Below are 72089 nucleotides of genomic sequence, written 5' to 3' on the forward strand. Positions count from 1 at the left end.
AAGTATAGTTTTTATAAGTACTTTGAAATACCACTTTAAGTACTGCAGAATTAGCATAGTTATATTTAATACATTTAAGTGGAACTTAATGACGTCTGTTTAGAAGTATTTGTCAAACATACTTATGCACATAAAGTAAAAGTATACTTGTCATGACTTTTCTATACTTTAATTATATTTCTAAAACACTTAACTAACTAAACTACTTTTTGACCTGGGACTGTGCTGCTTTGTGGTGATAACACAGCAGGAAGTAGAAGAGCGTTCGTCCACATGTGCACCTGGAGCAGGTGGTGCTTCCTTTTCTGCCATATTCTGCCAGTAGACACATAAATCTGACACACTGGTCCTTTAACACAACACATATCCAGCAGAAGCATTTTGTGTCCATGCACATCGGTCTCATGTTGCTCTTATTTTTATCAGTGGCCTCCTGTGGGTGAAGTAGCACTATGGCCAGATGTGCTGCAGCTGATTCATTAATTCTCCAGTAAATAAAAAGAAATCACGGTTGCTTTAGCAGCATGTTGAACACTTGCTGTATAAATGTCTTCCGCTGCACAGTGAGTTATTTTTGCCAGAGGTGGCGAGGCGGCGCTCGTCTCCACGTGCAGCGCTTGTCTTTCGTGAGCGGCTTCCCGACTACACGGCAAACATTTAGTGTGAAGTGCTCGAGCTGAACTCGCAGTGACTCGGGCTCGGGGGGGGTCGGAGATGAGCGATTTGCAGGGCCACCGTGAGAATGTAATGAATGGAAAAAAAATGCTTGAGATTCTATGTGCATAAAGCTGAGGCTCAAACTTCCCCTTTGAAATGAAATAGGCCAAATAATCTGAATTCACAGCCAGGTTAGATACAACATTTTAAGTTAATGGCAAAAATTCATCCTGTGGTACTGTGATATTTTACACATATTGGAAATTTTGATAATTGAGAGTATGAAGCTGAAGGTATTAACTCTTTTAAATTCTTGCTTTGCACTTAGACGTTTTTAATATACAGCAGGTATGTGACTTCCCAAAGTGCTGGTGACTTTTAAAGAGGCTGCAGCGGCCACAGCACCACGCCATCGGGGGCTAATATACAGGCCTCTTTTGTCTCTCTGGAAAATGTCAAGGCGTAATTGATATATTTCTCACTGCGCCCTTTATCTTTGTGCCATGTTTCAGCTCCTATGATCTGGGTTCACGCTGACCTTTCCCAGTGCACTCTTTTCTCTCGCCTTTTTTTTGGGCCTCTCTGAAAATAGCTCAATAGGATTTCAATGGGGTGTCTTTCATTTGAGACAATCTTCTCTTCCCTTTCCTACCCGCAGCCCCTTTGACAGTGGCTATTTATTTTGAGATCCAACTTTTCAGCATGTTGTTTGATCTGAGATTTACCCGGGATGCTTTGTCCGCTGAGGTCTGAAAAGTGGTCCTGCTCCTCAGCGGTGAGGGAGGAGATGTGCCGATGCTGCCGTCCTTGGCCGCTCAGCTGCGCTAAATGTTGTATTAGCACTCCAAACGAGGCTGAAATCAGATTAAAATACGTGTTTTGTATTCAGTCACAAATGGAGGCGCTCCCACTAAAACTGACATTATTTAGTAACGTGTAGTAAAGGTGCTAAACATGAGAACATTTTGGCTCTGGCACAATCCAGAAAGGCCAGGAATGATGCTCGGTTGTTCCTGGTGTTTGTTATTTCTCACGTTTTGTGTTGTGGTTATGATTTGGTCTGACACTGTTTCAGCTGTTTTCACCTTGATATGTCATTTTATTCTCTTAGTCTCTTTCTCTGCCTTCACAAGCACCTGACCAAGGACTTGAAACCGAAACTATATTTATTTCCACGTGCCGAGCGCTTCCATTGTTCTCCGGGTTAATGGAGCTACACAGAAAATTCACTGGCCTTCATGAGCCCAATAGTATCGCACTTCAGAGGATTTTTCAAAATCTGCAAAGACTTAGTACAGTAAACAACACAGTTACCCTTCCAGCACAACACAACTCTTACAACTGTTGGTGCGACAACGTGCACGAACTGAACTGTATGTTTACTAATGTAAATGTTTCTGCCGTAGATGCACACTTATAAACTTTGACATGTCAGGCAGAGAAGAGCCTGGTATGTTTTAGTGGTTGCAGAATGCCAAACATCAGGATGTGTTAACGGTGTCTGTAATATTTATCCACTGAATCTGCAGCCTGGAAGCAACAGCTCAGCGTTTGGCAGATCTGAGGATGAATTTACTTTAATCAGTTTGTCTCTTTGAAATTGTGACATTTCTTTTATAAAATCCACCAAACTTTGTTTTTTGAATGCAGCCTCATTTCATACTAGCTGCCTTGTTTTAACAATCCTCCACTTAGAATTGCTTCTTTCTACAGTAACCTTACAGTCGTCCTACTGTACTAGACATAGAAGACATAGACATAGATTGCAGAATTCAATCATTAATCGTCTTTTTGGGATCACAAATATGCTTGAACATGATATATATCATATTTGAGAGATACGTGAGAACAGATCAACCTGATTCGTGCAGCTACAGGCTCCATAGCACCATCTCGCACTGTCAAAGAAAAAAACAAACACAAGCTTAGATTTATATACAGATGGATTCCTCACCTGGATTCTGTAGCTTTGGGGATAAATGTAAAAAATGAACATGGACGATCACAATGAGCTAAAGAGTAGATGACTTGCGGGGGGCTGCCTCCTGCTCATTAAGCTGCTCCACCCCCTCGTAGCAGAGAGTGCAGAGGGCTTGTTTAGTGGAATATGTTAGTCTAGTCTGCCTGATTCATTGATCCTTTATCTGACTGAGGTTTACAGAATCGATGTCCTCTGAAATATCAGTCGTCTGACTGTGCTGCGTATCGATAGATCCATGCTGCTGCTGTCCGTGGTGCTGAAGTAGTTGACAGATTTCTAATTGTGCCTTTTTCTCGAAACTATCTATTATAAATTCTCAATTCTATGCTATATTGTAGTCTATATACTCTGTAGACTAGTGTGGCCTTCATGGTCAGTGCGACAACTAGCAGCATGTAGTCGCAGCAAAGTGAGAGGATCACAGAGACACACTGCTGCCTCTAGTATTCCTATAACTGTAGCTCAGTATGTTTATATCTAGGGCCACCCTCCTCTGTTAGAATTAACAAATCACCAACTGGAGGTAACATATCGTAACATCTCTACAGGCAAACACAATCTGAACTGAGCTTTTCAATACGTGGACACGAACTATGTGCATTTGGAAAATATGCTCGTTCCCTTTCTTGATGAACGTTAGATGAAAAAATGTGCACCGCTCTTATGACTGTGCAGTAAATGTGGAGCCACAGCCAGTTAGCTTATGTAGCTTAGCATAAACACATCACAGAAATCCATTGGGCTGCTTGGCAACCTCACAGTGACGACAAGACTTCAAGAAGTGACTGTGCCCGGGTGGTGCTTTTAGGCTGATTTATTAATTTTTTGTACCTTCATGCTATGCTAAGCTAACCAGTTACTGCCTGTTGCTTTATATTAAGCATACAGACACGAGGGAGGTATTGATCTTCTCATCTAACTCAGCAAGAAAACAAATAAGTGTATTTCCAAAAATTTCTTTTCCAGCTTTTCCAAAGCTTTTGTTAAACAGCTGAAAATGTGCCACAGATTTCTTAAACTCATCCTTCCGTCCACGCCTCCTCCTCGACCAGTCACTTCTATCCTTTTCCCTCGCAGTAACTTCGCAGTAAGTTACTGGAAAGCCTCCAGTTCCTACCTGACCAGGTGCTTGTGCCACTAAGAGTGATGCAGGATGCTCATCGCTCCTTGTCCTCTCCACTTCCTCCCAGTTCTTATCTCTTGGTCGTCCACACAGACTTTAGCTTTCCTGGATTCCCTCTACTACAGCATTTCTTCTGCACCCGCGACCTTTAGCTCAGGTCATCAGAAATTCCTTATTCAGGCGGCCGATGGGGAGCTTCAGCTCGAGCTCTGTTTGTGGGAAAAAAATCTTCAGAGGTTGAGGCTGATATACCAGTAAGTCTATAATGTCATTCAATAAGCATATTCTCAACAGACCAAGGTGAAGACATGTTGTCAAATCTGCCGCTGAGATAAACTGATGTGCTGTTTAAGCATAAACACATGCTGAATAAGAACATGGTCTCCATTCCTTGATATGTTGCTAATATTCATGTATTTTATTCATATTTTATGTTGAGTTTAGTGTTTTCAAATTAAGAACATTAGAATCGGATGCTAAGAATACTATTTACTGAAGCCATGTTAGAGAAAGTTAACAGACTGACGCTCATCTGAGTCCTGAGTGTTTAAACTCTTACCTTTACAAAGTTAAAAATTTAGCTGAGAAACACATTTAGATGATTTTCTTCTTTCTTCCATCTTGATGCAATGACAGCTTCATTTAGCAACACAGCTATTTTAAAAGAAACCTGAGAAGGTAGCATCAGTCTCTGCTGGAAGTGATCACAGACGGGACATTAAGCGACCTGCGAGCAACATATTTGTATTTCCTGACGAAGGACGAGGAAGTGAGGAACTGTTTGATGACTGTTTGGAGGGATGATAACTGCACAGGTGGAACAGCAGAGCCAGCAGTCATTAGTGGACTTCGGTTCTGGGTCAGTCAGGTCTTCCAACCTTTAGCCTGTGCTCATTTTTATGCCTCTGAACAGGATGAAGAGAGAAAACTATGAATGCAGTTCACATAAAACACAATCAGCTACCAACCTTGAAGAGAGGCTCAAGGCTCTGGACATCTTGAACATCTATACTTCCGTGCTAAAAAATAAATGAACACTTATTGACTTCCTGTATTTATCATAACACAGATACTTGTGGCCCACTATTGGCTTCATACATGACAGCTGTGTCTGTTTAACAGCATGATGAAATCTATTTCTAAGACTTGTTGTTCAAATATTCCTCCCAAATCTTCATTCTTGTTCGTGTCAGCTGCACATTATGTGTGCGACCCAAACATGTGACCGTGCGTTTTTAGTTAACATGCAGAAGTTTCACAGTCTGTCTGTATTATGTAGCTACGTGGTGCTGTGATTTGTTTTCAGATTGATTTCCCAGCAGCAAAAATGGATATCAGCTCAGTGAAATTACACTGAGTGAGGAACACTGACAGATTCTTGTTCTGAGGCTTGTGCAACTGTTGTCATTTCCACAAGGACTCATTGTGCAGTTGAATTTGTAATCCCTTTTGAAATGCAAAAATATGCTTTATATATGATATGGTTGAATGCATCCAATTATGGCCTTTAATTTTTAAACGATTTGCTCTTTAAACGTATTCCAGGCAAGTGTTCCTCACTAAAATCCTCGTTCTCTTTAATCTTGCGTATAGAGTGAAGGGAAAACCACACGGAACCAAAATGGGCTTTCATAACTTAAGTGAAAATCACCCAACCTCACACAAGTGTTCGGCTGATGGCCTTGCAGTAGTGTGTCATTAGCATTCATTATAGTCCTATAAGCCAGAGTAATTACAGGCCCAAGTGCAGGGAGGAATAGCAGTTTACACTGCTAGTAATTTGATTTGCATCTACGCTAATAACTTCTTTTGTGTGTGTTTATGTGCCGTGTCAGAACACAAGTGCCATTTGGCTGCAGGCTGTATGAGGCAAAAAAAAAAAAAGCCTTTTAAATTCTAAGATTGAGTTGCCTTTGCTTTCAGCACTCGAAGCTCTCAATCTGCTAAAGCATTCAGATTAGCGTGATCACAGAACAAGTGATACTGCCTTTTTCTGAAAGTCGTTTTGATGGGTTTTGAAGGAAATGTGGGGCAGTGAAGGAACAGGAAAAGCGGCCAGAGCGGCTTTTTCTGTGCAGCCCTTAACACGCCTCTTTGTTCTAATGGAAGAGGAAGGTTTCATGTTTGCACCTGGTTTACGACCTCTTTAGAACAACATCACGGATCAGATTATCTGATATAAAAGCATAACCCTGCACGTGCATTTTCTTCACAGAGATCAGGCAACTGCTTCCCTTATGAAGCCGTTAGAGGCCATTAAAGCTAACGCCAGTGTTGCCACAAGTTGCAGCGCTTGTATCCTGTTCTTCGGTGCACCGGCGGGCCCCCGAGAGAACTAATACCTGTGCTGTCTGGGCAGTGTCATGAAAAGAGCCCGACTCGCTCTTCTGATGACTGACTTAGAATAGAGGAGCATTCCCTAAAGCTGATGAGGTCGCAGGGTTAAGACTATGCTTTTGTCGCGGCACAATGACATCCTATTTACCTGGCGGGGTCCTGCTTTCTTCTCCATGCAACTGTGACCTCAGTGTGAAAACCAGACCTTTGTCTCCCTGACAAATAAAGGCTCAACGTTCAGATTCGCTTGGTTGCACCTCAGTGGCCCCTAGCCGCGAGGCCTGCGGGCTCCTTATGTGGTCACAATGTTTGCCTCTGCTGAAGATCTACCTGGATTTTTCACCAGGTTTACAGGTTCTAGCCGCATGCCCTGAAACCCAAGTGTACATTTATTATCTTAAAGATCCTTTTGATGGTACTGGAAAGCAGAATACTGCAGTCTACTGCAGTACATATACTGTAATCAGTTCTTGAATCTGGGGGATTTTCTTTTTTTTTCACTGATGTTAAAGCTGCTATAATCAATAGTTTTATATTATCAATGGATGAGTTGAGTGTGTGTAATGTAAAAGACTCTGCAGCTCTGTGGAGCATCTGTCAATCCACAGTTCTGGTTTCATGTTTTCTCACTGTTCTCATTCATTTCATTCCTGCACATGCAGAAGGTAGATGTTCTAATACTGCTACCAATAATAATGCTAAGAATTTAGCAAAGAATCACTGATAAACTCACTTGATGTTACCATTAGCGACTAGCGGTCGAACATAGTGAAGCATTTCTGTCAGGAGGTGGTGGAGACCAAACAGAGAGGTAAAATAAGAGCCAATATTGGAAAATAAGCAACTGTTTGCTAAGATGTCAATTTTAATAGGTGATAACACGCCAACGTTCTGCTCACAGTGCGTTGAAATAACAAATTCATTTTCCGCTAACGATGAGGATGAAGATCTGGATCATTTTCAGAGTCAGCGGTAATCCAGTCCAGCCGTTTGGGTGTATTATAGAAGTGTATTGTAGAAGCTAAAGTTGCTTCTGGGACTTTAAGACAGCTCCTCTTCATCGTGCTCACTTTCTTTTTTTTGGCAGCTCCTCAAACTAGCGACTTGGGGCTGCGAGCTAACTCCACCTCACTTAAACCCACACCGGCTGTTAGCTCGCGGGTTGCAGCAGCTAGCAGTCGGGTTTGTGCAACAGCTGTCAAAATACTTTGTTTACACTAAAGAATTTCTCCTGTCTTCAGATCGAACAATGCGGCTTCGCACAGATATGTCACATCACAAAAGCCAAAGTTGCCGTTTCACTCGCTGCACCTTCCTTCATTGTGCTGACTTTCTTTGGCAGCTCCTCAAATAGTTTTCAAGACAGGCTTTATCATTATTTCCTCTCCCAGATGAGTCCTTTCATAAAGCTTTCAATTAATCTCCTGATTAAAAGACTGAGAAATATCTTTGAGTAATATTGACTTGTTTACCAGCTGCTGGTGATGGAATCTCGTGGCGCCGTCCCAGCTGCTTTCTTATTGAGAGGAAGCCGGGGCTGTTAGATGCCAGCGCCGTTGCCAGTAAGCCAGTGAAGAGTCTTAACTTGTTAAGTGGGGCGATGCCGTGACCATCAATTCAGCCACCCACCTTGCCTTTATGCTCTGCTAATGTATTGGCACTGTCAATGCTGGGATGGAAGTTAACGCAGAGGGGGAAGACAGACGTTTCCTGTCGAGGTAAAGCTGCTTCTCAAACCGAGGAGTTCAAGGCTTTGACAGCAAGACTATAACAGCGATGACCTCCTTCTGCTTCCTGTTGTTTTCTGCTTTTTTAGCCTGAATTCTGACCGCACAGCTGAGTAGTTTGATAAACAAGTTTAAGCCGAGAACTGGTTTCTCACCCTGGATGGTCATCTGAGGACGTCGGTTATGAAAGCCACCTGATAGCTAGCCCCCGGAGCCCTTCCTCTTCCGTTTACCCGCTCCCCTAATCCGCCGCTAATGGTTAGCAATGGAGGCCCAGAGGAAGATTCAACCGTTGGTGTGTGGAAATCCCTGCTGGAGTGGGAGTGTCGCGCTTGAGGAAGTGCTCAGCGAAGCGCGCCAGAGACAGCGACGGGACCCTCATGCCATGTGCACCAAAACGCTCAAGGTGACCCAGCAACACAAATTTACCAACCACATACACACACACACACACACACACACAAAGGCAACGCTGCGGCACAAAGAGACACACTTTGATTGTGATCGCTGGCGAAAGCTGTGCAGCAAAGAAGGGATCTTCTGTGAAAACGTTCCAAATCTGTGGCATTGTTGAAGGCGAATTTAATTTGTTGTGCCCTCTCAGTTGTTGTAGTAGTTAGGAGTTCTCGTGTATCCCGAAATGAGGATATCTGAGACCAGAATCAACTTTAAGTCAGACTTGACAATGAGGCAAAACCCGGAAACAAAAGGGCCGAAAGAAGTGTTCAGTATCAAACCCACTACAAACTGCCGGGGGCGTTTAGGGCGATTGTGGAAGTGGTGGCAGAGATGTGATATAGCATGATAGTACATAAACTGCTAATTAAATGTTTCAGGGTTGCAGCCGTGTAATTTCCTTCATCAGCTGATAAGAGACTTAAAGGTTTGTTCTCGCCGTCTTGCTTGCAGTGCTTTGGCCTCAGCTTTGTTAGCCTTTGATGGATCGTTTCATGTCATTATTTCACAGGGTAACTTTTCATGCAGAATTATTGCCGCGTTCGGACGCCGCGTGTGGAAGGACCCCGGCGGAGGTTTATTCACCTCATTGTTTCAGCCCCGGGGCCTGGGGTCACTCTCAGATGCCATTTGTTAGCGTCTGCCTAAGTGTTGGAGGTCTGAACTTTGACCCTGCTTATGTCTGAGTGGGATGCTGGTGTCGCTGCCGAACAATGGCAGGGTGACAGGACAGACTGATACGGTGTGTTGCCACAGGCCGTTTGGCTAACGTTTGTCAGCAGAGTGAAACATGAACCTGAAGCTGTCTTTCAACTAATCTGTTGCTTCCCATTTTCATTTGGTTCCAACTGTTTCGGATGAAATCACGGCTCGTGGTCAATCGTGCATTATTTCCCGGCACGGACGTTCTGTCAGCTGACGGCTGCAAGAAGAAATATTGGATGTGCTGTCTGCGTGTGTGCGTGTGTGCATGCGTGTATGAAATGCCAGAGTTGATTTGCATGGCATAAACTTATGTGAGCTTTATTTAGACGTGTGCGCCCACAAAAACGCCAATTTAGGATTTTATTCTTCAGCAGCAAAGTATGTTTCACACTGTCCTCGTCGGACCAAAATGAACGTCAGAATGGGGGAAACGAGAGGTGCTAATCTCAATGAAGAGAAGGGTAAAAAGAAGATTGATATTAATATCAAATCAGGGCATGTGTGGGAGAGGCAGCGTAGCGCGAAATGCTCAATCTAAACCGCGGGGACGTCCGTCGAGGAAGCACTAAATGTGGACTGACCTCCTTAACCCATCCACCAGGATCCTTTTTGCTGTAATAAATAATAGAGGATCAGTTGGGTCAAGCAGAGCACCACTGGGTGCCCTCTCCTCCCAGGCGAGGGGTCCGTTTGCTGATCACCCCCGAAGACACAATGCACAATGTGTCCCAGAAGCCTCAATCAATTATTGATGTTTGATGAGAGAGGAGCCAAGACAATCTCTTAACTTCTAACTTCTTGGCGATATGAAAGTGAGATTGAATGGTCCTGGAGTACGCGGCACACCCTCCAGGTTAATTGTGGTTAAGCATCATTTTGTGTGCACGCAGCATGATTGCTGCCCAGCACAGCTGAGATGAGACTGACCCCGAAATGGGCGCTTTGAAATTGGTTCTGAGCACAGATTTTGTCTGGAGACCTATTAAATTGTGAATTTATTTGAGCTCAATCTAGCCAGCGTGCATGCTCGCGCTAAAAAAACTCCAGCTCGCTTGCAAGTTTCAGTCCCCCCCCCCCGCTTCCTGCGCCTTTTTCCTCGCTCTCTCCAGCCCCCGTGTTCAACGCTTCCTCCCAGAAACCAGCCGCTGCCTGATACAAACGCTGAACAAACATGTACAGATCAAAAACAACTCCCATGCAGTCTCACGTTGCAGCCTAAATGCATGTAGTGTCCTAAACAGAGATTATCTGGGCTGCTCATCTTGATTGTCTTCCCCTTTTCGCTCCCAGGTGGCAACGCGAGGTCCACATGTTTGCACAGGCACAGCAGCAGTCCCTTGGGGGCAATGCTACTGCAGCTAAACTCTCTGATGCCTCTGATTGCACATCACTCTGTGTGTGTGTGTGTGTGTGTGTGTGTGTGTGCGTTTATCCATCTATGCATACAACACGTGGACACATACACACTCTGACGGTGCAGATGATAGACTATCACACCCTATTATGCCACAAAAAGATTGAGATTGCACCTGGTTTGTACGATGCTAATCTCCTTCGTGGAAACGCGGTTTTACCTGAAACTCGCGAGATAATCAAACACGAGACTTCTTAATCTGGCTGTTAGATATAATAGATATAATATTATGATAAAGTAATGAACAATAAAATTGCATTAGTGGCTTTGTGCTGTGAAAGCTGACTGATTTGCCATCACTTGGATCCATGACAGTTGTTTATTGATGCCTTGGGGCCAGACGACAAAATGATGAATAGAGCGGAAGTAATCAGAAGCACTCTTGAGATGCACCACAGATACGCTCTCTCCACAGGGTCTGCTACAGCGCCATATAACAATTGACTGCCGGATGATTTTATTAATAGTATTATTCCCATTAAAATGTATCTGTCAAGGAAAAAAAACACTTCATATTGACCTGGATTTGCCTGCTGTCTTCTTCTAATGAAATTTGAAATTAACATCTACATGTGCGCTACACTGAAAACAATGTGGGGGAAAAAAAAAACAGTTTATTTCCACTTAGCAAATCGCTATTTGTGCTATTTCCTATTTTCCCATCTTTTATCTTGAGGTCTCATGCAGTTGTGGTTTACGTGGGGATATTGGTGCCCAAGGTTAAACACATTACGTCTGTGTTCAGCAGCCAGTTTGCTCAGCTTTGCACAATTAAAGAGAATTAAAGTCTGTTTTTTCCCCAAACATAATTACAGGGTATGAAATGAGTCATAGTGGAGTGTTAGAGACTCAACAATGGTGGAGTAAAAACTTGTTCATCCGATTGTGACTGCCAGAACATTGCCCCGTGGAGACAGGAGGGAAACAAACACACACACACACACACAGGGGAAAAAAAAAAAAAAAAAAAAATCCAAATTCATATCCTTATTCTTTCATTCTTTTACTTGAATGCAGATGTATTCACTCCTGTGTCAGTCACTCTTTTAAAAATGCTCGTCTTGACTTTTTTTTTCCAAAGCAAAGCTGTATTTACTGTTTAGGGGGCTGCTGAATGCAAAAGATTTCGTCTTATTGTGACAAAGTGGCAGACTAACCCCCCCCCCACCCCCTCCTCTTTTTCTGTTTTTTTTTTACTTGGGTAAATAGAAACACAAGGACTCAAAGTCTGTTTGTGTGTGTGTGTGTGTGTGTGTGTTGGCTGGGGTGGGGGGGGCAGGGAGAGGTTGCTCACCCTGTGGGAGGATTTGCCCATGAAAATATTTTGCAATCAGGAATGAATCAAATAGATAATAAGTGTTTAAGAGTCCGTGAACCCTATGGAGCGTGTTCCCTTCCCTTTTATCTGATGCAACTATGGGTTGTCTTGTCTTTATCAGCTTACAGTATGGGATGCCACACAGCAGCAGCAGGAAGAGCTCATGGTGCAGGGGAAAAGGCTTGGCAGCAGTGCCCTCTTGTGGCCGGTGGCGGCACTTGTGGAAACTTTGCAGAAGTCCTCAAAGAGAGAAGCTTCCAGGCAGTGAGGCCTGAAGTCGTGTCCAGCCAGAAGACTTAAAAAATATCACCATCTCTACTTTTGTGTTGACACAGAAACACACAGAATTAAAAGAAATGAAAGATTTTGCTCTCGATCATCTGTTTTGGAGCATATTTCTAAAGATTCCCTGTGAGGCTAACACGGGAAGAAGCAGCAGAAGCACCGAGAGACGACTGTTCTGGTCAAGTTTAAAGAGTTGAAGTCACTCTCTCGGAGCCAAAGCCTTGTTTTGATCCTTTTGTCCGCCGCTGGCCCAAATGAGCCTCTGTGCCTGCCACGGGGACGAGAAGACAGGAGATAGGATTATGCGATGACTTGTGTTCGCCGATGATGAACAAGCCCTCGTTAGCGAGCACTTTAATGTGCGGACAGATAGCGCGCTCATTAGCTCTAGTAATGACCACTTCACAGTGTATTGCTGCTCTAATTGCATGTTTTGTTCTCTCCGAGGCTCCGGTGCTGCAGAGTGGAAGACGTCTCTCTCCTTCCCTTCCAAGAACTGGCCGCTATCGCTCTCTAACTTACTGTCTTTTCTCTTCCTCCGCCTCAGACATCTATCACAGTTTGGGGACGCAGCGTATTTGTGGTCACCGCTCTGTCTGAATGAGGCATGGCAGATTAGAAGCTCCGAAAATCATGTAGACTAAATGGAACAGATGAGACTGGATGAAAACCCCGGTATTGTCCCTGTAGCTAGGGCAACAGAGGTTCCAACTCAATTGTACTTCTGGCGATTAATTCAGTTATGCGGCAGTAATAATTTTTGAAGATATTGGACGATACCGTGGAGCACTAGAAATATGAAAAACTTAAGATCTCACCTTTTGATGCAGAAAAAATATGACTAGCTTCCAGCATCAAAAGCCCTAATCACATCATATTTTCTGAACATAAAAGGCTCTCTCCTTTCCCCACTTTATTTCCTCCGCTGTAGTGATATGTCATGTCAATGGTTATATTATGCACAAGTGCTGTCTTTCTTATTGTGAATTCCGGATCGGGTGGGACATTTGATATGGAGGCTCTGAGGATTCTGATGCCCTTCTATTTTCCTTGATTTCGTTACCAGTGGGACATTTTTGCCTCCATATTCTTTCATGTCCCTCCCTTCTCTGAAAGTAAGTTGTTTATTCTCCATGATGACTATCTCCGGCTCAAAAAATATCTTCTGAAAAGACTTCTGAGCAAATCTGTCCAAGCTTGGTCCCTTTCTAAATCTAAAGCTTGGGTAGAAGCCTACAATGGCTTAGAGTCCTTGGAGGAGGCAGCTTTCTTTTACTCTCTTTCTCCATTCCCAGTCATCTTTGTGATACTTGTGAACACACAGCTTTATGACAAGGAGCTAACTTAAATCAATTTAAAACAGCTTTTGAAATGCCTTTCGATATGCCATTGTGTTTACTTGAAAAAGAATGAAAAGAGAATCTGAATTGTAACATCTGTCGTATCGGGTGCCCCCCTCCCGTGCAGCTTTCGTCACACGCACAATGAGGTATTGATCGATTCAAGTCCATTTAGGTTTTGAAATAAATATAAAAAAAATAAAAAAAATGTATAATCTATCCGGGCTAGAAAGCAGAGAAAGCAGGGAGAAAGAATCAGAGGGCCTGCAGGCAAACAAACGCATTAAAGACATCCAGAGCACAGAGGCAGCCAAGCTATGCTAAGCCAGCAGGATGATTCATTTAAGCGCATCTCTCGTCTCTGTAAGCGCCACAGTCATTGTTGCTCGGCTGTGTACACTGCAGTGAACAGCGGCTTTAAGTGGAGGAGAACTGCGGTGGTCATTCTTTGGAACAACAGTAAAAACTATCAAAGTTTGCTGAATAAAGAGCTGCTCGCTCAGTTCATCTGGTTACTGTATTTCAGACCTAGGCTTGAGTGCTTTTGCTCCCTGAGAGGATCAAGTGCCACTTGAAATCATAGGAGGTACTGACCATGAAAAAGACCTTAGCCTCATGTTCCACAGTATATCTCATAGACCATCAGCCCGGCGCACAATGCAACTCGAGACCCTTCAAGTGACATCTTAGTACGAACAGAGTGGGAGAATTGCGCCGAAATACCTCTTTGCAGAAGCCAACCTGAGCTACAAGCAAATCCTTTTAATCCAGTACAGTATACTTAAGGACTGACCATTGGTAAACCCTAGAGAAGAGAGAAGTATTAATAAGCTGTCACAAGGCTTACTCATTCTGTGATTTCCACAGACACTTAACTGCCATGGTGAGAGGCAGGGGAGGGCTCGGGGATGAGTGCTCACCCCTGATCTTTACCCCTCTTAAAGCAGTAGGGAAAATGGAGGCAGGCAGGGGATTATGGAGTGCAGTAATTGTGGAGAGGTGTTGGAGTCAGGATGCAGCGTTTCTGCTGGATTAAGACAAGAAGACAGGCTAATCTTGGATTGGGAGAGGAGACACAAGGGTCGGAGTTGTTCTGGAGCCCTGAGGCCGTTTGGAAAGCTTAAGTGGCAAAAAAAAAAAAAAAAAAAGGGGGGGGGGGCTGCTTATCCATACCTCTCTTGTGCTGCACGACGGCCCTCTTCAAAATCATCTTTTAGCGTATGAAACGCTTCCATATGTTGTCATTTGGGGTGGTAGAAGCAGACTTGCGCTGAAGTCTAATTTCCCCTCCTCTAATGTTGCTAATGCAAAGGAAAGGATGAGGTTTTGGAGAACGGTCACTCGCTTTTTCTGCCTTTTAATGCCACTGCTGACATTCAGCAGCCCTTGATGCTTATTAGCAATAATAATAATGACGGAAAACGCTGGCAAATTGCATTTTTCCCCCACTTTATTTCCCCCCTTTGCCTTCCCGTGGATGCCTTTGTGCCGGCGCGGTCCCCGGTGCCTCCTCACTCCAGTTTGTTGTTGTGCTTCCATTGTCTCCCTGAGGGGAGGTGACCCCGTGTCTGTTGGTTGTATCAGCAGCCCTGCATTGTACTCAGGGGGGGATTTAGACTCTCAAAGCATCTTCCCGCTGCTGCTTTCCCAGCAAACACCCAAAGTGGTATCTCGCCTTTTCTCTCGCTCAGACATTAATCTTGCTCTACCCTTCTACATCAAAAATGCTTGTATTGTCAGGGAGCGCTAATGTTTGCCTCCTATTCACTATATATACACATATATGTATTTTTGTGTCTGAGGGAATCAGTCGAACGCATTGTTCCCAAATCATTGTAATATCTATTTAGAGTGGCAACAGCACTGGCTGCCGATGCTCAGTATTCATGGAGCATAAACCAGCCTTAAGACTTAGAAAAGCTGAAAGGGCTTATCCCTATATTCTTAAACTCCCCTCTTTTATGTTGGTCTTAGGCATTAAGGATAGGATTGTGAATAGCAATTGTTCAACTGCTGCACTGAGAGTGAGTGTGTATACGTGGGTGGGGGTGTTTTATTCCCTGGCAAAATCCCTTCCTTTTCTCCCATTTTTTTCAACTGTAAATATTAACTGTGTTCTTAACTCTTAACGGTGTATGGGACAGAGTAATGTGCTTTTAAGGATATATTATGTGAAAGATTTTCCACTGCATACACTGCTGCTTGAAATAAGAAAAGGCTATTTTATGGAGCCTGAAAACAAATTTGCCACGGCAGAAGAAAAAGAAGGAGAAGAAAACAGATAGAACTTTGCAGTATCAAGTCGTCAGCGAACAATGAAGGAGAGATCTCAAGGGGGCTGGGCGAATCTTTAAAAAATGATTGCATCCTCGCTTTTATTTCTTTCTTTCTTTCTCTTTTTTTTTTTTTTGTTCCACCGCTATGTTTCAAATCCGTGCTTGGTCTTTCTTCAGAAAGTGTGTAGTGCTAATGCATTTCAAAAGCCCTTTTTCAAAGCACAATAGAAATATCGCCGTAGAAGTTTAGTGGTTCCGCTAAAGGAAGTGGCTCAGTCATTGAGAGCTGTACTCCATTGTGCCGGAGCCTAAGACGTTCTCGCTGAAAGTCGCCATCGTCTCTCAGTTTTCACAGCTGCAGCTGGAGTTAAAAGGTTGTCGAAAAAGCTTACACATTTCCGTGTTGCCTTATAACCTGTTGTAATAATTACCGTTGGGAATCTAATCGCGCGTGAGCCGAATAAGTTTATAAAGAAGAAGCGAAGGAGCACAGATCTCAAGTTTAAGACGGAATCGGCGTCCTGGAGGGTATTTTTTCTTCCAGGCTTATAACTGGACTTAATCTATCGTATAAGCATATACTTCATTTGTGTGTAAGAGCAGGATTGAGGAGACCATCGCTCGTACTGTAAAGTGCAGTCAACTGTGTGTAATCAAAATGGAGAGCGGCACTTGGGGGATTGTGACAGCTGCAGCCACTCCTGTTGATATCAAATAAGACCTTCTGAAACCTTAAGGATGAGTTAGCACGAAACAAATTGCTCCTAATTGTCAGGAGGATAAATTGTGACTGCGAGCGTTTGTAATTCTGTCAGCTACCATTCACCCCCTCATCTCCATTCATCTGGGCCCGAGCCCTTTAATTGAGAGGGTCTGGACTGGCTGAGTGAATTGGTAATAGAAATAAGGACCCAGTGTGGATATTTTAATCAGCATTGACTTCTGTACCGGGGCAGAAATGAGCCAGCGCGCCGTGGAGCGGCAGGCCATCCATCTCCGGAGCCTCAGGTGGAGGTGGAGGAGTGGCTTCCCCATTGGATGTGACAGTCAGTCAGGGCCGCTAATGGCTCAGCACTCACTCCTGATGGTTATTGGGATTTATGCTCCCCATCAAAAACAATAAAGTTCCCTCTCTGATTCAGCACCGGGTGAGACACAAGAGCTTGCTGCTGTGCAAATGCTACCCGGCGGTGTAATGTTACTGCAGGTCCTCTACTTAAATACACTTTAGTTTTAGTTTTCATTCCAGAGAGGAACAGCTGTGGTTTCTTAGTACTTTTCATCAAGATTTTACACACAAAACCGAAAAATATAACATTATAGACTAAACTACACAACAGTCTATAAAGTAGGCTGGTTAAAATACTGCATCAGTGATAAGATAAGATAAGATAAGATAAGATAAGATAAGATAAGATAAGATAAGATAAGATAAAACTTTATTTATCCCCAGCCGGGGAAATTTGGGCATTACAGCAGCATGTTATAGCAGCAGAGGTAGAGAACATTAAAAAAAAAACAAAATAAAAAGTAGACTATATATATGTACGTATTATACAAAATATATAATATTTCAGTAATATAATACATTATGAGGACTTTACTGATACAACTTTTGTGTTTTTACTTCAATGTCACCCTGTTTGGACAGAAAATATGAAGCTCTGTCCGAAGTTTCACAGTAAGTCTGCCCACCAGCACTTCTGACGCTCACAAATTAAAACAATATATCTCGTTTCGGATAAGCGGAAGATAATGGATGGATGGATGGATGGATATATCTCGTTTCTTTAATCTGCACAAAATCCAGTTTAAAAAAGACAAAGCTGAGGTGACGCCAGGATCTCTGCAGAAGCATGAACACAGAGAGACGTGTAGTTTTTACACACACAAACCAGACATAATGTGTTTATTAATGAGCTTCTTTTTACCTTCATGCAGATCCAGGCTGTCTACGCTAACGTCTCCTAGCTGTAGCTCCACATTTAGCTCAGCTAATATCAAACTGTCGTATTTCTACTCAAGTGTAGTATCTGAGTGCTTCCTCCACTGTTTCTGGCTCAGTTTTGGTTTACTGGTGCTGACGACCGGATGTTTAGTGCGAATCATTCACTCCATGTCTGCAATATTCTCACACATGACAGCTGAAACACACACTGTAGTCGTCCATAAATAGGCCGACGGGACTGTTTATAAAATTGGACAACGGGGAACAGATCAGAATAGATGTCTTTTTATTTAGCTGCGGGATATTTGGCGTGGCCCGCACATGCTAACTTCTACATATTCTAATTTGTCCTTGTCATGTTTATCATTAATCTTTGGCCCTGGTTTGCTTGAGACGTGGTGATTTGCTGAGACGTCCCCTGGGAGAACTAAAAACATTCTCCAATATGATAATGGCATTATGCCCGCCTCAGTGAAAATGTGTCATATAAATTATACATTATCAGTGACTACATGCATCATATGTTGATATGACAGTCCTCATTCTGCGGCGAAACACTCGGATGTGTCACTTTTAATGCATTTTCACAATCCCTGGGCTCCGGTTAGGTCACCTATCAAAGCTCGAGAGTGCTCTTTGATTATAAATCATATGAACTGTTCATATTTATTCAAAGAAGACTGCATAGAAGTCTGTGTGTCCGGATGACAATGCAAAAAAAAAAAAAAAGAAGAAATAATACACTTCAAGAACGTCATTGACGCAGTTTGTTTTTATCAAGCAGAATACAGGATTTCTTTTGCCTCACAAGTGATACACAATCCTAATTTCGCCATTATGTGGTGGACGCATTGACAACGACGATGCATTAAGTTTTGGAGGTTGTTGGTGACACAAACCTGATCCTGTCTGAGGTGACGTTAGCTTCCTTTTCATTAATCATTCGTTTGACGGATGCATAAACTGTTTTAGGCTGTCGCTCGACAAAACTCATCAATCACAGGATACAGTACAGCACGCTTGATATTATTGGGCATTATTCACCATTGTCCCGCACTTTTTGAACGTGGTAGGCTCATATATCAATAACACGCATTGTTAACGACTGATTATTTTAACCAGGCGGAATCACAAGATTAAGAGGGAATGATTAATCATGAGTTTTTCTGGTTGTTTCATCAGTCCGATGCAGGTTTTTGCTTGTAATCAATGTTAGTTTTGCATAAAAAAGCCAAGAGGCTGAGCGCCGGGAGAATCGGCGGACTTATAGGCCTCATTTTGGTGCAGCCGGGAAGAAAAGCAAAGTAGAGACGTGCTGCTGGCAGAGATGAATTAGAGCTGCGGAAAAGCACTCTGATACTAGCAGGTGACATTTTTCGCCCTGCCTCTCTGTTCCCTCTCTCTTCCATTTTCTCTCCACCAAAAAAGGGAACAGAGGGTAAAAAGGGTTGCTTTGTGCAAAAATGGGACGAAGTATAAAACACATTCAAAGAAAGTATGAAATTCTCCAACTTCAGAAAGCCATTTAGATCATCCGTCCGAGTGACGTAAGGAAAAATAATATACTTGACCCTTTTGTCTGTGCACTTTGAGAAGTTTGTTATAATGGCAAGCCCTGTAATAATTCACTGTACCTCATGTATATTAAGTAGAAATTCACTGGCTTTTATGATAAATTGCCAGGGTAACGCCAGGACACCTCTTTTGCATTTCAATGTGAGAGAGTGTCAGATTCTTATTTCATTACCAGGCGACACATTAGCTGATGGATTTTAATTTTCTTTCTCTTTTTTTTCCTCCTGCAAGCAAGAATCCACCGAGACCGAGGCCGAAACAGAAAGGGTTTGAACATGAGGATAGGTGAGAAATGAAATAAATAAATACAAATCAGTGTCAAGAACCTTTATTGCAATTTTGAGGCCATCACCAAAAAAAAAGAAAAAGAAAAAAAAGAAAAGGGAAAGTCATTTTATGTTCCTTTGCATACCTCTGCGGATTGCCTGTCCACAGCTTGAGACGATGTATCCCCAATATCGCCAGTGGAGCTCTCTTGCTGAGTGGACTGAAAATCAAGGTTTAATTCACATTGTGATAAAAATCTGGACGTGGCTGAATCTGAGACATGCTGAGCAGGGGCAATGTGGAGCAGACGTGAGAGCGTAGCCTTTTCAGAGCGTCGCACAGCGGGGCGCCGAGCTGCTCCTCAGCCCTCGCCGCCGTCACCGCCGAGCTGAGAACTCTGCCGGGGGATTCTCTGCGCTCGGCTGCAGGGAGAGGAGCACAAAACACAGGTGCCAAAAGCAATTATCAAATTACCTAAGCCTTTCTTGCTCCTGTTTAATCTGTTTGTAGCAAATCCAGCTAATAATACGTGAGGGTATTAAGTGTGGCCCTCTATAGAGGTAATAATTACAGCAGCTTGAGTCTTCAATGAAAGGCAAAGAATGAACAAAACTAGGTCAGCGTGGAAACTCGGCTAAAACATAACTTGCGTTTCAGGTCTCGGCCTTTCGGGTGTTTGGTGCAATTTTGCTGACAGAGGAAAGTAAATGAGAGGCGCTCGCAACACAACTCAGCATGAATGTACCCTTAAGCAAGGCACATAGTGAAGGGTTGTATTCCAGCCTCATGAAGCAGCTCCCAGTCGTTATATGTTTTACCTGTCAGCACACGACGAGCTGCGGTGTGTGCGCACAGTGTGTGTTTTTATGTTCATCATATATCATCTGAAGTTGTGAGGAAATTCCTGGTGGGTAATTAAAATGGATTTAGAAGCAGAAAAGTCCCACTTCAGGTCCATTTAATAGCTGTCCTGGAGCTTTTAATCATATCACATGATCTTCATCGGCACACAGTTTTCATGGAAGTCAGACATTTGCATTTCCTTTGAGTTCAAGCCAAAGACTTTGACTCCAGTTTAAACATTGCACTCCATTTACTTGCATGGAAAAAAAGACATAAAGCTCAAAGAAGACAAAAAAAAGTCAAAAAACCCCCCATAATTTAAGTAGTGCAAACATAAAAAAAACACTATATACAGAGAATGATGAGGCAAAGCTGAGTTTCTAATGAAGTAAAGAAGTCTAATAGCCTCTTAGAATCACATGACCCAGTTCTGCTCATATTGACCTGACCAGGATTGGGTTGCACCAGCTTCTTGTTACACCATCACAAAGTTTGTGTGCAAATGAACTTAACCGTTAACTAAGTTCTGAGTAACTACATAGTTTCAAAGTAGTGATTTGCACCATTAAAACTGAAGAAAGAGAAAAGAGAACTTGGACCTCGATTCAGATAAGAGAAAAGAAATGCAAGAAATAAAAGCATGACTGTTTTATTTATACATTTAGAAATTTTTTTTTTTTTTCAGAATTAACAATATTCACGTGGTTTACAATGTGTGACAAACATCCGCTTATGCTAACCTAGCTAACGTTGGGTCATTTAGGCTAACGCTGATAAAATCTTTTGCCTTTTAAGGTCTTTTATTTTTGCGGAATATAAATAAAAATTTTCCAAGTTTACATCATTAAAGCTTTCATGAAGCGTCAAATATGTCGACCACATTTCAAATCTCTCAGTCTTCGATCTCAACCGCTGATATATTAGCGAGCTAATGTTGCTTTTGTCGGTGAGCCCAGCTAGCAGCAGGTCTACCTGGCAGTTAGCGGGTGTAAATATTTAGTCTCTACGTGAGAATGAGTTTGTGCAGCACCATCCGTTTTAATTCAAACATCTATTTTATAACTGAGTTTGAACTTAAAAGCAGGTGGTGCGACTGGCTCCAGGTGCTCCGTGGCCACATTTTTAACTGGATACGTGCAGTAGGATGGTGGGACATCATCACCTCCGTGGACGTAGCTGCTGGTGTTTGGCCTAAACCGGATCTGTATGTTGAATATTTCCCGAACCGCACTCAGAGCAGCAGCACTGCAGCTTGCTGCCTCCCACATCCGACTATATTCACGCTCAATGACAACAAGAACCTCCCTCCTTTCATGCCCAGTCCTCCGCCTGTGCAGCGTGTTCCTACCATCCATTGTCACCGCATTAACCGTAGGCTAGCATAAAAGTAATTGGAAACTGATGCAAGCCAAAGCTTCAATTAATGCACCACCAAAGTCCCCGTTCTGTGTAATCGGCAATAATGGTTTCATGTTTGGAAGGGCGTTTGGTCACTCGCATTCAGCGCTCACCTCCTGACAGAGACTGTTAAACCCTGCTCAAAATCCCCACTCCACAGTAATCTTCATTTCAGTCATTTTCCTTCTTTTTCCATCTCTGATGACAGCTCCAGTGTCTTCGCATTGCTTGCAGTCAGATCGTGCGCCCGAGTGAACAGGAGGTGTAATTGACTACTGACAACTCGGCGACAGGATTCTTAATTATTACTCTAGGGTACGGTGGCTGGCTGGCCTGGGTTCAGCTCTCTTACTGCGTATGCTAACAGAGTCATTTTCCTCTCCTCTGTGAATATTGAAATGCAGTTTTGTTCGCTGCATTTCCGCGTCAGACCCCGAGACTTTTGAATTTAAGGGATGATTGCAAATGAAATGCATGTGCTGTTAGTTTAATGCTGCACAGATTTTACACAAGTGCACTGCGGGCTACAGAAGTGGGTCTCTGGCACTACAACCGTGTCAATTACTGACCCTATCAGAGCTGCAACAAGCTGGTGCATTAACTAGATATTACAGTCGCCTTTATGAGAACTCTGAATCTGATGCACATGTTTGATTTGTGACTATTACTTAAAAGTATGGGATTTTTAGGCTCCAAACATGAGGCTACATGGCACCTTTTGTTTCCTTTGCCTTTGTGTGTCAATACTTCATCTGCCCTTACAGTGATAAGACGTCGCACTGACGCTTCTTCTGCTACTAGTGCTGCACAAGAGCATAATTCCTCTGGTCCTTGCCTGTTTGTGCCTGCGCCGGGCCTGCTCAGTGTGATAGAGCCGAGTAAAGCGGGTGAGCATCGCTTTGTGCTGCAGTCTGTATCTTTTGTGCGGGTGGATATGGAAGAGGGCGTGAAACAATTGGACAAAATGGCCCTAATGTGCTTAAAGAATCTTCTGTCTTTAATCAAAGCTCACACACATGCACCACAAAGGCAGACAGAGCAAACCCGATTCTCCGCTGCTTCTTCCGAGTGACTGTTCCTCTCCTGGCTTCAGTGCTTCTCGTCTTTGTGCTGGAAATCAGGATCAGGTTGGCTTTGTGGGTTTTTTTTCTCAACTGTCATCCTCGTAGATTCATTGCCTCATCTCTTAAGGAAGGGACAACGGGGATTTGGCTTTAAGAGCAGACAGCAAAGTGTAACTTTGTATGTGTGTTGTCGTGATTATATCCCATTGTTTGATGCCTGTATCCACTCAGAAGTCATAATTTGCATGTCCCAAAAAGTAGCTGCAATGAAAAGTAAATGCAGTCATAATTAAAGCTAAATTGGCCATTAGCTAAATGATGAATGTGCAGTCATACCTTAGCAATAAGAACTCTATAATAGTAGCTCTGTCAAGCTTAGCATTTCTCCACATGTCAAAGTCGTGTGCTTACGGCTGAAGTAACAATGGTACTCAGCACTTAAAGGGTTTAAAAGGTAGCATCTTTATTTTAGCTTCTCAAAAAAACAAAAACACAAGGAGAAAAGTTTCAGGATATGATTAAATACATAACTGAAAGCATGTTAGCTTTTCCAGCTAACAATAGCCTTGTTAAGGCCAAGGCCAAGGAGCATAGGCGCAAGAAGCACGTGCTAGGAGCGACTAGCACGTCCACTCTGTAGCTGCTATTTGGTCCTGGATGCTAGCAGAGTTTAGGCTAATGTTAGCAGCTCTTATTGGATTTGGAGAAGTTTACACTCCAGCAACCTTAGCCAACATTACACGAGATAGTCATGTTTGCTAATCAGAGCCTTTTCTTTCATAATGTTAAAAGTGAACATGTGAACGGTAACTTACCGTATCAAACTTACAGGATTAGCTGCAGTATCTCAACACTGCAGTTTAAGAACGATGCTGCTTTAAACTGGTGAGGATGCTGACTTCTTCCCTGGGACATGCAACTTTAGCCTCAGACTTTTAGCATGTTATCATGTCTGTAGCCATCATGTGCACAGCTCAGACTCCTGCTGCAGATTTCTTGTCTCTAGGCTTTCGTGGAGCATTGAGCAGTGACGTTGCGCATGTTGTGAATAGCTGATCAAGCCTCGGCTCACCCTCCACTTCCGAGAGTGTAGGAGAACCTATGTGAAAGGCCGTCTCTAGAGCCAGTGTTTGGTTTGTCCACTCTGGGCCATTGTAGAAACATGGCGAACTCTGTGGAAGAAGACCTGCTCCCTCTGTAGATATGAGCTCATTGTTAACAAGAACACAACGACTCTTATTTTCAGGTGATTCTATACTAAATGTAATTAGGAACATTCAGGAAAATTAAAAATGTCAGTTGAACAAAGCATTTTTAATCAACTCCTGGAGCTAGCATAATTAGCTAGCTAGCTGTAAGTGATCAAACAGCAACGATTCGGACCAGTGTCTGAAAGCGAGGACCCAGTGTTTAAAAACTGCTAAAAACATTTGTACGCTAATAGCACTGAGTATGCTAAAACAGTGTGCGAGATTATTTAGTGTGTCCGAATCCGTGGAATGAACTAAATAGTGTGTGAGCTGCACACTATCGCCGGTGAATATTTCAGCTCGCAATACACTACATTTGCGGAAATATCCCACAATGCAACGCAGCATAAATGACAACAACGATAGCGGACGGCAACTGAGCGTTAAATTTCACACAAGCTAGACATTTACACGGGCAACACTGGCAACAAAGATGCCTGTGAGATCCACAACAAGATAATTTCTTCGTTTATATCTTGTGATGACGTACATATCAAGATGTATTAAATGATTAGCATTATTATTACGATTACGGAAAGTGGCCTGCGCATCACTTGCGGCTGACCAGTCCATTTGAAACTATATTTATTTACACAACAGCATGCTGAACGATAGTACACATGTGGAGTATGGAGTGCACAGCTTGGAATTTGGGACGGGCCCTTGGCTGAGAACAGAAAGCTTAGAAAGGCAGGCTTAGCAACGGTAACTAAGGGGGTCTTAAGGCACTCAGCGATTGGTCAGTCATGACTTTTAAGTGCATTCAGGCTTTGTTTACGATCATAGCGCAGTTCACGCGGTCGCAGTGATTATCGGACGACCCATCGACACCACGTCTCTTTATTCCAGGTGCCGCCTGTCCGGCACAGTTAAGAGATCAAGAGAGCGATCAGAGATGGCGGCTCATCTCATCTGTAATTTGATGATGAAATAGATGCCAATGAAAGAGGAAAAAGGGAGCATACCTGGGAGCGTGAAAAGCATGATGGCTGCCTCATGACCGCTCCTCTTGCCCTTAGTGTAACATTCAGGGGAAGAGTGTCCCTTTGTTATCGCCCCCCTCTCCCTGGCAATTATCACAAACTCCACTTCCCCTGCCCTCCGGAGCCCCGAGAACTGAGCGGCCGGAGTGGGAGAATAGCTACATTTATAATTTTTTTCTTCTCTTTCCATAGATTAATTTTCTAGGAAGCCCTGTCACTGCTGTACAGGAAAGCGGAGAGAGAGGAATAGAGTGTAAAAAGGGGGGAGACGGGGGGTGGGGGGGGTGGGGTGGGGTGGAGAGATTGGGGCTACAGTGCAAGAGCCTTCTCGCTTTTTCGTTTCTTTTTTTTTTTTTCCTTGACAGATCATTTTCCATGCAGGGGTATCAGGGGGTCTGGCCGATAATTGGCATGCAGATTGCAGCTGATGGCGTCCCGCAACAGAAGAAAAGAACTGGCTAGTTAGAATAATGAGCCAGCCTGCCTGATGGATGGGCGAGGGAGGAGGTCATACAAAATGTTTCAGACACAATTCCTAACCCCCCCACCCCCACCCTCCCCCGCTTCTCCTCCCAACCGCACCGCTACCTGCACCTCCCATTTTTATTTTTCTATTTTTCACAAAGCCCTGATATTTCATTTTTTCCTCCTCTCTCTTCCATTCTAGGGCAATGAAAGCGTCCCATCTTCCTCTTTCTTCCCCTCTCCTTTCACTCTTTCCTTCCTCCCTCCCTCCCCAGCTCTGAACACTTCCTTTGCACTGTGCAGAATTGTTTGCTAGCGCACGGTGACAGTACAGTTTTGGGTGCGCGGAGCCTCTAAAATGTCACAACTCATTAGGAGCCTGACACCCTTAAGAGACTCCAGTGTTTTAATTACAGTAAAGGAGTTAATTACTGGCCTCTCAATGGATTTCTGTTTCTCACCCTCCGCTAGCTAGCAGAGTCCAACTTTCCAATACAGGAAGCAGGCCGAAATATGAGCTCACCAATGTCAGGAATGTACTTTTTTGTTGAAAACTTTTAATAGGATTTGCAGGTGGGATGGGTGCATTGTTTTGTTCTTATTGATGAATACATGTTAAAGTCAACCTTCCTGCACTGGAATCAGTCCGTCATCAAAGGACACAGCGATAATGGCCACTTAAACTCTGTAAAATCACAGTAAAGTAAAAATGATCTCTCATGTGAAGATAAAAACCGCTGATTCAGATCTGAGGTCGACTTTAACGCAGCTGCTTTCTTGGGATGAGTCACTGTTGGTATTAGATGCTAGGCCTTCCCTTTAGAAAGCCTGTTTTACCTCTTCACCACCCTCTGGGCTGCATTTTATTGTGAATTCCTCTAATCCTTGCAGCTTTACAGATAATTAACCCAGACTGTCATTTTACCCTGCACGTCACCGCGCTTTTGATCTACCTTCCAGGTCAGGTAGCTCGGTAAACAGAGGAATTATAATAGCCTGTAAGTGTTATTAAGTACCTCGTTGTGCATGAGAGGATCAAGCACTTTTGCTTGTTTTGTCTGTTTTACTGGCACATTTTGCTGGCTGATCTTTACCTCTGCCTCGTTGCACCACCCAAGAGTGCACCGTGGTGTTTTGGGAAAGTATAAAGTCAGAGTACAAATATGGACAAACTACAGGTGTGATAAGCTGCACACTGATGTATTTATACAATACATATATGTATATATATATGTATGTATAAGTATAAGTCTTACATGTCGTGCACCTTCACCTTGAGCTTTATAATCAGTGATGGAAAGTAATCAAGTACTTTTATGCTACTTTTTTATACTTTTACTTGACTACATTTTAGATCTTACAGGAGGGTTTCTGACAAAAACTGCAGTAAGTGTTTGATGTATGATGATCTGTTAATTGCTACGACTTATTGGCTACATAACGACTACTTAAATACTAACTGTAAGAGCTGATGTCAGACCAGGAATCGGAAAAATTGTGCATTTTTGTGATTTTCGCTGAGATCTTTAAGTTGTTCTGCTCATCAGCGCTCAAAAATCAAATGTTTTGGTTTGAGTATACTTTATTTGTCACTTTTGCAGTGTGAACGTACACAAAACCTGCTTGAAACTGATATATAATATAGAATTGGGCCACAGCTACCGATTGGTCACAATGATTTTTAATTGCTTCTCAGGCTGGAAAATTGTGGCAGTTTTTGGGGGAGAGGTGAGCACGTTAGGTTATCATCTTAGAAATACATTTCAAAAAACAGGAGCGTCGTAAAAATGGTCCCACGGCTGCTTCCGCTCTCTCATCGACGTCACTGACGCACTGAATGCCGGCAGCTCCGCGACTGTGCATGAAAGCAAACTTGAGGAGAAAAGTTGGATGCGAGAGAAAGCGTGAAAGAGAATCTCGTCAATGTTTGATCAAGTTCTGTGGCTGCTGCAGCTCTCCCAGCAGCTCTGCGAGCTTAATCTCACTTGCACCCTCATCAACACAACACAGAAGGGAACAAATTTACTGTTTCATCCTCATTCTTCCAGGCACGCTAAGGAGCTGTATACAGTACACACCAGATCAAAGCCTTAATTGAAAAATAATTATAGGTACTTAATCATAGAAAGCACTGGGCTAATTGAAGTGAAAACAAGGAGGCAAACGCAGACCCTCAGAATCGTGGCAGAAAGAGGATATTGTAAAAGCTTCTTCTTCAATCCCCATTGTCTTCCAGATTAAATAGGAGAGGGCTATTAGCAGAGTTAATTGGCTCTCTAATTTAGATCTCGCCCCACTGAAAGCATAACGGATGCGAGCCTGTCGACCAATGATGTGTGCACTCTGTCACACTGTCCTGCTGGACTGTGATTGGTTAATTGCTCAGGGATTTTTGAAGTTTTCTCTCATTCTTCAAACGTAACAGATTTGTGTGTTGCGGGGGTGCGTTCGTCTCCCTGGCTGCCCAGGTGGTGCTCATTGTTTGGTGGTTTGAAGTGGGTGAGAGTGGGAACTCATTTAGCACAGCTAGATGACTCGCTCTGCTCTCTGGCTCACATTAAACCTGCTTTTTAAACCGAATGCGGTAAAAGTTTTAATTCATCCTGATTCCTGTCTTGTGCGCCCTTATGGACAGACAGAAATATGTACTCAAAGCCTGATTGTCCTCCTCCTGACCTGCTCGTATTTTGCAGAGTTTCTGATGCCCTCAGAGAAATAGCACATTCACTGCAGGCCTTGTTTCGTGACAGGCCCTCTTATCACACTCCCAGCAAGCTGACTCCCTGCTGCGGCAGCCGCCCGCGTTCTCTGCACTCACTCTGCCCTCTAGTGTCCGCCGGCCAGCAGTGCACTGATTACTGAATAAAAATCCATTTACAGTAGACACCCAAAAGGTGGAAGAAAGTAAATGGGCCATTTTTCTGCCATTTTCCATCACAGCCTTTCATCATTTCAGCACATCTCTTTCTAGTGTTTTCTTATTGTACCCTGAGTGGTAATGGAGCTCTTGACTGGAGTTCAAAATAGAAGTTGGTGTGGAAATTTTCTTTCAAGGTCTGTCACCCAAACTTTTTTTTCTAACAGTGACAGAGAAAATGACAGCAGATTATGCTTCATGCCAGATATATGGCACATTTGGGACTGCATCAGGGACGACTCACTCTCAAGTTTAATCCTTATAATAATAGTTTCCCCTTTTGTTTCTGCAGCATTTAAGGCTGGTTGGTTTCTTCAATGGTTGGTTGGTTGGCCTGTCCCTTTGGACCAAACCAATATATCTCAACAACTACGGGATGGATTGGCATTAAATTTTGTACAGACAGTCGTGTTCCCCGCACGCTGAATGCTAATGACTTTGCTCTTTTTGGTCAGACCCATCTCTGTTCCCCATCATCATGAAGCATTTAGCAGCTAAAAAAGGCAGATGTTTCTGGGGCACTCCTGACAGACTGCTACAACCTGTAAGGTAACAGTGACATGACTCAGAGACACCTGAGGGCGTCACTAAATCTCTACAGTAGTTGCTTTGCAAGCCTGTCAACTATGCAAGTACGCAATCAGTGAAAAAGCACCAACGTGGTGAAGCTCACAGCAAAGGCAAAGATGCAGGACTGCATATAAAACCTTACAGCTAACACAAAGACACAAAACGTTCCTCAAAGGTTTCTGTTTGGTAACTTTCCACATCGTTCTAAGAATGTAGCCTCATGTTAGTTCTATGTCAAAAACCTCTCCTATTAACATCTATAGGATGTTATGGGGAAACGTTCAACTAACCTTATTTTGCTAGCTAGGTGGCTGTTTGGCGTAAATACTCAAACCATCCATCAGTCAGTTCCTCTCAAATGATACGAGGTGAAACACCTTTAGAACAACATTGTCACAACAGCCAATGTGGTCTAGAGAATAACGTTCTAGCTCGTTGGTCAGCAGTCATGCTAGCACTGCCGCCCCCATCTGTCATGTGACCCTCATCTTGCAGGTCATACCAGTCTGTCAGACCGTCAAATACCCGCCGGAGTCGCCAGAGACCAAAACAGAGCAAACAGGAGAGAGGATATCGGTCTCGACATGACTCTGCTTCTCGGACTGTTTGCTCACACGTTTCCACATGATGATAAAATGTCAGTGTTGTGTTTGCAGTTGGTTTGCACATCAAGTGGCCAAAAAAAATCAATTAATGTAGGTTTAAGGTTGTCAAAGTCATCGTCTTTCCCGCTGTCTGATCGTATCATATTCAGCTTGTTCCAACTATTCTGGGATATTTACACTGATTCAAATATTCAGCTCCATGTTTTTTATGGAAAGGAAATGATTAAGATGTCTTGCTCTTCATTTTATATATCTTATACATTTCCCCCAAAATTCAGCCAATACTTTTGAAAACTTTTAGATCTCCAAAATAAAGTTCTGTGGGTTCGAACATGTTTTGGCTGCAGAGTTGAGTTTCTGTTGACGGGCCCGCTGGTAGGCGGCTAGTCACTGAGGGTTATAACACCACTCAGCACTGATTTGCTGCTACTTGAGAAAACGTCCTCATTCACAGAAAAGCAAACATCTTTACAATGAATGCACCTTACGATCGTCGCCACTCGGCAAATAAATGCGTGTGAAGTAGCTTCTCTTTTCATGAGTATTTGTAGGAGCAGCTCATGATGGGTAAACAGTGGCTCCTACAGATGCTGGAAAAAGTTGTTTGCTTAAGGTTCAGCCTGCCGCGAGACAAATGGCTTCGCACAGCAGACGGCAGAAATCATTAGCGCGGCGTGCAGCATGCTAATGTTGCTTCTACAGACAGTGGTCAAATCAGGCCGAGTGTGTGTGTGTGTGTGTGTGTGTGTGTGAGAGAGAGAGAGAGAGAGGAGTGTATGCTTCACTGGGTGGGTCATTTGAACTACTTTCACAATACTTTCATCAGTGATTTCCAGTGCAAAGAGTGACCTGCGAGGCCTTTAAACGTCTTAATTTAAGCCTCATTCACCACTTCTCGTTAGCTCCTGTGGATTTTCCTCATAGCAGTTGGTTAATTATTTATGCAGCTCTCGCAGAGGGGGTCACTGCTGAGATTCTGGTACCATTTTGTGAAATTAATAGTTATTTTTAAGGTGTGTGTTAACATATATACAGCATTTATGCACAAGCACACACACACACACATATATCATTATCATATAATTCTCAAATTACTCAATAATATTTTTTTTTAATTTAGACGTTTTTAAATCCGAAAGAGAAAGTTCAAATGTGAATAATTTGTGTCTGCCAATGCTTCTTTTACCACCAGCAGGCAGATTAGCTTCATTCAGACAGTATGAAACAATCAACTCATGTTTAAAGAGCAGTAATAATAATAAAAATTAACTTTATTCACGTAGCACTGTTCTTAACAGTGTGCTTTACAAAAAATACAACCAGATAAATGAACAGGGTTAAACAAGCTGCGACACAGAGCATCCTGACATGATTCTGTGTCTTTACTTCCTACGTAAATACTCGTCAGGACAGTCTGGGTGTCGCTCTGAGCAGGACTCCAGCCCAGTTTCGATCCAGTCCCGGTGTCTCACATGTTCCCGTCGACATATCAGCCGCAGGCAAATTGGTTTCAGTTCACTACAATCATATCAGTATTTACTTTTGCTTGACTGGCTGCTGGTGCCACAACGACACAGAGCACCCACCCCGACAACGGTGTCATCCAGTATCGCTTCACGCTGCCTGGAGATGTTGAGCTTCAGAAACAAACAATATTATAGTCACAAATGTGGACGCAATAACACAAAAACAACGTCAGAGTTCTTCGCAAGAAGCTTTGTGATTGGCTCGATTCATCCATCAAGACGCTGAATACAAAGATATCAATGGCATGAACAAACCAGCTGAGCTAACAATAACAGGCATTTTTGTGGTTTAAAGCTCATATTAATATCTTATTCAGGGACTTTCTATACATCTTATCCCAGATAAAACATGCTCAGAGGGTTATTTTGGAATTTTTGCAAAGTAGACAAACAGAAAAATCAACTTCAAATGTGAGAAAATAATAATAATAAAGTCTCAGTAACCTGGCTGGTGTCGCCACGTCGCAGCCCTCCTCATCACATTCAGGTTTCCCATCATGGCTCAACCAAGATGCTGTAAACAGGATACAGTACGCTTGATGTATATGTTTTTGTCAGCCATTAAAAGATAAGACTGCATGTCTAATGTCAAGAAACATGAAGGACAGCTAAAATCATTTAGATATGCAGGCAAGAACAGCTTCTAATAAAACCCCTGAAAATCTTTTGTATTTCTCTAAAACATCAACGTAATGACTAAATAAGCAACAATCAAAGAAAAAGTTAACAAAGAAATGTGTTTATTAAAGGTATAGTTCAACTTTTTGGAAATTATTCTCATTCACTCGCTGGCTGTGAGTTTGATAACCAGATTGATACCATGCTCGCGTTCGTACAGTAAATATAGGGCCACAGCCAGCAGCTGGTTAGCTTAGCTTAGCACAAAGACTGGAAATGGGGAAACAGCAAGCAACTTTAAAGCTCACACACACACATATATACACATAAATACACACACACATACTTTCAGACAAAAACTGAAGCATAAAAACAACAATTCACCAACTATTAGCAGGTAGTTCAGCACAAAACTCGCTGTTTTTTCTACTGATTTTTGTGCAGATTAAGAACATGAGATACAACATGGTTAATTAAAAAGCTTTATAAATGCTGTTTGGAGGATTTTGTTGCCTTCATACAGAACCAGACTAGCTGTCCTCCACTTTTTTTCCATTCTTAATGCTAAGCTAAACTAAGTGGCTGCTTGGTTTAGCCTTATATTCAACAGGCAGATATGTGAGTGGAAACTTTAGTCTCTGCCTGAAAACAAGCACATTTCCCAAAATGTTCAGAGTTGAACACTTTAAAGAAAACTGCTTCATCAGGTTTGACATTTCCATAAACTGGTTTTGAGCAGATAAACTGGGCTACACAGAGCGGGGTTTCATCAGGAGTTGGCAGTATAAGCTGCGTTTTGTATGGCTGTAATAAACAGAGTAGAAGAAGAAGAAAAAACGGAAACAACATGAGCCATTGTAAACACCTGAGAGAAAAATGGAGAAAAAGAGGTCTGCAGGAATTTGTTTGGTTTGGCTGAGTTGTAGTTGTTCTTCCAGTCAGTTAGTATTGATCATGTTTTCATCTACCTGTTGTTGGTACTGTCAGCCATGTTTTCATGCATTATGGGAATATTCGGGAAGTCGATCATTGTGGAAACAGCTTCTTCTTTTTCTTCTTCTTCTTTGGGTTTTGCAGCGGAAACAGCTGATCAGTCATGTGAGTTCTGTTCGCTATGGCAGAACTTATTCAGCAAATGTGTTTCCATCTCCTTTTCAGCACATTAACACTTTTTAAAAACAGGCAAAAACCACCTCAAGCCAGCATTAAAATCTTTTTGCAAAATTGAGGGAGTTTTTAAAAATGTTGCCATCTCCATTAAAGGATAACTTTTGTTTTTTACAGCCTGGACCTTATTTGTAGCATTAAATACGACATATATCCATATAATGCGAGTACTCGGGGCATCCATGCGCAGCCTCTATATAACGCATAATAATAACGCGTATTTAATGCTAGAAATAAGGTCCAGGTTGTAAAAAACGAAAGTTACCCTTTAAGCTTTTTGAATGTGATATTTCAAAATGTACATAAAACCACCTTGATGGAAACACGGTTTGACGAGGCAACATGAACGACCACACCAACATGTCATCATACCTAAACGACTGGATTGGTTGATTGCCAGTGACTTCCAAAACAACATGTATGACCTTTGGAGTAGCAGCGACAGGCGACCTTCATCCTCACCTGGTTCATGTTGGGAAACGATCACAGTTTGCTTTTATTTAGGCAACAAACAGCAATCTCCTGGATGAAAGTCCTGTTTGTTTGATGCATCCATCCACCCCACCTCCTCCATATGAAGCCTTTCTTGCTCTTTATACTACGTCACCGGACTTCCCTAGAGGTCTCCACCTAACAATGCATGTAAATATGGGTTGTAATAACCTACCAATCATTCAATCAGTCATTCAGACTTTATTTGTGTGGCATTTTTCATACGTAGCAACGTAACACAAAGTGCTTTAGATAATAAAAACACACACACAAAAAAAAGAACTCTCAACACACACATTCGTCGTAGCAGGAGAGCGAAACTCAGTTGATCTGATTGGTTGAATTTTTCCAAACAGTTTCCAAACGGACGACTTCCGGGAACACAGACAATAAAAGAAATATGCAAATATTTTCATGTGAAATAACCAAAACTGTTGTAACTTTGGAAGGAAATTGTGCAATCATGTGTCGCTCGGAGTAAAGAGCCGATTGAGGAAGCAGATTAAGACGGTTGGCTCCAACTCAAAACAGCTTCAACCCGTCAAAGTCTGAATTTAAAGTGGATTTTTACAGCTGATTGACAGTTAGCAGGTTTAACTCTGTCCGGATTCAGTCAGGCTGAATCTGAGGCTTCAATGAGAGTCAGCAGGTAAAACCACATCATGTCAGTAAGCACCATTAACCAGATTCTCTTCAGACCAGCACGCTCCACCCAGCCTCGTCAGTGCTGGGCTGTGTGCAAACAGGCTGAAGTCCTTCTTGACTTCACACCTGCTGATATCGTGTTCAAACACACAGCCGCAGAGCCGAGGCGAGGCGGTCAGCTCTTCCACCGCGGCGCTTTAGACGAGACGACGATGGCGGCGACTCTCTGTCAGGTGGTGGGCTTCCTGCTCAGCTTGCTAGGGGTGGCGGGAATCATCGCCGCCACGGGGATGGACCAGTGGGCGACGGAGGACCTGTTTGACAACCCCGTGACGGCCGTGTACTCGTACTCGGGCCTGTGGAGGTCGTGTGTCCGGCAGAGCTCCGGCTTCACGGAGTGTCGGCCGTACTTCACCATCCTCGGGCTGCCAGGTATTTTTACCTTTACGTTGTCTACCGTCATTAAGGAAGCGTGAAAAAATGTGTTTATCATAATTAACAATCAAAAAAATTGTTGTCGTTCATGTTTAAAAAGCAACACGGATGAAAACACTCAATAATTTGTTGGTTGAATGCAGAAAATCCCAAAATGAGACATAAACAGGTGTAATAATGTCACATTTCTCTGTTCTATGATGCATTAAACTGGAACATTTGTTCACTGCGCTGCCTGAAGTGAGCAGCTACATCACCGAGCTGTCGCTGGTCGCGTTCTGAGAGGGTTAACGTGCAGAACAGCCTCAGCTGTTTGGCTGATGGGACGTTAACGATGAAGGTCAAAGCTCCTCCTTTGTTGCTAAGAGGAGGAAATTCTCGTCGCCACCGAAACTTCCTGAAACTGGGACAAAGGCTCCTGAGAAGTTTGGGTAAACATGCGATAAGAGCTGTTGACGGAATGATAAGCGGGGGGCGCACGCACACGCTGCCATTTCGCGCCTCCAGGACGCCGGTTCGCTAACGTTCGTTTGAGCGGGACGTCTGAAATGGCTGCCTTGATGTTTCAGTTAATAGGATTCATGTTGTCCGCGCTGGGCCAGTTCTTGATATCGGCCGCGACGGCGATGGACATGTGGAGCTTACAGGACCGATCTTTCACAGTCGTAACGAACGTGTACACGTATTCTGGGCTGTGGAAGTCGTGCGTGGGGACGGCGTACGGCGCCACGCAGTGCAGGCCTTATTTTACCATACTGGGACTGCCAGGTAAGAGAATTACTCCCAGAGAGAAAGACACACTTATCGAACATTTCTCCACGTGCTGGATTAAGGGGACGTTTTCCAAAAGACCCTGGAAGGTACTTTAGAATATTTGGGAGGTTTTAGGGCAGATTTTCTCCGTTTCCCGCCTGCATGAAAATGCAGTCGACTGCAGAAAAGATGGTGTCTCTCCGGAATCAAATGGAAATTTGATGAGACATCCAAAGCTTAGCTGAGCAAGCACAAGCTTTACCGGAGCGTCACACAATGTAAAGTACATTTCCACACTCTGTGCTTAACGGCTGAGTGCAGTGTAGAGCATATTGTATACGAGGTGTTAAAGGATTAAGGCGAGAATAGAACAGGGAGAACAGGCCGTTTAGGTCAACGTGTTTTATGACACGGCGCCTTATTTTATTCGTGTCGATGTCGCCGCTGCTGGAATAAAACATGCTGCAGTTTTGTTTTTCCCACTTTGCTTTTTTTTCACTTTAATTGCAAACAGGAGGCGTCAGTGTTGAGCTTGTTAAAGAATATTCCTGGCATGTGATGTGATCCTGAACAATTTCAGCAGCGGTTCCTCTCGGTGCGACCTCTCTGGAGGCCTTTTAGCGCTTCAGCCTTGTTGTTCTTGCGTCTGTCTGTCTGAACTGATGTATGTGGGGTACACCTGTGGATTTGTACATGTGTGTCTGAACATGTGTGAAGCTCCTCAGGCTGATTTTGTGTGAGATGGAGCTGAAAACAGGCAAAGATTATTAAAAAAAAACTCAGTAACGACTTGTGAAATGTGAGAAAACCAAGTGAAACATGTTTGAAGTGAGCGTTTCTAAAAGTCAGACATGTTCTTCAGTATTTCAGAAACAACTGGCCGGCTGTCAGTGTGAGTCTTCTGTTGCTTTAAGCTGATGAAAATGTTCATTATTATAAATAATTTCTAGTGTTGTGTCATTTATAGTGCATTCTTGAAGCACTCATATTTGTTCGCTACATAAAAGTAGTACAAACACCTGCATTCAGGTACAGAGTTATCAGGAGGAGTGTGAAAGCATCGTTTTATATGATTTTATATTTTACATGCAGGATTCTCGTTAATGGATTCGAGTTTGAGCAGCAAACTAGAAACAAAATCACTCAAATCAAAGCAGCGGAGTCTAAATATTCATGAAATGTAGCAGAGCTGAAGTAAAAAGTACCTGAAACTTGAGATAAATGTACTTCTGACTTTGACTTTCAGCGCTGCTTCAAGCCGTCCGCGCCTTGATGATCGTCGGTATTGTTCTCGGCGCCATCGCCTGCCTGATCGCCATATTTGCCCTGAAGTGCTTGAAAATGGGGAACATGGAGGACAACATCAAAGCCACCATGACGCTGACGGCCGGCATCATGTTCCTTCTCGCGGGTGCGGTAATGTTCTGTTCACAGCGTCCTGTCGTTTCAGCTTTGCATCGCTTCCATCCTTTGCTCTTCGCGTTTAGGTGTCTGCGGCATCGCCGGCGTGTCCGCCTTCGCTAACTTGATCGTGCAGAGCTTTCGGTTCACCACGTACGCCGACGGTGGGTTTGGTACGTACGGAGGAGGAGTCGGCGGACTCACGGGAGCTCTGACTCCGAGGTAAAAAGTCAAATTAAGATGGTGTTTTGATCTGCTCCAGCTCTTTGCGCCGCCGCCCTGTTTTACCGCCGTCCACTTTCAGGTACACTTTCGGCCCCGCCCTTTTCGTGGGCTGGATCGGTGCAGCTATCCTGGTCGTTGGCGGCGTCATGATGTGTCTGGCCTGCCGTGGAATGACTCCAGACAGAAAGCAGCGGTACGAACCGATCACTAATCAATGACCTTTTACTGAACCAGCCAGCTTCTCTGCTCCCCCACAGTGAAGTAACAGAGATGAGGAAGTCGCTAAATAAAGATGCATATTTTGAATATTTTTTTAAGCTGTGCGTAATAAAACTCTTAGTTCACATTTAAGCACTCATACTCAGCAGAATGTAAATAAAAGCATGTTTTTTTCTCTGCTTGTATAATGTTTGCAAATGCAAAACGATGCACACAAACGTGCTCACATTCGTTAGCATGTTAGCATTCACACGAGAGGCTGAGCTGGTGTGAGTCTGCAGCAGCAGCTTGATGCTTCTTTGTGTTGCGATCCTCTCCAGGTATGATGGGATGGCCTACAAAGCTGCCTCTCAGCACACGGTCTACAGGCCCGACACCAGACCCCGTCCAGCCTACAACGACTCCTACAAGGCCCAGAGTGTGGAGGGACGGCAGTCCAACCAGAGATTTGACTACGTGTAGAATCATTTCACGCTCTCTCGTTGTATTTTCCACGTTTCTGTGATGATCTCTGAGTTTCTTACTTGTTTTTTTTATGGGAAAAGTGATTTTTTTGTTTCTTTGTACTTTAAACTTTAATCTGGCAGAAACTTTCTTCGTCTTTTTTAATAGCATCATATAATCTTAATTATGAAAAGATGTGATTTGTTTTCAGTTATTTTTCTCTTTTTGTGTCAAATAATAAACGTGTGAGTCCGGTCCGGTCTAATTCAGGGAATAAAGATGAGTAGAAGCGTGGAGGCAGCTGCACCGGCTGGTTAGCTCGTTCATATATGAGGAGAGAGAAACAGGTTAAATATGATCCACGTATCTGATCTGACTCGAAACATTGTTCAATAATAAAGGAAAAAACAAAATTACATTCCGCAAAAATTAACCCAGCGTGACTCAAATGACAAAACATGTCACGTCGTTAGCCTAAATGACCAAATAGCATTGGTTATGTTAGCTGTTAGCGATGGATATAAGCCTCTGTCTCCATGTATGTATGTATTCGTTTATATATAAATAAAACAAAGTCGGACCTTCTCGACTGTTTTAATGTCTTTTAGCCTCTAAAACTGTTGTTTTTATCAGTTCCTTTACAGCTTGTGATGCGATACTTTGACAGATCATTTACAGACTTCTGTAGTTTTAATCCGGTTTACTAAACCAAGCAGCAACGTGCTCCTACGAACTCAGGATGGACTTTAACTGAAATAGCACCTGCACCCCAATATATGATATCTGCCTTCACAATAAGAACATGTGATATGTTTTTATAGGTGTGATTAAACTAGATTATTAGAGATTTTAAGTGGAAAAGTTTCATGCATGAGGTGAAACGTTGGAGAAAATGAAACCACATTCACCGCCGTGCAGAAAAATCCTGTCAGGAGGATCCGAACATGAGAACTAAATAACCGTATTGATTGTTGTGTTGTTGTTTATCCTATTAGTGTTATCAATAGAAAATGCAGAGCAGGTCATCAGTTCATCTGTGGTAGTTACCTGTTATCTGCAGCCCCCCCAGCACCATATGATAAATAAAACAATCATCACATTGTTTCAGGGTAATTGAATAAAGTCTCCTCAGAGAGACGCCGCATCTGTGGCGAAGGCCTCGTTCACCGGTCAGACGCCGTGCTCTGGATCCGGACTCGTCTGTGAGACCCAGACAACACGCTCCCCCAGATCTCCTTCGGGATCTGGCTTTATTTCCCAGGAAAGGGGCAGAAAGGGGTTTGGATAATTTGCATGAAATCACATTTCTTGATAACACAATTAACGGAAGTCATAAGTAGGTGGTAACATTTAATCACACTGAGAGTGACTCATTAATTATTTAATTAAACTGTAGCAAAGTAACGGTTCGTTAAGACAACGTGACAAAGCCCCTTTCCTGCTGAGTCTCTGTCAGACGCTGGTCCAGGTTCGAGGAGGCCTGGCCTGTTCATGCTGTTCTTCAGGTATTAACCTACCAATAAAAATACAAGTTCATAATAAACTTGATTTGAAGTCAGTTTCTGGTTTCTGGCTCCTGTCACACAAGCGATGATCCGACCGTCACGTAGCTGTAAAGCTTCTTTTAGCTTGAGAACAAAGTGATGAAGCAGTCAGTCCCTCTTCAATCGTCCCTTTTTTTATTACTTTTTTATAAAAATTCCTCGGAAAGATGATGTGATGCATATTCACTGCAGACATCTGTTAGACTGATCATTACAAAGACAAACTTCAGCTCTGTTACTGTCAGATCTGCAAACCTCACGCTGTCAGTTCCAGTTTACTCATGTATCCTCATCTCTGGAGCTCTGGCGCCACCTACAGGCTGAGACACGCATCACAGCTCTGTCAGTGAAGCGGTGGATGTGGTGCTGGTGGACCTGATGGCCTCCGTCCTCCTTCTTACAGATCCATCACTTTGACTTTGTGTTGATCTTTTTTTCATGTCATTTAAGCCTAAACTTCAGCACCACTCAGCACATTAGCCCCAAATAATCAGACATTATCAGATGTGAGTCAATATGACGACAGCTTTAGTTTAGTTTTACCATAATTTGGTCCAAACTGCTCAGATTTTACCTGCAGTTAAGTCAAAATGAGCAGAAACTCACAATAAATTAGCGATTCTTGTGTTATTTACTGGCTGGTAAGTATGAAAGAACTTCCTCAGTGTCATGTTGGACTGCTGATGGTTTAAGAAAAAGAGAAAAATGTAAGAATAAATGTTATTTCTCGACCTGTATGTGACTGTTTCTGTTGGCTGGTAGGACCATAAAGGATGAAGGGAGACTTCGTATGAAGTCAATGAGCAGGGACGGCTCTTTCCTTTATTTTACATGCAAATTTTCTTTACAAAATATTTGTATTTGTATAACACAAGAAATGCGGCTCAAAAAGCTTCACAACACAGAAATTACATGCACCGAGTGCAAAATAAGAAGGCAACTGGTCAGTCTTTGCCTTTCAAACAGCTCAATCTGCAGGTTTTTAGCAGGAATGAGTCTGAGCTCTGCAGGACTTTAAATCCAGGCAGCGTGAAAGGGTGTGAAATCTCACTCTGAGACTGAGGGAAGATCTGCACTGATTGTTATTGATTCCATACGATTCCCAGAGACTGAAACCTGAACCAGCAGGCAATGGTACACATTTAAAGTTGAATGTTTCTTCACTAGACAGACTTGTTCATTCAGCAGCACAGAAATAGTTAATTAATGTGCCAAAAAGGACACAGACTGGATTACTGTTACTGTTTGTTTACTCCGTTAACATATCAGCATCCAGCAGGTTTGTATCAAAAGGGGAAATGAGAGGCTCAGATAGAGAGAGACAGTTCTGCTTCATGTGGAAAAGTCAAACATGTAGCAGATGAGAATAAATCTAAATATAACGGACACTATGCTTGTACAATAATTAGAATAGTTATTATTATTATTATGTTTTGACTATCAAAGGTCTGTTTTTCCATCTTGAGGGATTGAAGCAACGATTCATGAAAGACATATACACATACATACGTGAACAGCATTAACCTCCACATGCATCACATGACGACCAACAGCGCCTCACACAGGCCGTTTCTCAACTGTACACACTAGCTCTCCTCTTATAGGCGAGGTCGAGGCTTTGTGGCAGATTTCTGGTAGTTTTAATTATGTCTTCAGTTTGTTTCTGCTCTGCATGTCTGGAAACACGGTCAGAATTGCTTGACCGTGTGTTGCTGCTTCATCTTGCTTGCATGCGTAGCTGTTGCTGGATGTGCTGATGTTCTGCTGTTTCCTGCTGCTCTGCATGGCTCCTCTTCTGCCTTCAGAACCTCTCACTGAAGGTACCTGTAGACAATTAGCCAGCTGGCTAACACTGGCACCTTGACAGAAACGCCGATTGATGTTTGTTACCTTTAAAATAAATTAATTTGAAGCATCATCCTGTAGGTTTAAGGCTCACGTCCATTGACCTCCCGCAGCCTTTGGCCTTTTTGTGTTTTAATAAAGCAGAGACTGTCACAATGTGAAAAAAATGAAGAAGAGAACTTACATCCTCAATTTTCTGATAATACAATCATGTATCTGAACACACTTCCCTCCTCACAGTGGATGAGGAAGCGAATGTATTTGAGAACAACACACCTATGATCGGGTGTAGATAGTAGAGTTCAGGCTTCTCTTCTTCCTGTTACCGGTCTGTGCTGTAATTGGACATCTGGGGTTTGGATCAGCTGCTCTAATATAAAAGGAAATACCTCGCTGTGCTGTCAGATGATGGGAGTTATGTTCCTGTGAATTATTGTTTCAGAGTAATGCCAAAGTAATGCCCTCAGAAAGATTAACCAAAGATTCAGAACAACGGACAAACTTTGGCGTTCATCTGAAACGCCAAGAATCAGAGTTACTTTTATAATTTGTTCTGTTTCATCCCTGCAGCTTTTTTACCTGAAAGGCTTATCCAGTACAAACGTACTTATTTAAGGCTTGGGCACGTTTAATGCCACACTGTGTTTAATTGGAAAGAGACATTCAAATCTGTGTCAGTGGTGTAATGTACTGTAGGAGTGAGAGCACGCTCTGTATGTTAATAAATATAGAGATGGAGATATGAGGTAAGATTAATGAGGCAGGGCGGGAACGGAGCTGAAAGAGTCTGCTGAGAGCAGCTGATAGATCAAAGCAAGTTAAAAGATTCAAAGTGGGCTCAAACGCGACGTTTTCAGAGTAGGGGGTTTAGACTTACTCCGGTCCAGTAGGTGGCGATAAGCACATTAACATTTGTTTGTAACACTCCAGTTACACGAAGAAGAAGAAGCAGCAGCAGAAGAAGCTACATTCCAGTGATGCTACTTGCTGCAACAAGCCTGTGAACATCGCTGCACATTAACTGTAGTTTGGGTTTGACGATTTGTCTCCTCCGGCTTCATGTCGTATCGAGCTTCGTGGACGCTGAAAGCTGTCGGCAGAGTTGAAGCAGAGTTGATGAGAGACTAACAGCTTGATTTTTAAAGATGACGTTAGCATGAGCTTTACGTGGCTTTATAATGATAGTTAGCCGAGAAGCTAATCAGCTAATGTTAGTTTGTTTGGCTAACGTTCCGTTGAGCTTGTTGAACGGCTGTTGAGTTTTAGCCAATGGGGCTAAACGGCTAACTTAACGCAAGCAAAGTTTATTTTAATTTGCTTGAAGTGAGTGAACTCGGATCAGATGGTCAGCAGCACAGAGTAGATGCTTCTGTGCTGGATTAGCCGTTAGCCGTTAGCAGTGGATCTGAGAGATTTCACTGTTGAGTTGTATACGCGTTATGATTCATCCGGTTGTTTGATGGGGCTTTCAAGGATCATGATGCCGCACAAGTTCCAGCTTTTGGCTGTTTTAGCCTTTGGAGTGGCGATGCTGTTTGTTGAGAACCAGATCCAGAAACTGGAGGAGTCAAGAGCCAAACTCGGTAAGACCAAAACAGACGTGATTAGCTTTATAACACTGTGTTCAAGCCTTTTAAATAATATTCCAGATGAAAACGTTTGTTACATTGAGTGTTGATGGTTGGATCTGAAGTGATGACAGTTTTCACACACACACCACATTAAGTACATTTTGTTCAGAGGGGTCTAAAATGTTACAGAATGAAGTTTGAGCAAATATGTTTTCAGTTTTATGTGTTTATAGATTAAATGACTTCTTTTTTTTGTAAAATTCTTCTGTGCAACATTTTTGGACCAACAACTGTTTGAGATAGCTAATGTTAGAAAAGGCAAAGTGACATCCTGCCAGATATTTTAAACTTGTAATAATGCAGAAAATAGCACCCACTCTTATTTTAATCATTTTAGAAATAAGCTAATGTTGACATACTGGACAGTAGTACCTGATAAAAGTAGATACCTGCTGGGTATGAAAACACCTCCTTTGTAAGCACTTGCCTTATTGCAGCTCATTAAAGCTGAATGAGGTCTGTCGGTGCCTGTATCACTGTATGATGCTTCAATACGGGGGAAAAAGGTGCGAGAGCCTGATACAAATTGATATACAAGAAAGGAAACTGGATTATGTACAGTGATGTATTTTGCTTTTAATATGTTTGTGCTTGGCCATAAGCTTGTGAGCAGTGGCTGATCACACTGACTGTATAATGTCTGAAACAGAAATTACACCATCTGTCAGCCCCTAAATGCAGCTTAACAAACCTGCAGACGCGTCTTATCTCTCGGCATGCCTCGGGATGCCTGCAGTACGCTGAGTGACGCGCGCCCGGTCCGAGAGGCGCTCACAAGGCCATTCCTGCGATTGGCTTTAATTAACATTGCGGTGGAGAAAAGAAGTGGGAGACAACACTTTTAATTACGCCTCCTGTCAATATTGTCATCAAAAGCTTAATTACTTGTTTTGGTGGTGTTGTGTTTTAAAGGTTGTGTTCCTTAATTAAAGCATGCTAATCAGCCTCGCTGCTCTCAAATGTTAAGCTGCTTGTTCTTTTATACAACTGATGTACCTTTGTCTCTGTCGTCGTGTTGTGTTGGTGGCCTCACACCTGCTGAGTGTGCTGCCAAATGAGAATAACAAGCATGTACTGACTTTTGGCTCATTAAAATCCAGCCACTTCATCATCATCATATGAACCGAGATAGTCAACATTTACTGTGTCTGACATTCTTTCCAAAGCCGTTATAGGTAAATATGGTATTTTCTGCATGTGTAGAACGCACCATCGCCAGACACGAGGTGGCTGAAGTAGAGCAGCGGCACAATGAAGATGCTGGGCGGGAATCGTCACCGCCAGCAGACAAAGACGACATGGTCATCATCTACAACAGAGTGCCGAAGACGGCCAGCACGTCCTTCACTAACATCGCCTACGACCTCTGTGGGAAGAATCGCTTCCATGTCCTGCACATCAATACAACCAAAAACAACCCTGTCATGTCTCTGCAAGACCAGGTGAGCATTCAGATGCTGTGGTGCCAATTAAAACAGGATCATCCTCTTCAAAACATGAGATCTGAACTTACTGCAGCATTTAACTGCTTTAACTGCTAATACTGTAGTAGATTTCCAGCCAGTAAAATCTGTTGGACAGAAACCTGAAGCTCTCACATGAGCATGTATCAGTCTTAATACTAATAATACTGCATTAATACAACAAAGGGGCAAAGATAGCAGAGCCCTTTGTTGGCATAACAGATGCTCAGCTTATGGCAGGCTTGTGGGCACTTTGATCCTCACAACTGAAAGCCTGGAATAAAAATAGGCCTCTGCTGTGGACGGAGTTGTACTGGTTGTAACATGAAGCGTTTTTACGTGAATGTGGGAAATGTATATCAAGGCTTTTGGTCCTGCTTTATTAACAGCATTAAGTCACATCTGTTTCAGTGTCGAGCTTCACCAGTGGTGTTCTGTAGGTTTCAGGCTGTAAATTCAGTTTCTGTAATGTTCCGCACAGCTTATCCTTCTGAAGCGATTTCTTCAACGTCGTTCATCATCAGTTGAAAGTTCTGACATTTTGATGGAGCGGCAAGCAGACGCAGATCCGTGCGATGATCCTTTTTTGTAACGACTTCAGTCATTTGCTATAACTGCCTCCCTTTGTGTGCAGCAGGCAGGAGAGCGAGTGAAAATGTTGTTTTTCAAAGGATAAACTCCAACAAACATGGACTCAAGCAGAATATGTTGTTGGATGAAAACATGTTGTGAGTTTGGATGAAATGATTGCATCGATCTTTTTCCAATAGATTTTCACTTCACTCTGAAGTTATTGGAAATTGGATCACACAAGTCAGACAGAATGCTATGCAGCCACCACTGGACTCCAACTCTACAAATAGTAGAATAATAATGATAATAAGTAAGATAAAAGTGCAGCATTTGAGTGTCGGTTTAGAATTCAAATGCTGTGAGCTTTCAGTGCTGATTTTACCTTTGACATTGATAATTCATGTGTTAATGTGGAAAACCAGTCTAGTTCCATGCATGTTCAGATGGTGCCTTGATTGTCTGAACACTCCCCGGTAGTCTAGTGGTTAGGATTCGGTGCTCTCACCGCTGCGGCCCGGGTTCGATCTCCACCTTCTGTGTACTTAACATTTAAGTACACACACACTTAACTAAATGGTCAGCCATTTGCATTCAGTATAAACATTTTAGTATATTTCAGCTGCTGTTGGTATATTTTATTGTTTTTTGTTTAGTATATTTTTATTGTCTTAGTATATTTTCATTTCTGGTATATTTTTATTACATTTACAAATATTTTCACTGCTTGTTGGTTTATTTTATTCTATTATCTTAATTTTATTTTAGAATCTTATCTTTCTTATTATCTTGTTTCTAACATGGGGATTGCAATGCAAATTTCATTGACATGTCATGCTCAATGACAATAAAGAAATCTTGAATGGAAGTGCTGTGACGTAAATAAATTCTAAACTAAAGAGCAGAGACCTGCCGTCAGCTCGTGTCGTCCATCGGAGCTGCAGATTTCTCCACAGATCAGCAGACGCTTCCCGTCCTCGCTGCTGATGCTCTTGTTTTGGGTGCTTTTTGCCATCGGTCTGGTCTGGCAGTGAAACAGAGGATCAGTTGGGTTGAGTTCATGTGGCTCACTTTGCCAGTCAAGAACATGTTTTTGCCGTTAGAATCATTGTCCTGCTGCAGCCTCCAAAAATTGGTGGACCATAAAAAAAACAATGGTCGCCGTGTTCCAACACTGTTCCATGAATATGGATCCGAACAGCCTCGGTCTTTCTTTCATTTGAAATACTGCTAATGATAAACACACGACTGTCCACATGCTTTGTGACAGCAGTGCAGACGGACTGAGAGAGAAACGGAGGTTAATCAGTGATTTAGCATGTTTCCACTCAGCTCCCTTCTTTGCTTCGAGATCCGTTTTCCAGGAATTTAAGTTACTACAAACTCACTGTTGCCTCTTGATTAACTGGATAAAGTATTTCAGTTTCACCAAACAGCACTTGGTGGGAGACGTTTAGGGAACTTGAGCAGGAGAACATAGTGAGCTGGGGTTAGCTGCTAGTTTATGTATTTCTCTTGGATGTATATAGATTCTGTGTGTATTTAAAAGCTCCAGGAAAAAGTATGTGTGGCGTCAGCGCATTTCTATTGTGCCAGTGCATCTTAGAGACATAGTTTAAATGCCTCACAGCAATGCTCGTGATTATTTTTGGCTGCTAGTGCCAAGGTAAAATAAAATCCTGTCTGCCATCACACAAACTGTGTTTCCTCTGCCTGCATGTGAGAAAACAGAGACGAGGGGAAAAAAGTCATCAGAGCCAACTCGTTTTCAGCATTTAGCTTAGCCAGAACTGCCCTGCCTAAAACATTTTGTAAACTGAAGTAGTGGGTCGTACCCAAGTGTTGACACCGTTAGCTAAATTAAACTATTAAATTAAACTCTATGAAAGTTGTACTTTCACTGTTCTGCCACCATAATCCAGACGAAGGATAGTCTCACCTGAGTCACGTTCAGGCATTTCTGTGAACTCACAACAGTCAGTTTGCTCCAGGATTTACCTCTCAGGCTCATACAGTCCATCCGGCCTTTTTGATGGACATGTGCAGCTGGACAAAGGCTCTGCTCAGAGGAGTTTTCACCTCCTCTATGTCTGTTTTTTTAGAGTTAAAAAAACAATAATCTATATTTTTATCAAATATTGCTAAAATTCTCCTAAAAAACCCAACAGGAGATACGAGGCAGTGAATTACTCTGCTCTTTATAGTACAGATGCCAATACAACAAAAAGTCTCACAGCCTGGTGCAGCAGCTGAGCAGAAGTTTGAGTGTCAAGTCAACACTACTAAACTGAACTCGCCTCTTCGTTCAGTTGCACCGCCTCTGCTTTTTCTACTGCATAACTTCATCTGTAATTAAATGTTGTCGCACAAATTGATGTTTCTGCTGCGTGATGCTTGTAAAATGGGAGAGAAAGCTGCTGCTCACACCTAAACACAACCGTCTGTTAAATTACAGAGGAGAAGTGAATAAAAAGGAGAAAGTAATGTATGATTTCATGCATGAACCAGCTAACATGTGATACAGTGCGTTTGTCTTTTGCCTCGTAAATTATTCAGCTGTCATTTATGGATCCCTTCTGTGGTACTTCAACGAGTTTACGAAGGCGAGGATCGCAAATATGGTCGGAAATGCTAAAAACAATTGCAAAAGTCACACTTGTGTGATGATAGCAGTGGTAACTGTACAGCACAGTTGTACTGCCACAGGATCATAAGCTCCTGGTGTACATATCGCTGAAAATTAAGGAGCAAATGATAAAAATAAAGAACGAATGATGAAAATAAGGAACCCTGTTAATAAGGAATGCTCAGTGCAGGTTTGTGTTTGATCTTAACTCTCTGTTGTGACTAACTTGTATCGTGCAACCTCCCCGAACTCATTTAAACTGAGCCATGTTTGAACGTACATGCAACTGGTGCAACAGTCTGCAGGAACATCAAGGACACTGAACATGATTCTAAGTTAAGTAAGTGCATCAACTGCAGAGGCTTTAAATCGTGTGGAGTCTTTTGAGCAGAAATACAAACGTGTGTTCAGCAAAGCTTCTCTTCCCACTGTTCTTTGTTGCTGCTGCTGTGTTTTTCCAGTTGCTGGAGTTTGCCTGCTTCTCCATAATTAGTTTCCATTATCTTTGGCTACAGGTGCGCTTTGTCAGGAACGTCACCTCGTGGAGAGAGATGAAGCCCGGCTTCTACCACGGCCATGTAGCTTATCTGGACTTCTCCAAGTAAAGCCCTTCATTTCCTGTAATACCATTAATATCCAGATTAGTTACAAACAGTTAGCAGAGCAGATAAAGGGAGGTCATGTATTGATTGCTAACGTGTGCTTTAGTGTTGATTAATTGCATTGTTGTCCTTATCTCCCATGACACCATCGTTCCACTGATCACAGGTAATTATCCTAATGGTGCAAGTGTTCCTCGGTTAACTCTCAGTATCAGTTCTCCCTGACGCTGCCACACACTCGCTGATGGAAATGCTGATTCTTTACTGCATTAAACACTATTAATTAGGCTCAGAAATGTGGCTTCATGGTCTGTTAGATTTGAGTGTCTGTTCAAAGCAAATGAAGCCTTTAAAGAAATGCCAATCCCTTTCTTTTTGCTCAGATATGGAGCGAAGGGTAAGCCGATGTACATAAATGTGGTGCGGGACCCCATAGAGCGCCTGGTGTCATATTACTACTTCTTACGCTTTGGAGACGACTACAGACCGGGTCTTCGACGAAGGAAACAAGGGGACAAAAAGGTTTTTATTTGAAGCTCATCGGTCTTGTTTCCAGGCTCATCGTTCGTCCCACACAAACGTACGACAGCGGTGTTTCTGTTTCTTTCAGACCTTTGATGAGTGCGTGTCGTCAGGGGGGTCCGACTGCGCTCCGGAGAAGCTCTGGCTGCAGATCCCCTTCTTCTGCGGCCACCATTCGGAGTGCTGGTGAGTGGGCTGCACCTGCCTCGTCGGCAACACGAACGCAATCACAGTTCACGTTCGTAATTAATTGTTTGCAATTTTCAGATCACAAAAAGCCACAGTTTGAATAATGACTCGCGCAATTAACAGCGACTAAACAGGCAGCAGCTCGTGAAATGTTAAGCAGGTGGCTGTTGATTTCATTTACATTTGGACAGAGATGGTTGTGTGGGAGAAGAAATACTGGGCTGTGTGTTCATAAAGCACCAACGGAGCGGCAGGTTTTTATCAGAGGTCAGCTGTAATAACAGACTGTCGGTGAACACAGTTGGAGTTTAGACAGGAGCTCCACTCAATCAGAATCGATGCAGGAGAACCAGCAATAACATCGTTTTTGTCAAAACTATGTGCCTACATTACCCACAATGCAACTCACCTGCCAACACTCAGAGATTTGGATGTGTTATGCTAGTGGTAGCTAAAGTAGCCTTTAGTCTCAAGCACAGATGAGGAGCAGCAACAGCTGTCTGTTAATCTCACTTCTTTCTGACACCCACCACACCCCCACATTGTTTTGTTCTGACGCAACATTATACAGCCAAGACCTGGAAGCAGACTTGCATATAATAGTGGTCCAGATTCAGACCTGTGAAGCGGTCTGTAGTCCTGTCAGTCTGCGACGCTAACTTTAACGTTAGCTTAAGCAGCCGCAGTGCAGACCTGTCATCTGTTATTTTCTAAACCTTTATTATTTATTGAGGGAGGGCTGGAACGCCCTCATCACATGTGTGGTGTACAGTGGGATTTTGAGCCTGCTTGTCTATGAAACGAAGGACAAAATGAAATTTCACCCCCAAAACAATGATCTTTACTCTGCATAAAGATGCATAAAGCCGCAGGTTCAGGTGAGAAGTCTCTGTTGTTTCGTCACTATGAGCGACACCTTTCACATCGTCACATTATCTTCACATTTTCATTTGATATGTTGTTCTGATAATATAATGATTAAAGCTGCTTTAACTGACCGGTCGGAAAAAAAAAAAGAAACCCTAGAAAAGCCCTCAACAATAAGCAAAAACGTTCCTGTTTACATACAGTTTCTATAAATGTAGAAACAAGATAAGCCTGTGATTCCACTGTGAACAGTCTTGTTTAAGGTCGACCACAAATACAGACACAGAAAGTAATTACAAGTTAACTTGCAATCGCAGTATTGATATTTTCCTCAAATAGGTCAGCCCTACAGCACAAAGTGAAACTTATCATGGAGCATTCAACAGCAGAAGCACATCATTGAATTTTTCCTGGACAGAGTTCGGGCACAAACACCAGCTGATTGATCTCATTCTGTGTGCAGGAACGTGGGCAGTAGATGGGCCCTGGAACAGGCCAAGTACAACCTGGTGAACGAGTACCTGCTGGTGGGAGTGACCGAGGAGCTGGAGGACTTCGTCATGATCCTGGAGGCAGCGCTGCCGCGCTTCTTCAAGGGAGCTACAGAGCTCTACCGCACAGGTACCAACACAGCACACCTGGCATCGCGGTCATGTTGCCACTCAATCTTTTTGTGGTGGTTTCTGAGCTCCGGTGTCTCGTCTAGACCGTCAGACTCATTGAACCTTCTAATGTTCCTCCAGGAAAGAAGTCCCATCTGCGAAAGACCACCGAAAAGAAGCCCCCCACCAAAGAGACAATAACCAAGCTGCAGCAGTCCGGCATCTGGAAAATTGAAAACGAGTTTTACGAGTTTGCGCTGGAACAGTTTCAGTTTGTGCGTGCCCACGCTGTCAGGGAAAAGGATGGCGAGCTTTATGTCCTGGCGCAGAGCTTCTTCTATGAAAAGATCTACCCTAAAGCGAACTAAAAGAGCAACGAGGAGCCGCGCAGGACAGCGACAACTCTGTTACAAGTCATTTACACTGGGAGGAAAAGACTCGAGAGACGCCGGTGAGCGCTCGAGCGCTTTTTCTGGGACCCCACAGTACGGAAAATCCCTTTCAGATGCTACTGTGGAATTTCTACCAAGAATGTGTATATTTTTTTCTTTTTTTAATTGCTGGTGCAGCTGTTGAGAAAACTTAGCATGGAGAAACTGTCTGAACTGTGAGAGAGAATTCAGACCCACAGCGGGCTCAAATATAGTGACTGAATGCGATACATCTCAAACACAAGCAGCCTCTGATTTACGGAGCTCTGTGTTTGGTTTTTCGGCGGCCGTCGAGACATCGAGTAGTTCAACAAGTTTAAAAGCAGCTTTCAGTGTGTTTTTCTTGAAAAGGAATTGAGCTCAGAAAGCTGTGCAGCTCCATCATGTGTTCTTAGTTTTTGCACATTACGGGTTAGGTGCACAAAGTCTTGTTTACAAGTTACAGAAGATAAAAGTATTACCTGAGCTGCAGCTGTACATACTGTATTAACATGCAGTGAACGCGTCTTTGGACCAAATGGTAGCAAAAGAAAACAGACTGGACCGTTGCATCCTTTGGTGCGTGACGACTAATTTTTTATCCCACTGAGATGTTCTCACTTTTTTAGACATTTAACACATCGTATCAGTGTTTCATCACAGAGGTCGTGCTGTGCGTCTTTCATTTAGCTGATAGCTGCTGTTGTAGCCTGTAAGAGAACCACAGCTGGAGCGGGAGGCGAGCACGAATCGAATGTTTGGAGTACCAGAGCTTTGACTTGGTCACAGGGTCACTTTCAGCAGGAAGAGACAAGGTCAGAGGTCGAACTGATAGTGCCTTTATTACAACATTTAGGACTTTTTTTTGTTTGCTCGTTTGTTTTTTTTCAGTTTCCAGTGATCCCACAATCATATTTTCTCTCTTTTCTGTATGTTCGTATGAACTGCAGCTCCTGTTTCTCTTCTGTTGCCCTTTAACAACCTAAACATAAATACATCATTGCAGATTTCTTGGCTTACTGTATTCTCTTCTAAGAGTCGTTGATTGTGTGTAATGTGTGTCTTGGTGTCATATTACTCATGATGATAGCAGGCAGCAGCCTGGAAGACTGAAGTCTTGCATTAGTTATCACTGGAAGGCAGTTTTATTGGCACCACTGCTGAATTCTGAATTAGCATTTTTTTAAAGGGGACTCAAACTATTCTCAATCGCACAATTGACACAAATTGGTCAAAACTGTATCAGCAGAGTCTTTTAGTTCGTTGTATTGATCAAACACAGACTGTACAAAGATGATCCAAAATCCCTGGTTCCCTACATTTCCCATAGTGCAACTTGATAGCATCTTTTGTTAGACCTGACCAGTTCGGAATGTTATACGGTTATAGTCGAACTCACAGATCACTTTTTTGCAGGTATTTATTGAACGACATGAAATTCTGACCTGATGGTGGCGCTAGATTAAGTAATTACAGTTCATCCTGAGGGGAACATGAATGTTAATCCATCCAACTGTTGAGACATTTCGCTCAAAAGCACAAATGCCAACCTCAAGGTGGCGCTAGAGGAACAGTCAGGACCACCAAAGTCAATAGGATTCATCCTCTGGGGACCCCGGTATTCATTCATTCATTCATTGTCATCCAACAACTACTGGATGGAGAGATTTATAGTTGAGTCTTGTCGGGGCAAAACAACCTGATTTGTAGTCCTTAAAACAGGTCAGGTGCCAAACATCCTACATTTCCCATAATGCAACACGATTGCATTTCTTAATCATTTGGTCTATGAGACTTTTCCTAAAGTCCAAGATTTTTTTTTTCTGACGTTTTTGTTTGATTACTTGTTTTGTCCGACAGTCAAAAGCCCAAAGATATCAAGTTTACAGCGATATAAAAAGAAAATCCTCACATTCGTGGAGCTTCACCATAATAGTCGCCGATTTTTCTACCAATCGACTTAACGATCAATGTTTGTGTTGTAACTATAGTTTTTTGATGAGGGACGATTAGTGCAGGCTGAACACTTTTAGCCTTTAATCACTGGATTTTATTTCAGATTTTATTTCATACTCTACATGCTGACAATGCCGACTCCCATAAGTGGAAAATCAGGCTTGTTTTTTTCCTTTTGCAGTGATTTACATGAGCCCAGTCACTCTTGACTCCATTTCTCGTCTTTTGGCTCCATAATTACAGAATAATTGCCTCGCTATATCTTACTCAACAGGGAGTACTTAACCACTGAAACCGTGAAATAACAGACTGGGACGGGATGATCTGCTGAAGTCAGCGGTATTACCAACTCTTGCCTCCTCTCTGATGGGAGAATAGACAGGAGGGAGGGAGAGTGTCTGCAGGGGGAAGCACTAGCACGCTCCACCAGCCCACAGCCTGTTCTTGTGTCTACACAGAGACGAGCACAAAGGCCCCAACCCATATTTGACGCTTTGTGGCCATGGACACAAGGAGAGGCCGCCCGTCTCAGAAAATAGAACTCAATTAACAGTTTAGCTGCAGGCATATTGGAACATTGTTTCATTAACGAGATGAATACAGTCTGATAATTACTTCATCTCAATTAGAAAAAAAAGCTACACTCTATATTGATTGTGGCTGATGAGCTTGAAGGTTAATTAGGAACACAATATTTCAAAAGTCTATCCAGCTTTGTTGTTGCGGAAACTGTTTGTTGGTGGCTTTTTTGCTTTTGTGCAGTTTTTAAGGACTGTGCAGGTCTTCCTGTTTGATTTTTAACTATTCAACAAAAGCTTTGTCTTTTGTTTGAGCTAAATAAGCCGCCTCTCTCCTAACCTTGACTCCAGCCTGTGTCTGAAGTGCACCGTTCTGGCATCAGTTTCTGTCTCACTGCTCAGCTCTGAGCCACTAGAGGGAGCCGTGGTCCTTCTGAAAGCCTCGTCAGAGCAGCATGGGCGAAAAGGTTCACCAAGCCCCCATTAATGCACCTGTGCAAAGCCAAATGGAACAAACTAATAGTGCATTACCATTAACAATACAAATTACACCATTAGGCACACTTGGCTCTCAGGCCTTGTGATAGCTATAAATAGTTTCACTTGGTCTTGAACAATTTGTGCTGTACTTGCATAATGACAGCACTCAAATTAATTCATGGTGTGCAAATGGAGTACCCATATTGCTGCGTGTTGTTAAGGGGTACCTTTTGGGCTTTTTTTAATGATGTGCCTCTTCCTGCAGAAGCACCTTTACAAGAGGAATTGATCAGCGGGGCCAGCAGCCCTAACATAAGTAAAATGTCTCCATTACAGCCCATCTAGAGCATTTGATCCTGTTATTGCTGAAGCTGTGCAGAGTAATGACCTCGTTTTGTCAATGAAAGTTGGCTGGACTACTAGAAACGGCCCTCTAGATTGGTTTTGGACCCTTTTTCGGCAGACCATAGGAGACCCAGCACAGTTTTTGCAGCTAGCTGACCTCAAAGTGGTTTCACTACTGCTCCATAAAACAAACAGAGCAGAGCAGAGGCAGCTTGACTGCCCCTCACTGGGACTGTGGACAGGACCTTAAAGCGCTTAGCCAAAGGGTACCATTATGTGTACTACTTTTCGCTGTGTTTTATGTAAATGCACCATGCTGAAATGGAAGGTAAAATTAAGCCAGCATGTCAAAGGCACTGGGCCAAGAAAACTTTAAGTGCTCCTGATATTCCTATTTTGCTGAAGCCTGGTGCAGATGATGGATTGTAGTTGATGGGGGGAGAAAACGATGGAAGCCATCACCATCATAAAGCATTGCCAGATTCATCCATTAGTGGTTTCTTGCCTTCTCCTACAACATTGACATTTGACGATGTCAAAAGGATAGTTAAACAAGACTAAGAGTCTACAGCCATGCTAGCATCTCTGTGAGGCTGTCCTTAGGCACAGCGAGGCTCCAGTTTGTGCCTCTCATGTATTAGCATTAGATTCAAGTCACAGGGCTACGCATTCATTTCTCTAACATGCTGATGTTTAGCAGGTATTTACCTTATTCATTGCCATTTAGCATATAGATTTAAAGCCAGAAGTTTTTACAATTCATCCTGAGGGAAACATGAATGTCTGCACCAAATCTCATGGCAATCCATCCAATAGTTGTCAAGACCTTTGAGCACAAGTGTAAACTTACGGTGGTGATACAGGAAAAGTCAAAAGATTGCCAAAATGAGTAGGATGCATCCTCTGGGAACCATGAATGTCTGTTCAAAATTTTATCCCATCCATTAAGTAGAGCTAGATGCAGGATTCATCCTTTGAGGACTGGCAGTACAAATAACTTCATGTCAATTCATTTAATAGTTGTGGAGAATGTTAATATTAAAAATGTTTACCTCCTGGTGGCACTAGAGGAGAAGTCTGGACATCACCAAAGTTATTGCAATGCATCCTCTGGCAATTTTTGACGCACAAGATCTTCAATTCCTCGCGTAAGTAAACAAAAGTGGGTTTCTCATTTCCAGCTGGCGAACATGGATTTTGTTAGCTAAAATGTTGACTTTTTTCTAGTAAATTTTATAAATGTAGCTAGCTAATGTAAGCTAATGCTAATGCTTAAACTCCATGAGTCAGCTGAGAATTTCAGCTGATGTTTACATGTGATTACTGTTTTTCATGAATTTGAGATAATAGAAAAACAAATCTGGACATTATCATCAGTATGTACATGTATATTCATGGCCATCTATATTTATATATAAGGTATCTATAGCAATATTTTGGCTATATATGTTTATATTGAGGCCATTTACTACGTTTATCACTTCAAATTGTGCGTAATATCCCTATTAGCACTGAAATCCTGCTGTAAATAATCCACTTAAGTGGCAAATCAGCGTTTTCAGATTTTCATTGGCCATTCGATGCGTCAGTCATCTGCAAACTCAGTTGTGTTTGGTTCGATCTTCACATGGAAGAAGAGAAGGCGGCCCTTCGTTTAACTTAGACTGCTATTGGTTTCTGTGGTTGCTAGGCTACATGTGGAAGATCGTGATTGGTCAAGCGAGGTGTCTGAGACTCCACAGAGTAACTGGACACAAGCCTGTGCCTGTTTGTTTATGTCTCCAGAAGTTATAACGGGGAAAACGCAGAAGACAACTGGAAGACGAGCACATCGCCTGCTAATTTGAAGGGAGAAAATGTATTTCTGTGGATTATTATCATATTTTGGACTAAATATTTCTGCTGCAGTGGATCTTTGTCGATGTTACCAGACCATCTGGGTGTTATCGACCAAGAGACGTAATCGGTAAGTTGCCTCTATGTTGCCTGAATTTTAAAAAACGTTTGTTAGCTGTTGTTTATTGCGCTTCCTGTTGTGATTGAATCAATCGATTCAGGACAATCGTTGCTTTCTAACGGTGTATAACTATAAATATATAATAATGTGTTCACGTTGAATCGACGGTAGGAAAAGTAAACAACAATAAATCCTCTGACGACCCGCCGGCGGGGTAGCTAGCCAGCAATTTTATAGCATATTAGCATATATAGCAGCATATTAATGTCACCTCATCATCTCACTGCTACTAGCTTAAGCGTTACAGCAGTTCACTGGCTGATGCTGATCATCTTGAACCACTTTCTGTGGCTGGCGGCTGAGGTGGACTCAAAGTTATTTTAAAAACCTAAAAGACCTAAAATTCAGGGCTGTGTCCAAGAAGCCCCCAGCTCTGCTCATCTTCACAGCTAATAACATGCTCAGTACCTTTGGGCATAACGCTTCGTTACTACTGTAGGCATTAGGCTAGTTAGCCACACATGCTAAGATTTGCAACTACGTTCGAGCAGATGAAGACAAAGTTTAATCCATTCGTCACGAACGTGGCTCGTCTTAGAGCGTTGTACACGCCTCATCAAGGTGTAGAGTCATGCAGGACACGACAGGGTCGTTGGCGCCCAGTTTACACTTCCTGAGCTATGATTGGACAGCTGCTGTCCGGTGGGGAGGGGTTTAGCAAAGGATCAGTTACTCCCTTTGGACCAAAGTGGCGGACTGACCAACAGACAGATTGACGCTGCTATCACAACAACCCCCAACAAATCACAGACAACACTTGACCCGAGCAGCAATCCAAGCAGCCGTCCCGCTGGTCGAACTGTCGCAGACAGACAGCAGAGCCGCCGCTCTTTTTATAGAGACACTCTTATCAATTAAAAAGAACAGGGACAGGAAGATGACAGCATCGCATCCATCATTTACATGTAGGAGTACATGATGTAATACATAATGGACAACATGAGCCTGTGAGCACAACAGGGAGGTTGACCCTGCACAGGAAACTCTCTGATACTCTTAATTAGATTGCTGTATTGTAGTTTGACCTTGGTGGAAGACACTCTACACGACTCTGTCTCCCTCTCGCTCCGTCTTCCTCTCGCTCTTGGTTGTGCTGGCAGCCTCAGAGCACAGAGTGGTGCATGGGCATTTTCTCCTGGAGGGTAGGAGAGAAATGCAATCAGCAATTCAATCGTGGCCATTGTGTAGCAGTGCTGATGAGCTTTGCAGAGTAGATAATGGATTAAATTATTTATCCCCCCCCCCCTCCACCCTCCTCCTCAGTGCTTATTGTTGCCTCCTCTTTGTGCTGCTACAGCGGTACACAGACGTAGGTTGAAGGCCTAGATCACTTGCTGCCTTTCATAGATCTAATTTTTCTAATTAGCGCTTGAATGCAGAATGTTCTCCCCCCCTTTATCCCCTTGCCTCCACCGCAGTGTTCATTGACAGATACGTTCCATGAGGTGAGCATGTGAACCTATCAGCGTCCAATTCAATGACAGAGAATGCCACTGAAACGCCACATCGCCGTCACTCCTCCCCATACTTCTCTTACTGAAACGCTAAATGATCTTGATAATAACCTAATCAAGGACGGTTTCTCTGAATGAATGCTATTAGACTGCAGCAGATGTGCCGAGGACCGGCTGATCTGGGATCAGGAACACTTTGACCAAATGTCACTCCTCTAATTGTTTTCAGTTAGGTGGTGACCATATGGAGGAAATGGGAAAGCTGGTGGATCTAGATTACCTACAAATTGAAATATGGACGATCCATACATGATATTGATTACAGAGGCCATCGTCATCACACGGCTTGATATACATTATGACTGAGGTCTTTAAGCGCTGACTTGGCTTGACTCGGTTTGGTTTGGCGCTGCTGTTTCAACAGAGCAGCTAATTTTGATTATTACGTTTTTTTGGCCAAATTTAAACAGAAGTTTTTTGAATTTTTTGATAAAACGTGACAACCTCACACCAGGTTATCCATCTCTGCTTGGAGGTATAACACAGTGTGAGTTTGTGTAGAACATTTCGCTGCTCAGGAGAACTATGTATACACCTACATGAGGTCAAAGATGAAGCAGGAAGTCAGTCTGTAAACTTTGTTGGGTATTTAAGTTGTTATTTTAGAGTTGTTTTTAGGGACGTCATCATGTTCCCAGATCTCATTAATTAATTTCATGAGCACAGTGTTGTTATTGCCAGTAGGAATGATGACCAACACTAATAAAATAAAACTCAAGCGCTAATAAACCCAAATCATCCTTTAAGCAGGTTTGACAGTTGCCCAGATCGGTGTTTGGTTAGACTTTAGCGTTTTCACCACAGACGGCAGCTGATAATATAGAGCCACCAACATGCATGCAGGTTTAAAATTATCAACATCCCATAATATGTTTCACCTTCAGCTACCACATAAACACCACTTCTCAGTTAATTTTAGCACTGCTGCCTTTATTGATTTTACACACAGTGTTGGTATCAAATATGAGCAAATGACAAATAACATCGCCTCAAAGGTGAAGGATTCAGCAAGATCTACTGTCAGATTTCTATCTATAATAATTCATAAGTATGTTTTCATTCGTGTAGAATCACCTGAAAATAAATGTTTTCGTTACCTCAGACTGAGCGCTTTATATCTGCAGGCTGAGCTGGCCCTCTTCCGTGGAGTCCACCATGAATGTTGAACCGCCATGTTTCTACAGTAGCCCAGAACGGACAAACCAAACACTGCCTGCAGAAAAAAAGGGCCTTTCGCAGTCTGCAACGTCGCCACTAGGTGCCACTAAATCCCACACGCTGGACATAAGTTTATATTCACTCAAACAGGTCTGCTAAAAGTTACCACGCAGTTATGAACAGTCATTTATAAAACAAGACATCTTCATCATTGTCTGAGTGTTAAGTTAAACAGTTGGAGACTGTGTGGTGCCATTATCAGTAGCAGTAGCAGTAGCACGGTCCCTTTACATGTACATTTGCATAAAAGCATGTGTCTTTGTGAACGTGCAAAGAAGCAAATTCATCTTTGCCCTGCTTGTATCGGGCCTGTGAGGCAGAGCTCGTTCCTCTTCGCCCACAGCTAATACAGGCCCCTTTAAGAGTGTTGACAGATGATGCAACTGTTGTGGTCACATCCAAAAAAAAGAAAAAAAAAAGTGCCACCAGTGTCTCACATGCAGATGGAAGAGATGCAGACTCCGTGTCTACAATCACTCCCTATTATTCTTGTTGTGGCCGGTGGAGGCTTGCATGTACTGTAAGTTCCAGAGCAATGTGGCCTGCTTGTGTTACATACTTTTGTGGGCCGCCTCCCTGACAACTGGCAACAAAGGATCCATTGAGCAGAGGCAGCGACGAGGGGCTTTGATGGGTAATCTGCATGCGTTTGTAGAGGGAAACTGGAGCTGGGTTAAAGGAAACAGGTGCAACTAATTACAATATCCCCAGTCCTCTTTTCCTCTGGATTTCCTCCTGCTTTCTCTCCTTCTTTCATTTTCTTTATCATCCTTGTTTTCCTTATTGCGAAATCTTTCGCCGGGGTAAAATTCCCTAATGAGACGACTCTATACACACACACACACGCACGCTGCAATAACACCGAGCGTGCGGCTTCATTTGCTTCTTCCTCGCAGGTCAGACATCAAAGTGGGGAGGTGAAATCTAGCAGGGAAGTAACAGGAAGACTTTTTCATTTGGTGCTTCACACCGCATGTGTTACGGCTTTGTTCTTCGCACGTCATCAACATGCTTTCCAAATTTTGATCAGCTGAAAGCAGGGTGACATGCTCCTCACTGCAATATGCTCCCTCTTTGTCAAACTGCATGTATTCTGTGTCACAGAAGTGCAGAATAATGGAAATTTAAGAGGTTTCTAAAGCACCTGGCACTGGTGCCTCGACAGTAGATGTGATTTCCAGAATTTCAAGAATCAGGCTCTATTTTTGAGTCCAGCACAGAGCTCTAATACATGAGAGGCCATTCTGTGCAGACACACTACGTATAAATTTAAAACATGATCCACGGTCAGACCTTCTGCTTCCAAATGTCTCCCTTCCTCCACTTTCCTCAGAGCTTGATTTGAGCAGAGGCCATTGGCCAAATCCATACAGATAAATCAGAAAAATAAGCTGCTCAATACATAATACGTTATGTGTTTGGCACCGTCTGTGGTATTTTAAAATCATAAGCAGATTTTTTTAAGGAGTTACAGGCTGATCTTAAACTTGGCACTATGTACAGTAGGAGGGATTTCCGTGCTGATGTTGACTCTGACGTGAAATTGACATAAATTGACCGTTCAGGAGATAGCTTAGCAACTGTAGCTTGGCAAGGCGAGTCTGTCTAGATTTGGATTTCTCCATATGCTGAAGCAGCGTGCATGGGCTGCAGGAAGAGCGATACTGGACATGTAAAGCCTTTGGTGCTCCGCTGTAAGCTGCAGATGCTTGCATGTCTGGTTAACTAGCTTACTACTGAGTTACACAAATGCAGCATTATGGTCAAAGCCAAGAGGCATAAGTAGATAACTGCATTATTTTTTACAGTGTGTTCTGGATGCTACTGCGTCAGAGTTCAGTGTAACGTTAGCAGCTTTGTCTTTTCTGCAACCCCACCCCAATCATTACGCAAGACAGCGTTACGTTACCTCAAAAGGATATGAGCAATTACACGTAAATCTCTTGTCAAAGTATGTTTTTCTGTAAACTGAGTTATGGAAAAACGACATAGCAGTCTGATGTTATCTTATCATACTGTACCGTATGTAAACTCACTGGGCTAACTCGCACTATCCTGCAGAAAAACAGTGTTCTTTATTTATTTCAAGGTCTTTTATGTGGAACAGCTGACTTTTTCTGGTGCCATGTCACACGGCCCATTATTGCAATTTTCTGCTTTGTTATTTTCCCACCCGTGTTCCACGAAGAGCAAGATATTTGTTTCTAACCAACCCTCTAACCCTATGAACACGAGCCAATCACCGTTGGAGTTTCAGAACAAAGTTCAATGCAGCCCCCCTTCTTCCATGGGACAAAGAGCTTTAGCCTCTTTTAGCACAATATCATGTATGCAGCCAACAATTGCACTGTTAAGTTTTTGTTTCAAACCAAGCTAACAATATTAGCTTCTTAGCCAGCTAGCCACGATAAATATGTTAGTTACAGTTCAGGCGGCAAACTCGACCACAGCTGGTTAGAAATGAGAATATGCTGTGATGCAGTAAAACTTCACCACAGGACACATTCATTCATGTGTTGTTATGCAAGTATATGCATTCATAATTTACATTATGCACATCTTTTGAGATATAATTAACCTTGAACAATGTAGTAATTAATATGAAAGTAAGGCTTGTAGTCATTAATATAGCCAATCTGAGTCTGTGTCAATGCAGCTGAAAAAAACAAGTCATTTTTTTAAACTAGTCTATTTGACATAAAAGCTTGATCCGGCTGTTGATTGGTGCCCTTAGATCTCCATCTTTTGTTCTACTTTATCTCGTACGTCTAGTCCTTGAGCTCTCCTTCATATCAGCACACGATCAAAATAGGGGCTCATTAATTTGCAGTTCTGTGTCATGTGGTTTCATTTGCTGCAAATATAGTCAAAGACATTCAATAAAACAAAGTGCTGAACTTCTGCGGTTTCTCCGTGTATGTTGGAGGGGTCACGCTTGGATTTTATTCCCTTTACAATCAGTCATTCTAATCTCGGCGGAGAGGAAAAGGTGACTCCCCGAAGAAAAAAAAAAGCTGTTATTTAATTACACAGATCCATTCAGTTCATGGTGAGCGAGTCACATTAAGACAATTCAAAGCCTGCTATCTCGCAACAACACATTCCAAAGTCTATGTTTCATGCAGGGTGCAATATATTCTCCTGCGCCGCCACACCTCCAGGACAGATTAGCTCCATCTATGTGTGCGTGGGGGAGGAAAGGAAAACAATCTTGCACTAACAAAACCATTATTAGTTCATTATGAATTAGAGAGCCACATCTGCAACTAATACATGGCCAGGTGGGATTTGTAAAGAGAGTACAGTGTAGAGTTTGTTCCACTAATGCATTATAAACACGGCGAGAACATGTGGCCTTTGAGGTTATAGTTACACTGAATATGGAGCTTGATGTTGCTCAGATATAATGTTTCTCACATGGGTCAACATTTTTCAATTAAACAATCGGGGATGAAACGAAGCGGCACCCTTGTTTTTGCTCGCAGGCCGCTTTTATTTCAGTGCTTTAGTCTCACTTTTTATGGAATTTGGGGACTTGAATTCACCCTTTTTCTGTGCGCTTTTTGTGGCAGACTGTGTGCATTTGTGAATGAATAGCGCATTAATCAAATCCAGCGAGAGACAAAAGAATGACCACAGCCAAAAAACTCCTGATGAATGTTTATCCTGCTGAGCAAGATGAAAAAAATATATCTATAAAGCAATCAGGAGCCTATTCACTGAAGCTAGACTTAAGACAAGAGCAGTTTATTTAGTCTCAACATTCATCTAAATTCCATTTATAGCTCTTAGTTGTCCTGTCAACTCCGTGACTTGGAAGGTGGGTAAAAGGCCATTTTCCCAGGCTGCTCAACCAGATTTTGGCTTGAAAGAGAAGCACCGCAATGAGAGAAAAGGGACATCAAAATTGGCCTCTTGTCATCAGGCCCCGGTATGATCCCCATTTGCCTTTCTCCGGGCGATCCGTCAGCAAGCCTTGATCAAAAAGGGATACGTCTTCGAGCATTCCCCCTTTCCAAGAGATGAGTGTCCCTCACTGTCCCGCTGCAATCACTTCCTGTGAGCCAGGAAGCATCAAACAAAGGCCTGCCTCTTTCTCCTGAGCAGCGTGAGTGCAGAAAAAGAAATACAACACATATTTATGAGATTATCTGGCATCTCATGTTTCATTATAATGAAAGAAAGAATTGTTTCAGCCTCGCAGAGTTGAAACATGTGCCACCAGGAAATGGTTTGGTGCTGTTACTCTCTTGTCTGGGAGGAGGAGTGTATTTTTTTGGCAAGAGGGAAACGTGATGATGCTGTTCAGAAACTGGTTGAACAGTCTGGAATCAGCAGGGGAGAGAGGCCACATGCTGTTTGGAGAACTGTGAGGATGCAATGTAGACGGCCTTATGTCCCATAAATAGGAACAATGATGATGTTATCTTATAGCGTTAATTTGCTACAATTTTTAAATATAGAGATTTTGGATGAATAAAGCATACTTTTAATGCCAAAGCAGCAGCAAATAAAAGTGAGAGAAGTAGGTTTGATTCCGTTGGACCAGCTGGGAAAGTCTCAGTGCAGAAAAGGAATGAGTAATGTTTTCGCCTCCAAAAACAACCACTTTGCTCCCATTTTTTCTGCTAATGCTGCTTTAAGGCCAGAAAGTAGATGTCTGCGGTTACAAGAGCAAGAAAAGAACATGCACGCTTAGCAAAACCTCTCCCATGATAAATAAAGGTAAAACATCGGCGGCCGCAGGGACAGTCGCCCTGCCGGCGTTCGCTCTGGCGCTCCGGAGTGACACGGGACTTCGGTTTCAGACGGATAATCTGAGGCAAAAACCAAGCGGTACAGAGGAAATGAAACGGCTGGTCCAAAAGGAAACGTCCTTCTTCTGACTTCGCTCTAAAGTTCACGTTTGGAGACCACTTGCATCTGCAGTGTGCACTGATGCTGCTGGAGGAGACTTGAGGACCATATTTGGCATTGATTGTCACATATTTCTATATTTCCCATGTGCAGACTTTCCACAGGCACCTTCTGTGTGAACAGGTTAAAAGAATGGGCTGAAACTGTCATACATCACTGAGGAATTTAGTGGAAATTAGTGTTTTATCATTTACTTAATGTTACATTGTTTTATTAATTTCAGTTGCGTTATTTCAATAATTTGAAATAATGATTTGAATCCACGTAATGCTGAATTTTTACTAATTCCTGTCAAGACTGGTGTGTGTAGAAACATCATTAGCATGTTAGCATACTTTCCAGCATTTTTGAGGGGCTACATGTTCAGTTACGACATTGGACTCACAACAGTAACTGCTGACATTTTGCAACTGATTTTATGTGACGATACTAAACATAGATCCAAGGGGGCCCTGGAAACTGGGAGTGTGCACGACTACAGCAAGTATGGCAGGTCAGTGAGGTCACGTAAATAAAGATATCTTGGCCCTGAGAAAGTACAGATATAAAGACTTGCAAGGGTTGAAAAATCCTAATACAAAGAGTAATAATAGACCCGAGAAAGCTGATTCAAACTCTGCTCAGGTGTGTCATGTGGCAAGAAAAAGTGACCAAAATCAGAACTAAAATGAGTCAAATCAACATTAAGTGATAAATAAAAAAAGCCCTGGTTGCACCTTTTTAATGTTAATGACGAATATGCTTGAAATGAGGTGATCATTTGTTCACTTTCATGAGGCAGAAACAGCCAGCTGCAAGCTAGAAGGCTGGTTTCTGGTCAGATTTTCCTGCTAAAACATGTTAAGAAGTGACTGCCTGTGCACAACTACTGCAACAATAGAATGTATGAACTGGAAAAGGCATACTGTGAACCAACATGTACTTTATATTTCCATTAAAGATGGTGATCATGGTCATTCTGTTCATGCACAGGGCTGAATATGACAGAAAGAAGGAAAAGCTGCAGCATGGGAGGAGAAGCTGGCTGACCTATGGGGTGGCTCCGTTTGGTGTGTTGAGGTAAGATGTTTATTTTCTATAATCAAAAGCTTTCACTCAATGGTATTCATTAAGAGTCTCGTAGCAGAATTCCTTTTGTGACTCTGACGTGGCAGACATAAGGTCTCCTCATGTCCACTGAACACACATCGACGGGGTTATTCGGCTCACAGAGATCAAAGTTGACATGCTCAAGACTTACAGTACACACGGGGCTGTGTTTTAAATAGGGTTCAGAACAAAGCCGGAGCTGGAGCCCTGAGAAGATGCATGCAACTGTCTCTGCAGCTCTGCACAGCGAGGGCACATAGCTGCGTAAAGTAATTATGTTCACTCAGGTACTGTGCTTTTTTTTTTGTACAATTTTAGGTGAACTTTAGGTTTTTTTTTAAATGCAGCAACTTTATTCTTCTATTTAACTGCATTTCAAATGAAAGTATATTACTTTTTACTCTCCTAAATTTATTTTAAAGATGCAGTATGTGTTTAAACCTACTAGCTAGGCTTCTCTGCAAGATTTAAAGGAACAGAACAACTTTTAGGAAAACACATTTAGTCACTTTCTTTTGGGAGTCAGATGGCAGGCTTGACGCTGTGTCTTTATGGTAAAAGCAGCTGGTTAGCTTAGCTTAGCACAAAGACTGGAAACATGAGGGAAACAGCTAGCCTGGCTGCATCCAGCGAGACGGCAGCCACAGACGAGATGCAGCATATGATAACTTATAGTTTTTATTTAGTTAGTTATTAGTGCCTTTAAAGGTGCTGGTAGGTGGATTTTGTCACCTTTGGACAGAGCCAGGCTAGCTGCTCCCCCAGCTTCATTTCTAAGTGCTAAGCTAAGCTAACCGGCTGCATAGACACGAGGGTGGTATCAGTCTTATCATCAAGAAAGTGAATAAGTATGTTTCCCAAAATGTACAAAACATATAATCATCTTACAAAATATATGCTGCAAAAGGTTTGTTAACATCAGTAAAGTGTGCAACAGGAGAGACAAGCAGGCTTATACTCTGAATTATGAAAACAAAATGCTATATTTTTAATACGTGACCACAGATACTAGCGATCGGGCCTTTGAGTCGAGCATAACCACTTCGTCCTCAAGGATTCTCAGAAATGCATTCATACCCAGCACATGAGCACAATCCCTCTCTTTTCGGAGCCGTTGAACGCTGAATGATGCCATTTCAAGTTTTTGCCTTTTTTACTTGCGAGTCAGACATTGGTTTTGGTTGTGATTTCTAAAGTCTGTCTGTGCCGCCATGTAGAGGGAGGGTTATTGTTTCCTGCGCGCGTGCCCGGCTCAAACACCTTGGGAACAAATTCACAGCACAAAAGACTATGTTTTTCTTCCACTAATTGATTTTTCTTAAAAGCATTAATCTTGCCTCACAGTTTATCCCCATCAGAAATCAGACAGAAAACAGAACGCTCTTTCAGTGACTAATTGCGTTTTCTGACTCGTCGTCTGATTTTCCTACAAATCCGATGGAGCATTCATTTTTGGTGTGACACAAAAAATAATAGTCCAAGGTCCCCGGGGGATGCTTTCCCTCCATCTGTGGAAGAAAGTGGAAGGGTGAATGTACACTGTTATCAGCTTTTCATCACAAGCAACCTAAGCGGCTATAAATGAGGCAGGGCAGTAGAGCTTTGCGATGGTAAATAGGATGTCTGATTGAAAGATTGGCCCACCTGGCCGTGACTGTCAGGAGGCCTCATCCGAACGCAGGCAACCACAAAGCTCAGCCGGCGTCCTCCAGCACCCGCTTCCCACTCTGTGTCGCCCAAATAGCCTGGGACGGGACCCGTGTCTGAGGAGATTGCTTTCGGAGTGCTGTGACTGGACCCTGATAGAGGAACACTTATCTCTGGGTAATTACCCTCCGTGCACAATGAATAAAATGAGAGACAGCTCCATAATCTAAGGTCTGGCGAGCTCGAAGATTACACAGCCACTCATATGATTCGCCAAGACTAATATGCAAAGATGATAAGCAAGTGAGGTTATCTTTGGCTTGTCTTGATGTAGAGTGGGAGTTGTTCAGATTTATTTTACACTGAAATATATTTCATTTTAATTAGTGGAACGCACATATTTTGAAAACCACTCTATTACTGGATCTGTCGTGTTCCCTTGGAAACATAAAATGACTTTGCTGCGCAGACCAGGGGGAATTGAACCAGCGAGCTTGTTTTAAGGCTATTGTCCACCAATTTGGGCCACGTGCATGTATATGAAAAAAAAGATGCATATTTGATTTCACTTCTTAGGAAGGTGAGAGTGTTTTCTCAAAGTCACTCCATGCTTATGGTTATTTTGAGATCTCCATAGTCCCTCGTCTTTGTGGAGGGTATAAGACTTCTCCACTCTATTGTTGAGCTTTGTAATTGGCTGTGTGTTCATGACAAAAGAGGCTCATGGAGGGACCCTGATGAGAAACTGCCTCAATCCAGTTCCTCTGTTTCTGGATGGGCTTAATTAGAATTGCTGCAAAGACCCTAAGGGCCAGAGAGAGGGCCTATTTCATTTTCCTGTTGTCTTTTGTCATCCTCACATCGTCTTCCCTAATTATTTCGGAGCCAAGAAAATCTGCTGGAAGGATTGGGTAAGTGTCTGAAGAGGTCAGCCCAGTAGATTACCCAGAAATGTATCATTATAAGTGGGAGATAAGCAAAGTTTAGCAGAAAACACACACTTTCCATTAAGGTGCTACACAGAATAAATGTCTGTCGTGCGTAATCCTTCATCACACATGCGTGAGGCTTGATCAATATATCAGAATGTCATTTATAGACGAATATATCAATTATAAAGAAGCTTTCCGTGCATCAAGAAATACAGCTGTTTGACATTTTCAGAAATATGCTTATTCTGTGCGATAAATGTGAAGCTACAGCTAGCAGCTGGCTAGCTTAGCTTAGCACAAAGAGCAGCAGCATCCTGGAGTCTCTGCTGGTTGCCTGGAAAACGTTGCAGTGGTGAATCCAGGAAGTCTTGGCAGCTGCCTGTAAGACTTCTGCTCATAACCGGCAGTAAAACCACAACGTGTTGTTTTTACAATACAGGTTTTATACGGATTCAGCAAATGACATATAACAAGTTAATTATTGCGCTTTCGAGGTGCCGGTTATCTTTGACCAGAGCGTCAAGTGTTCAATAAGTGGAGATTCAGCATCATTAAATTAAAAATAGCTTCATCACACAAGCTAGTTCTCACATCATATTTAAGCCCACTGAATTCCAGATGTGACGTGTAGCTAGCCTAACTGATCAAAGCTACATTAGCTTGCTAGCATATCACCCGTTGAGACTGAATACAGAGGTAAACTAATACAGACTATGGGCGACACATACACGCATGGCACGACACACTTCATCACGATGCTGCTTCAGTCGGAAGATTTTAAATTACATTTGACAAAAACCCGCGATAGACTGCACCTTAAATGACATCTAACAGCACACTGAATGGATGAATGTCTTCAGTTCATTAACTGTCATGCTGCGCTGCATACAGTGAATACTGCTGAGACACGTATGTGCGGTTTTATAACTCATTTAAAGACTGATTTGTCAGTTAAGTTGTTTACATAATTGATTGATTTTGATTGGAGGTGCTACAAATTAATAAGGCTTCACTACTTTCACGTAAAATTACGACCCAGTTTAAACCAGCTAGTGATTAAGAAGAAGTCAGGAAAGATTAAACATAAACTCGTGGATTTAAGAATAGCTGTATTGCAGTAAAGTCCAACAGTTCTGGTGGGAGATTAAACAGGTTTTAATGGGAATTTTAGGGATACAATTAGCCTAAATTGTTTATTCTCAGTTTATATCCTGATAGACAGCATATTTCTAGAAAAAAAATTACTGCCCTGGATTTATGTCTCCTGCTCGCAAAAAGAGTTATAGCAACAGTACAAGTACAAGTACAAGTAAACCAAAATTCATCAACTGGATTAAAGAAATATCTACTACTTTACCTATGGAGATTACTTACATTATAAAAGGGAAACGGTCACTATTACCAAACATTTGGGGACCTTTTATTGAATACATGGAGTGTGTGGATTTGAGTGGCATGGGGAGTGAGATGGAGGAAGAGGCGTAGTTATTGGTTGTCCTCTGCAGTGTCCTTTGCGGTGTCCTAAAATAATACTCTTTTTTATCTTCTCCTTTCTCTTTTTCTTGTTTTGATACTCCACATCCTTATTATGGGTGAATTATATACTTGTGTTTAACCACACAGTATAAAACAGAGAAGCCTTTTTTAGGGTTATTGTTGTTGTAATCTTGTTTTTTTCCCCTCTTTTTTCATGTTTGTACCTGAAAATGCTTTAAAACTCAATAAAAATAATGATGGGAAAAAAAGAATAGCTGTATAACTCAATCCATGCATTAACATGAAGGCAGGATCGTGCAGTGCAGCACGTGCAGCTTAGTTAGGCAAAGCTGTACACAATCACCCAAGGTGAGAGGAAGACAGACAGCCGTCAGCACAAATCCCGCCACATACATGGAGGGAAAATGCATCCTGGCGTAAATAGTCCCTGACTGTGCAATCTGGATCGCAGAATTAATGAACACACATACAATGAAAAGTGTGAAGGAGGCCGAGGTGCCATTACTATGACTCATTCAGTGAAACTGTTGGTTGGAGCAGTTAATCACTTGACATAAATAGCCTTAAGAGTAACAATTTAGCTGTCGAGTTTTACATGTAAAGTCAATCACACTGGTTCCCACTGAACATACTGCCTGTACTGTAGTGGAAAGCTGTTTAGCGGGGATGTTGCGCTGTATGAGGGTGATAGGAGTAATCAAGAAGGGGAGGGGGCTTCTCCATAGGAAGTTCCTGCAAACAGAGTGCACCCACTTTTTAAACCCCATTTGTCTTGTTAATGCTCCCCTCTGATTACCTGATTGCACTGGATGACTGTGGAGAAATCTGATTGCGTAAAATTATATAGAGCAAACTTTTGATTGGGGAGGGATCTGGCGAGCTCGCTGCCACCATTGACAGGCTTTGTGAAATTTGGCCTCGCTGATTTGAAATCAGCTAAGTGTCACGTCCCGTAATTGTAATCAGAACTTAATTTTTTTTATCCTCGTTCTCTTTCAAGGCACAACTTTTCTCACGCAAACTTTTGAAGCTTGAACAATACTGCAGCCGTGTTCTACATACAGCGACGAAAAATACACTCATCCGGTTTCAAAGTGATCTTCCATTCAGATGCTTTAATTCTTCGTGGGTCAAGGACAATGGATACTCATTATATTCAAATGAATTCATTAGCTTCCTCTCCACTGTTTAAACATATCGCTTTAACCATATATGCTCTAGATGTTCCCATTCTCACATCATTTTGCACACTGAAACACCCATAAACCAGAAAACTGAACCTCCTCTCGGCCTGTCTATCATCTGGATCAAAGGAATGAAAATTAATGCTAACTAAAGGAGACACGATCTTTTTCCACAGCCGGCAGCTGAATCATACGTTTGAATTGAATTTTGTAAATAAATGTATTCAGAACTTCAAAAGAAAAGTCAACATTTAGCACATCAATAGGCTGAAAATTATGTTTTTTGTACTCATTACTTTTATCAATCATAGACGTAAAGCAACAAATTTTAGTCATGGCATGTTGCAGCTTCTTTCATTCGTTTCTTCACTCACAGGTCAGCCCTGCAGTCCAGAATAAAAAAGAATATTCAGTGTGAGTGGTTGGTTGTGGGCAAAGCTAAATATTTTCCTTTATTAGATTAGAAAGGTAAATTAAAGGTAGGTTGATTTTCTTTCAGATGTAATGCTGCTGACATTTCAATGATTGGAGCACAATCATAGGCAATCGGCAATCCATACTTCACAACACTACATACTCTTCATTAATTAACTTCCTATTGATCGCTGACCTCGTCGCTTCAACTTATTTCCATTTCACACTTCAGCTTACAATCCAGTCAACTTGTGCTTTAGTGAAACACAGCGCATGAGAAAGGGGAAGCGGTGAAGGCGGGTGGAAATTAATGGCTTTACGTTCAGAATAATCTAAGTTTTTAATTCCTTTAGACAGCCCTATTTCCCGTTTGGAGATTTCAAATTCTTGTTTTCATTAAAACTTCCAATAAATTCGTCTGGTTGATAATGGCTTTTTCAGATGGTTTAGAGTGCAGGTTCAGACACAAGCACCACCCAGCAGATTGGAAAATGCTAAAACTATTATTAGAATTATTAAAGAAAATATCTGAGACTTTCAGGTAATGCTATACGAATACAGCTGACATCTCACGCTAAGGTGTTACTTGAAATAAACATCATAATAAAATTAGCAAAAATGGTTTTGTAGTAACCAAAAGCTAAAGGAAAAGTTCTGATTTTAAGATGTGAGATTAAAGATGGTTGAACATAGTGTGCAACATGCAGCAGCATCATGACGATATCAGAGATCAGCAAGAAGAAGATTTTAGTCTTTTAAACTCCATTTTAATCCAGTTTACGGCTGGAGTTTCTTCAGCGTTAACCATTAGACATGTTCAGCACAAGCAAATCTTAAACACTTAATTTTTAAATTGAACTGGTGATTGAACAGAACCTTGATTCCCTGCTAAAAGCTTATTGAAAGACAGCGAAAGCCACACAAACAATCACGATGTGATAACTATCACAAATAGTTAACTGCTGAGCAACAAACGGTGATGATACAGAACTGAAAATCTTTACTCAAGTAAAAGTACAGCTACTTCAATTAAACGATGCTCATGTAAATGTATAAAATAGTAAAAGTATAAAATACTTGGAGGTGCTCGGTTAATGTAGTTTAGTGTGTGACAGCCAGAGATCTTCACAAGTCAACTAATGCAAGTCCAAGTCGAGTCTCGAGTGTCTTTTCATCTGCACATCTGCAGTCCATCAGGTCTGAAACTGCAGCATGATTATATCTGCTGAATGCACTTTGCTTTGCATGTTGATAAGCTCTAATTTATCTTTAAACTTTTATTTATTTACACAAAAGGATCAATAAAATCAATAAGGATTATCTTATTTTATTTTATGGACATGTAGCTTAATCACTTGCTTTGTTATTAAGGGTCCTGCACATGATTTGTCTCCTCCAATAGCACAGGCAGCTTGCTATTGCTAAGACATCTATGGAAATAAGAATGATACAGACTTGTTGTGGCAATAGCATGGGAGCAGCCCATTGTTGAATGAAGTGAGGTAAGCCTGTAGAGGGAGATCAGTGCGTCATGCATAAAGCCCAAAAGGACTGTTTTATCCACCCATGTTTGCTCTCGCCCCACGCTTCTTAAAAACGATTGTTTCCTGGATAAATAACCAGCCAAAGCCAGTTTCACCAGCAACATCAAAACACTATTTAATGAATTCATCAGAGGGCATCGCTATAAAAGAAATAGCAACCATTGTGAATATGAGAAAAGGCTAATTTCAATCAAAAGAAAGCCATGCTGTGTGACGAGCGGTGATCATCTGACTTACATGTTTAAACAGTGAGAAGCCCACATTTGTTCTCTATACACTAAATAAGCTTTTAATGGGCATTAATGGAAAGTGAAAGTATTTCTGTCGGCTTGTGGAATTAAGGGTGATGCTGCTTTCCTGCATGGCCACCAGTGGCACAGTGTGGTTTTCATTGCCTTTCCTGCATGGGCTTCGTATTGTAATTGACAGGAAAGGTTACAAACATGATGCAGGAGGCAGAAGCCGGTGCTTGCTCAGAGCTGAATGGAATGCTGCTATGAATGACACAAACTTCCTG

At 42.4% G+C, this 72089-nt stretch overlaps 2 protein-coding genes across 2 annotated transcripts; both read left to right on the forward strand.

Moving 5' to 3' along the window:
* The first annotated feature begins 34164 nt into the window (after window positions 1-34164).
* Window positions 34165-37948, forward strand: LOC121605863 (claudin-18-like). Its single transcript, XM_041935972.1, has 5 exons — window positions 34165-34384; window positions 36387-36551; window positions 36628-36763; window positions 36846-36959; window positions 37306-37948. Exons 1-5 carry the CDS (start codon window positions 34165-34167, stop codon window positions 37445-37447), a joined length of 777 nt encoding a protein of 258 aa, XP_041791906.1. The 3' UTR covers window positions 37448-37948.
* Window positions 37949-41798: 3850 nt separating this feature from the next.
* hs2st1b (heparan sulfate 2-O-sulfotransferase 1b) lies at window positions 41799-51302 on the forward strand. Its single transcript, XM_041934961.1, has 7 exons — window positions 41799-42401; window positions 43653-43891; window positions 47624-47709; window positions 48094-48232; window positions 48321-48418; window positions 49752-49909; window positions 50032-51302. Exons 1-7 carry the CDS (start codon window positions 42278-42280, stop codon window positions 50256-50258), a joined length of 1071 nt encoding a protein of 356 aa, XP_041790895.1. The 5' UTR covers window positions 41799-42277; the 3' UTR covers window positions 50259-51302.
* The last annotated feature ends 20787 nt before the right edge of the window (window positions 51303-72089 follow it).

The sequence above is a fragment of the Chelmon rostratus genome, chromosome 4 (genome assembly GCF_017976325.1).
Source record: "Chelmon rostratus isolate fCheRos1 chromosome 4, fCheRos1.pri, whole genome shotgun sequence".
Lineage (NCBI taxonomy): Eukaryota > Metazoa > Chordata > Actinopteri > Chaetodontiformes > Chaetodontidae > Chelmon > Chelmon rostratus.

Excerpts from the sequence above, each read along its gene's own strand:
- LOC121605863 (XM_041935972.1), top strand. The coding sequence starts at position 34,165 with ATGGCGGCGACTCTCTGTCAGGTGGTGGGCTTCCTGCTCAGCTTGCTA. Across the intron at positions 36,552-36,627 it reads CATCATGTTCCTTCTCGCGG|GTGTCTGCGGCATCGCCGGC; the intron begins GTGCGGTAATGT and ends CTTCGCGTTTAG. Across the intron at positions 36,960-37,305 it reads ACTCCAGACAGAAAGCAGCG|GTATGATGGGATGGCCTACA; the intron begins GTACGAACCGAT and ends GATCCTCTCCAG.
- hs2st1b (XM_041934961.1), top strand. The coding sequence starts at position 42,278 with ATGGGGCTTTCAAGGATCATGATGCCGCACAAGTTCCAGCTTTTGGCT. Across the intron at positions 42,402-43,652 it reads GGAGTCAAGAGCCAAACTCG|AACGCACCATCGCCAGACAC; the intron begins GTAAGACCAAAA and ends CTGCATGTGTAG. Across the intron at positions 43,892-47,623 it reads TCATGTCTCTGCAAGACCAG|GTGCGCTTTGTCAGGAACGT; the intron begins GTGAGCATTCAG and ends CTTTGGCTACAG.